Below are 66,266 nucleotides of genomic sequence, written 5' to 3'. Positions count from 1 at the left end.
AGAAATGTTGAAAGCACCACACTGCACATTAAACTTGGCATATTCACCCTATCTATTTTGTACATATTTTTGATGTACATCACAATACAGAAAAAAAGTTTTGTCGCTACTTCTGTTACAATGCGACTGGGACAGGATTAATTGTTTAAAGGGATAGCTCACCCCAAAATTCTGTTATCATTTACTCACCCACACTCATGTCATTTCAAACCCATAAGACTTTGGTTAATCTCTGAAACAGAAGTCCAGGTGAATGAATGAAGTAAAACATCTGAAAAAGTTGTAAAACAAAATGCTTATGAATCAAGCAGTTTAATCCAGTCTTGTGAAGAGATATTGCTGTATCTAGACTTTTGGTTACCTGGATTTTCAACTGAGGGGCAGAAACCTCTCAGGTTTTATTAAAAGTATCTCAATTTGTGTTTTGAAGATAAACCAAAATCTTATGGGTTCACAACGACTCAAGCATGAGTAAATGACAGAATTTTCATGTTTGAGTGCGCTGTCCCTTTAACATAAAAATACACAGATCACCCTTAACATCACATTTAGCTTGACAACATGATGCTTTGGAAGCTCTACAGTAAGAAATGTTCAACTGATGAAGGCAGCTCATGTAGAGAGTTGCCTAATCCAAACTCATGTCCTCATCATCTTTCTTATCTTCTCCTTCGTTCGACTTCCCTTGACCTTCCATGGCCTTGGCAAATGCTTCCACATCTACAAAAAATTGAGAAAAACTTCAGCCATTCTATCCATTATAAGTATGACCTTTTCTTTCCTGAAGGCTCGGTTTTTTATTACGCGATTTATGTAAATCTAACCAAAAACAATTGTCTAGATAGATATATTAAATTAGTTCCAATTTTGCCCTTGTAAGGTCATTCTGTATAAACTACAGACTACTTAGAAGGATGTCTGGGAGAGAGGAATGTGCATATATATGCATGTGAAAGTATAAACAAGGGTGTTTAGAAAGTGTTTCAGCTGGAATGAACCAGATTAGTTTGTGTACATTTGAAATATACTGACCTCCTTTATTGGCTGCCTCTACAGCTTCAGTAGGTAATCCAAACTGATTCATCAAAGGCCCCAACTGCCCCGATGCTAGCGCACTGCTGAACATACTCATAGCCTACACAACCCAGAAAGAGTGCTGATGAATATTAGAAGATTTATTCTAAAAAAATAATCATGTCCAAGAGCAGATATGCTAACAAACTTGTTCTTGAAATTAGTTTACTAAGTGTAGACAATTGGCACTGCACTAAAATTTCATCAATCAAAAATATTCAATCTAAATAGTAAAAAAAAAAGTTTTGGCCAAAATCATTGACTGAAACCATGACATTTAATTAGCACTTCTCTGATTTCTATGCACTTCTTCTGCGTTTTGACTCTGTCAGCGTCTTTTTCATACACAAAATGTAGACTAGCTACAGGTATAAACATGTCAGCAGTGAGGACGCACTTCACCTGATCAAAAATGATGCTAGAGTAGCATTATGTAAATTGTTTTTGGATGACATATCAAAATGTGATTCATTGCTGAAGAATTTTTACTACAACAGGTTTATCACCTGAGAACAGGACACCCTGAACAACATAAACAGTTCAATTACCCAGTTAAGCCAATTTAATAACCCTTTATTTAACTATTTTCATGTTTGATTTCCGACTAAATGAAAACTTTGGGTGTTTCAATAAAAAATTAAAAAATTCTATACATCACTATATGCAATAGTCAAACCTGCTGAAACTCTGGCGAGGTGAGAGTGTTTTGAAGTTTTTCTGTGCTTTGAGGGAGGGATTCTCCAGATGGGAGGTATGGCAGGAGCCTCTGCTGCACTTCTGCATTAGCGAGAATTGGGGCCATGACCTCAGGGGTCAAAACACTGGCAAGGTCAACTGAATAAAGACAGTTTACATGTCAGCATGTAATACTAGATTTTACTTACAGTGGTTTTATAGAACTAACATCATGATCTCACCTTGTCCTGCTGTAGGCACATTCATTGTTGCTAAGATGCTCTGCAGGTCACTCAGTTGGATGGGCTGAGATGGGCTGGTGGCTCCGGCAGAGAGAGCAGGGCCTGCAGGTGTGCTGGGGGCAGCTGTGGGTGAGGCTGTGACTGTTGCAGATGGGGTCATGGGTGTGGTTGGAACTTGGGAGGAGCCGAGCCGTGTGGGGGCCGAGGTGGATGATGGAGTGACGGCAGTGGACTGACTACGAGAGCTAAAGATTAAATAATATTTCAATTGTCATTGTATTTAGTACAACCAGCCACATCCAAGCTTCTACCGGGTGTTACCTGGAAGATGAGCTGCTAGTAGCTGGAATTCCACTTCCCAGCAGGCTGGCTAGACCTGGTCCTGCCAGAGCCCCCAGACCGCCTGCAGACCAAATAAAAATTAATTATGTTACACTGATAACCTTGTAAAAATACTATGCATGTTCGTCTGGGTTCATGTACTTTATATACGGAACTTATTTATTTTAGATGCAATTTGATCATCAGAAGATACAAGGGGTCAATATTTTGCTAGTTAGGATGGGCCAGTTAGCCTCTGTTGGTAGACAGAATAGCAGCAAATGCATTTTTGGTATAAAAATGCATATACTCAAAAGTAGTTGTGTATTCTGATGACAAAAAATGTATTGGCGTCAACAGTGATGGACAGTGCTCTGACACGTGGCATGCGCTTCTTTCTCACACATTGCTTCCTGTTAAGTCTCCTCTGTCATATACAAAAAAGGCAAAAATGCAACAACAACAAAAAAAAAAGACAAAAAACAGTCAAATGGCAGTCTTAATTTAGTATTATTTATATAGTATTTATTATCATTATAGTATTAATAGTATTTATTTATTAATGTTTCGAATGAGCTTTTATTTATTTTCAGTTTTCAATTTTAATTTTAGTTTAAAGTGCCCCTATCTTATCAATAATACATCCTATTATTATAATGACCGTGCTCCACTCTGTTCTAAAAATAAAGAATCAGAAGGGATAAAGTTGATTTACACTTATGTTAGCGAACCGGACCCACAGCTTGGTATTAAAGACCTAAACAATAATGCCATATGCATTAGCCGAACACAGACATAGAGTACTGATAAAGCACTGCAGTTTGTAAACCAATTTAATGCTCCATATAGACATTCTATATTAATCAACACATTTCTAGACAATAGCGGGCCCACAGCTGATTAGCAGAACTATAACGTGAGTTAGACAGAGAGACCAACAGCTGCACTGACTGTATTCACAACACAACACACAAAACTACATATTTTGCACGCTGGACAGAACATTACAGCAACAATTATTAATCATACTTAAAGGTTGTGATTTGGAGGAGCAAGCTGTCCAAACAAACTGGGCACTGACTCATCTTTTAAGGACAACCGGTTTACGAATCCCGTAATGAACTCGCAGAGATTGGGGAAGCAGTCGTCAGTGAAATGACGGGAACACAGCAACACATTGGGATTATACTGTTGTGGTATTGTAGTAAAGATTAATTTTAACCACTGATTCTTCACAGCCTCATCCTTTGGAAGTGAAAATAAACCGAAATAATTTACACAGCGCAGAGCACAGCATCTTCTCGACATTACTTTATCCACACGAACAAGCTACAGCGTTTGAGTTTTGTTTTTCGCAGGATGTCCACACAGAACGTAGGCGGGCATTATGCAAATGTATTAACTTGTGACATATGAACTTTGCGGAAATAGGACTCAAATTTAAAATGACTAATTTCAGCGGTTCAGAGTCAACTCTTTTTAGAGACAATAAATGTATTTATGATGCACTTACTACTTTGCAGATTTTTACATTCACATCAAGCTACATTACACACTGCATGAAAAGTAATTTTCAAAATAATTATATTGTGTGTTTTTATTTTATTATTTTTGTCCTTTTTTAAAATATTTCTATTTATCTTTCATTTATTTTTATTTCAGATTTTAGTCATTTTAATACTTCAACAAACTTATTTCAGTTAGTTGCCAAGGCAACATTTATGCATTAATTTGTTTAATATCTAATATTTCTAATAATATCTAATATTTATGTTTTTATTTTATTTTTATTTCAGCTTTATTTTAATTACCAAACACAATTTTAATAGCTTAATAATAGCTTTTGTTTACAATAACAACACTGTCATAGAGAGATCAGAAAATAAAGCAGCATAATAACTCACCTAGTCCAGTTGGTCCTATGAGTTGCATCAGTTGGTTGTGACTCATATTACCAAGAAGACTCTGAAGGCCACCTTCACCTGGGGAATAATGTTAAAGTATCAGTGGTGAGACTCTTAAGAAAACAATTGCAAGACCTAATTTTCAACACAATAAATTATTTTCCTTTCCAACATTCAAGCCTACCACTATGATCATTATTAAAGGGATAGTTCACCCAAAAATGAAAATTTGATGTTTATCTGCTTACCCCCAGGGCATCCAAGATGTAGGTGACTTTGTTTCTTCAGTAGAACACATTTGATGATTTTTAACACAGACCGTTGCAGTCTATCAGTCATATAATGCATGGCAATGATAACAAAATCTATGACAGTAAAAAAAAACATGCACAGACAAATCCAAATTAAACCATGTGGCTCGTGACGACACATTGATGTCCCAAGACACAAAACGATTGGTTTATGCCAGAAACCGAACAGTATTTATATAATTTTTTACCTCTAATTTAAAACTCAAAGTGTGTGTGTGTGTGCCAAGTGTATTATAACAGAAAAAATACACACTTCAGCTTTAAGATGAGTGTTTAGGAAGGGTATCAGTGCATTGGACAAAAATACTTCAGAAATACCTCCAAGAGCAGACAGTTCATGGCTGCTGCTGCCTCCACTCCCCAGCGTACCAGGTATTGGTGGGTTGTTGAGGTATTCATTCACTTTCCTGCAGTACTCCTCATCTTTATCTGTCTTAGGCTCCTGAAAGGTCAAATAGGAATGATCGCAGAAGATGTATTTCAGTTAATATTTACAATACATTTTTAAAGGGCAATATCAGATACCAGAAGGCTCTCTGGCCTACCTGCAACCAAAAGAAGAATCTTTTGGAGCTAGCTTTAAATTTAAGCACAAAAACACGGCCCGTGGTGCACTGATTGACCTTCTTGAACTCACAGTCATCAGGGAAAATTATCAGGTCCTTGTAAAAGGAACAATGAAAATTGAAATATTTTTAGGATCAGCATTACAAAGGAATTTTGAATAATCAAAGCTGTTTATATGAGCGTGTACTAACATCCTCCACATTCCCCGTGGATCTGTCCTTCCAGCAGAAGTGGATGAGCGAATCGTCTGTCTGCTGAATGTACAAAAGTCCTTTGCGCTTATCCGGGGTCACGGTGCTGCCCTTCAGGGTCATTTTTCCTGCACGGAACTCCACCAAGTGTTTGCTTGATGAGCCCCGGGATCCGGACACCAAGCTAGGGAACAAAGCTCCCGACGACATCTATCGCAACAAAGAAAGTAAAATAAATGTTGTCCCAAGGAGGGAAATTACCATTTTTGAGCAGCTATATAATGTACAGACGTAAATAATATATATAATATATTTAAATTATATTAAATTATAATACTGTACTTTTTTTTATTATTTGGCTATTTGTGTTGCATAAACAAAACTATAACAAATGTAAACTATAAAACAGTAGTTTCACAATTTCTTGTAAGGGATCAATTCTGTTTATATAGCTACTAACATCCCTCACATTTCAAGTGGGGTATATATAGGCCTGTATAATTATTATTTACTACGTCTTCAAAGTTACTACAATTACTGTTATTCAGGTAAATTACCAATAATAATATATTACGAAATCTTTCACAGTCTCATAATCATTCAAGTGTTTTTTTTTTTTGTAACGGCTAATACACACAAATCCCGATAAATCATGGAGAGAAATTGATAACAATTAACCAAATACTTTAGTCACAATACTGTCCAGCACAAATGATTAGCATCCTTATCTTAGAGCATCACTGTCCGAGATGCATCAGTCTGTTGCCTATTTCAGTGCAGTAAATGTACAGGAAAGTGATAATATACGACCATATATCACATTATCATTCAAGTGAAGTGAGAATAAAATTAGTTCGTTACTAATCTATGATTATATGAGCAACTGATCCGCAGCTAAACCCGAAGCTAACACTGCGAGTACTGAGGAAACCATTTAAAACAAAAAAAGTCCATGCTTTAAAACACTGGCTTCTACATTACACATCTATAAATGCAGTACTGACGAACGTGTGTGGTGATTGTGGTATATGACAAACATAAAACTTACATTTCTCTCTCTTTCTAGTCAAATTCTAAGAATTCTTTCACTTTTCTGATGTCGAGTCGACCAACCTCTAGTCCTCTACTAGCAGAAGGGGCGGGGCTTACGTTCGATTGGTGGAGGTTTCTTCATCCTTTGCTCTGATTGGTGGTTGCACATGTCGATATGCCCACACAAATAACGCTGTTATGAGTTTGTCAAAGACAGACTGGAGTGATAAGTGTAACCTTTTAGCGGTGTTAAATTACATTTTCACCACTGTTAACATATTTTAGATTGAATTACTTGCGCTTTGCTGGACAAATATGTTACTTGTCTGGCTTGTTCTGTCTTGCATGAACAATTCAATAATTCAGTGCTGAATCATTGTTCTTTTAGATTTCAAACAAGTCTTGTTTTTTGTAGTTGTGACTACTGAACTGAGAAGAAATCCATAGCAGCTATTATCCAATTGTTTGTCACCTTCTTTACTATTATATGCCTTTGTATTGAGTGTAAAGACAACCCATCCATGTAACAGTCTAAATGAATGTCCTTTGATCACTATTTGTCTGACCTTGGAGCAATATAGCCCTTTAAAAAGGTTTATTTCTTGAGCATTAGCAATTCTTTGTCAAATAAATTATTAAATCATCTTATAATTCTACTCCTAAACCAGAACCAGCTTGGTCAATAAAGACATAGAAAGCATGTTTTTTTTCTGTTATGAGTTTAATTAGATCCTCTTTATCCATGACATTGACTTTGATAAAGATAAGTTCACATTTTAGGTCAAATTAATGCAAAACAACAGGTAATATTTCACAAACGTTCCCACCATCAAACATATGCCTGAAGCTGAAGCTTCTCCCAAATGTTTTGTCAGAAACCTCGAACTGATGCTTGTCAATTCCCTTCCGACACAAAAGAGCAAACTGAAGTTTCTTAATGAGGTCTCACATATATCATTAATATCGCAAGTTTACAAATTAGCAGATTCATAAGACAGTTTAAGTGCATTTCACGTGATCTATACAAATATAGTATAAAGTCACAATACTTCATGTACAATTATGTAAAGCCGTCTATCTGTGAAATAGTGAGTTTCACAACAGAAACAATTAATCCTTAGTGTCACAACCAATATCAACAGCTTAATAATAACACAGACAAGAATGACTTGAAAATTCTGAGTGTATGATTGCTTTACACAGTTGCAATCAATGTGACCAGGTTTACTTGTATATTAACTTGATGTGATTGCTACAGGAATAGCTGATAAGCACAGCACAAAATCATGAGACAATTGGGGATAAGTCATTTTTTAATGTCTCATGATTTCAAGGGCTTTAAAAGACATTACGTTAGCAGCTGGTGGAATAATATACTGATATTTCTAACTGCTAGTAAGCATTGATAGTGAGATTAAATAATATATGTTTAGACATGCCACAATATAGTGTATAAAATACAGAGGGAAATAAATTGTAGTTAATTCTTTGCTATGGCTCGAAGCTTGGCTTTTAGAACTGTACGCACTACATGAAACATATTAAAGATAAATATTCTTGTGCTACACAACAGATGATGAACTCCCATTAAGTGTGAATGATAAACATTTCTAATAATTAGATAACAGTGTTATTAATCACTGCAGTTACATACACCTTTTTGTCAAATAAATTATTAAATCATCTTATAATTCTACTCCTAAACCAGAACCAGCTTGGTCAATAAAGACATAGAAAGCATGTTTTTTTCTGTTATGAGTTTAATTAGATCCTCTTTATCCATGACATTGACTTTGATAAAGATCAGTTCACATTTTAGGTCAAATTAATGCAAAACAACAGGTAATATTTCACAAATGTTCCCACCATCAAACATATGCCTGAAGCTGAAGCTTCTCCCAAATGTTTTGTCAGAAACCTCGAACTGATGCTTGTCAATTCCCTTCCGACACAAAAGAGCAAACTGAAGTTTCTTAATGAGGTCTCACATATATCATTAATATCGCAAGTTTACAAATTAGCAGATTCATAAGACAGTTACACAACAGATGATGAACTCCCATTAAGTGTGAATGATAAACATTTCTAATAATTAGATAACAGTGTTATTAATCACTGCAGTTACATACACCTGTGTCTCCACCTAACCAACTTTAGGCTGTGCAAAACAGCCAGTAATACTGTGTTAAACCATCAGCAAAAGTACTAGTATGCTTGACACTTTTGCGCTAGGCCAACCAAAGTATTTTACATAAACAGTGGAGCTTATTGACACATTAAACTGTACAATTCATAGACAGACATTCCCATCAATGTTTGCATAGCTTCTGAGATTTGTGAGTGTTAAAATCACAGTATTGTTTAAAGTTTTGAAATAAAAGACAGTGGTGTCTTTCATGATCCTCTGAGGTCATCTTGTCTATGATTTGTATGTCTGGAAAAAAAATTTGTCCTTGCAGAATGAAATTTGCTGTATGGCAAAAAGCATATGAACAATGAAGCACATTCTGAGCATTTTTGGTGCACGTGAATATATGTGGGCTAAGGTGAAGCACCTTCACATTCGTGAGCCATTAAGTGCTGAAATAAAAAGAAAGATTGGCACCCACCTCCATTTCATTTGTATCACTCAACATTGCAGTCCTGACGAGTTATATGACTTTAATTTCTACAAGAGCAAAGTCACTTTGGCAACCATAAACACTCAAAACATCAATGCTAGGATGTAATAGGATTTTTGTTATAAGAGCTTTTTAACAATTAACCCCCCATAAACATTTTTCATGAGCAGCTTTCATTTTTGTCTGTCAAACAAAAACAAAACAGATCTAAAACATTTCTAAACGTGTGAGGAATGAGAATGTTAGTTTTAGAAAACTCCCCTGTACCATGGAGATGGTGAGAAATGGCCCAAGAGCCATATCAGTGAGACATAACCATAATTTCTGAACAAAGGTGGGATAATTCGGGGAAAGGAAAAAAAACTCCTTTTCATTCTCAGGTACTCAAAATCAGGCAGAATCTTTAACTATGAAGTTCCTGCACATCATACATACCACAAACAGAGGTCATATTTCTGAGATAAGGAAAAAAACAAATAATAGAAATGACAAAATAACATTAGTTTGAACAAAAACACAAAATGATGCTCTCCTAATAGGTTCTGAGCAGCCTCACATTTCAACAATGACAAAAAAATAAAAATAAAATCACAGATGGCATCGCAGTGATGCCATCACTAACCACTTGTACCCATAAACTGAACACCTGAGTGTAACTAGCGAGACGCATGGAAAGGTAGGTTAGTACATACTGTACATAAACTAGCAATTTCTAAACATATTGAGGTTTGCACAGAATGTTTAACTTATAACCTAACATACATGAAAAAGAAAACAGAGAATAATTAAGGTATTCCCTACCTCTCAAAATAAATAAATCCATTCACACTGAATTTTCAGATTCTAGTAAAGAGTGGAACTCGTGGAGAGGCTTTGTCCAAAAACTGTTCACATGAATCTCACATTCTGATGAACAAAATGAAAAGAGCTCCAGGAGAGGAGATGATATGGATTGGGTGAAAGAGAGCAAAGGATGAATCACAAGACTCTTTCAGTCTTCCCAACCGAATCAGTAGATGTCTGGAAGGTCAGAGTACCTCCTGTCAAAGTAACCTCCCTTGTAGATCCAGTCTGCAGCTCCAGTGTACCGATTATTGCCTTGCTGGAACCATCTGAAAGATGGGAGGCCAAAAAGTTTATAAAAATAAAAAGGCTATTCAAAATCTCTACAGAAAAACAACTTTTTTCACTAATATATTAACCTTTCAAGACAGACATATCAAAAGGTTTTAAATGATGGTATCTGCTTCAGTAGAAACAACTGGCTGGATTCATTTAAATTGTTTAATTCCTGTGGTTAGTCCATTTGTGTTTTACTGCCATGCCAGCTTCCTAGACTATTTTCATGGCAAATAAAGATGAAATAGTATAATTTAATATACTATACAAATTTGATTTAGATAACTCTAAAACTCGTAAAATAAATAAATAAATAAACTCTAAAATGGATTCAGGCTTGACTGTTAATTCCCAAAGAAAACTTTAACCAGCACAAATAAAATATGTTTAAAATATACAGGACACTGTCTGTCTTCATTTGATATAATATTCATGAGCAGCTTTCATTTTTGTCGGTCCAACACAAGCAGCAACCGTCCGGTCTCTCGAAACCAACACGGAAGTGACTAAAACTGCAATTCATTGACTGACCGCTAGAGGCTGGCTCCAAAAGGGAGTCAGTCCCATAGGCCTACCATGTTAAAATGCCCAACTTTACAGCAGAAAAAAATATGTTTACAGCCTGGTACAAAAAGTGGTTTTGGTCTATATAGCTAATTTTGCCCTTCATGACAACTGTGAGGGGGGTGAATTTTTTTTATAACTCATCCGTTTAAATTATATTAAGCCTTAAAGTTCTGCATAATTAAGGGCGTGGCCACTTGAGTGACAGGTGGATTGCCACTGCTGTCACCACCATCGAGCTAGGTGGGCGTGGTTTCAGCAACCAGCTCCCGCCTCTTTGCCCATTTTGGATTATACGGGAGTGACGGCCGGCTCCGCCCACTTTGAGCTTCAAAACCGCTCTTCAGAAACCTACTGGTGACGTCACGGACACTACTTCCATGTTTTTATACGGTCTATGGTCGAACAAAATCAAAACAGATCTCAAATATTTCTAAACGTTGCTCATAAAAAAAAAATTCTCCCCCACTTGGAGATTTTTCGTTCTTGTTCTCTTTGTTACATGGACATTTATATGTAAATGTATATAATTAAAATGCAATAAAAAGATTTTAAAAATAAACTAAAGTACTTCTAAATGTGAAAGGAATGAGAATATACAAAATGAGGAACGCAGGCCAGTAAAAAAAGTGGAAGGTTGTGCTCTTAATTCAAATACTCACCTCGTAGACCATTCTTCCTCATCTTTAGCACGCTCTCTTCTAGCAAATCTCTGCTTCTCTTCCAATCTCTCCTTCTCTTGACTTGCAGTATCTGGAATTTAAGAATAGCTTTTAAATTTAGGGGTAAAATAAGTGAACCATCATCCAGAAGAGCTTACTGGACAGATGGTAACAGAACCGGCCAAAAGAGAGATTGTGCATACCGATATCCCCATTCTCCATAGCTCTGATGTCAGGCCGCAAACGACAGTCTGTTGGTGCTATGACTCCAATCATGCCAGGCTCCAGCTCATTAAGCGTCATGGCAAAGTTAGTAAAGTTATACATCTAAACAGAATCGAGGAAAAAAAAAAAGTAAAGTGAGAATATGCATAACATGTAATCACCCAAGACAGATGTTGGAGTCATTGGGGGCTTGGGGTTACCTGTGTCGAGTGTGGCGGTCGAGGGGCTACTCTCCATAGCAGCGTACTGCCTGGGATCATAGTAACAGTTTCCTGGACATCTGGCATTTCATCTGCATCATCACCCCCTGTACTCTGCTCCTAATCACATGTATACAGTACTACCATTTATGCCTCATAATGCCTCACATTCATATGAAAACCATTAAACACTACAGATAAAGCAAGATCAGGAAGCAAATAGACTAAGTGAACTAACACTCTACTATGATGGTGGCTCAGGGACTGTAGCTACACTGCTAAAAACCCACTGTCTTTACCTTCACTTCTCATTGAAATTGCATGTTAATACAAAGAAGGGAAACAAAAATTGATTTCCAGCAAACAAACTGCAGATAATTTTAATTAAATTTTATTTTTAAATTACACTATCGTTCAAAAGTTTGGGGTCAGTACTTTTCTTTTGCAATAAATTGATCAAAGATGACAGTAAAGACATTTATAATGTTACAAAAGATTTCTAATAATGCTATTCCTTTCACCTTTCCATTCGTCGAGGAATCCTGAAAATGTATCACAGTTTCCACAAAGATAACTGTTTACAACATTGATAATAATAATAATAATAAATGTTTTCTGAGCAACGAATCGGCATATTAGAATGATTTCTGGAGGATCATGTGACACTGAAGACTGGAGTTGAAAATCCAGCTTTGCCATCACAGGAATAAATAAAACTTTAAAACAGACTCAAATAGAAAAGTTGCATTAAATTTGAACAATATTTCACATATTTACTGTTTTTATTGTATTTTTGGTCAAATAAATGCAGGTGAGTTTAAGAGACCTCTTTCAAAATCATTCAAAAATCCTAGACACTAAACATTTGAAGAGAAGCCGATAATTAATTTGTATTCTATTGAAATAAATAAATTAAAAAATATATCACAAAACAAATCTGAACGAGGAGTCGGTTTGTGTAGTCACATTAAAACGCAATGGAATGCAATATTACACAATGGAAAGAATTTGCTCTAGTTGACATTTCTTCTATACTTCAGTAAAGATCTTGAAACTTTTTCAGTTAGCATAGTTCTCACTTCTAAGAGTTTGCAAACAGTCTCTATTGTAATAAGTGGTGGAGCCTCTATTTGAGGATGCGTGAGAGCCCTTTTGGACTTCCATGTGAAAACACAACAGAAAATAGATCACGGCTCTGCAGTAAGAGATAAATGACTAACGCTTTTTACCTGCTTGTGCTTCTTGGAATCTCCTCCGCTTTTCTTCTCTGCTTTCTTGTTGACTTCATAGACTTTTGGTTCAATGCTATATACACACTCAGTCCACTTCCCATAGATAACCTGATGCTTCTTTTTACTGAAATACACCCAGACAAAATGAGTCATGAACACAAGCATCAAATCCAGTAAAGTAAAAGTACACACATAATCCAGCTGTAAAAAACACTGCTGATGCCTTTAGTGATCCAGACACAGAGTGGATGTGCAGAGTGAACTCTACAGGCTGGGAGCCAGATATACCCACTGACATTTGATACGACTGACTGATCACCTCTTGTCCTGGATATGTCCCTCTACCCTATGCAGCTCTTTGCCAAACATGCCGCATGGCTTAAAATTCAGCACACACTTGTCCCCAGTGCTAAAATGAACAGAGAGAGTTCTCAGTCAAAAATAAGGGAATGAGTGAACATTAATCCACAATGTGACATGGAAAGATCACACTATAGCCTTTACAAAAACAATATTTAAATGCTCAAAAAGGTTGAAAACGCAGGCAGAATATTTAGTGTCAGAAAGGAAAGAGATGAAATACCTGTGGTTGACAATCTCCACTGTCCCATACTGCTCAATCCACAGTTTACCCAGAATAACGTTATGCACACAGCACATAGGGTTCGTCCATGTGTAAGCTTCTCTGTGCCTGAGAGAGAGAGAGAAAGAATAAAAAAAATAGCTCAGCCATAACTAATGCTCAAAATCTCTTCAATACACATACGAAACATGCTAAATAATAAATGGACATTCCAGTATGTTACTTATCTAGCAGATGATGCTTTCCAATGCAAGTTACATTATACTAAGGGCCAGGAAAAGTTACTGCCTTGCTCAAGGGTCCGATTGTACTTGAGGATCTCAATGACTCTCCAGCTCCAATAAAAAGTGATCATATTATACTTAGTGAGATCACATAAATAAAACTCACTTGGAGAGCTCAAGTGTCATGGTGCCTTTAGGCTCTGCCTCCACACTCTTCCCCCAGAATTTTAGTTTAGGGTAGATGGAGCCGTGAAACGAGAAGTCCTGATTGAGTGACTCTGAGTAGAAGGCGCTGATTGGTGGATGGTGGCTCACTTGTTCTGAGATCATGTGGTAACCCTCTTCATCCCTGAGCACAGATATTACAAATTATTGGTTCAGGCTAATTTGGATTTACATATTCAGCTTTGTAGTAGATGATGTATAGCGTTTGTGTCCAAATGTTCTGTAGATTTACCGTGTGAGTTCAAAAGTCTCTCCTAATAAAGGGTTAAAAGGTTTTCCAGTTCTGTCCCATTGTGATGCAACAGCAGAAACGGCGAATGCGGCAACAAGCTGACAAATGAGATGCAACTGCGTAATAAGGATTTGTTGAATCTTGCATGCATGCACACGTGAAAGTAAAATATAAATGAGGCAAGGTTTCTGCAGATTTTATGAAGGTAAATTTATGACTTTTTCAAGACCATTTAAAAAAAATTTTTTATTAATTTTGCATAAAAATTGTCTTAACTAGAAATAATGCAAATAACTTTTACAGTACCTTCTGATCACACTGCAAAAAAAGTGATGTTCTTCCTCAGTATTTCTGTCGTTTTCCAGTGCAAAAGATCACAATAGATGCATTGTGAAGCAAAATGAGATAAGATAAGATGTCTTGTTTTCTGAGAAATTGATCAAAATGAAGTTTAACACAAAAACAAATATCTGCAAATTAACTTAATTTAAAGGGAACACAAGTACCCCATGGAAATATATTTGTTCTTGTTTTAAGCATTAACTCGATACATTTTGTTCTCAGAAAACCTCATACCTTCATTTTGCATTTCAAATAAATGTATCTTGATTTAAGGGTTTTAAGATATTTGTATTGGAAAACAAGACAAAAATACTGAGGAAGATATTCATTTTTTTGTGATGTATAAAACATTTAACAACATGACTTTATTTATTTAGGACTAATTTGTGGAAGGGCCAATAAAGACTTTTTAAGACCTGCAGAAATCCTGGAGGCACTAACCTGCATACGCTCTATAGAGTCAGAAAGTGTACAAGCTTTATGGATGAGGTATGTATGTTCCATGTACTCTGTAATCCTCTGCAAGAAGCTCAGCGGTTCGTTGAAAACAATAGGCATTGTTATCTTGGACAGCTCCTGCAAAGAGACCGTATTCCCAGATAGAAATGGCTTGGCATGTGGACAATAAACAACATGTCTCTTTTACAATTTCATATTTCATGCTGTGTTTGAATGGAGCTCTTTTGACTAAGCTGTTGTTTGGTCAAAGTAGCTAGTGCTCACCATTCCAATGCATTTCTTCAGGAAGCCCCATACACTAAAGTCATTTCTGGAGAACATGGGCGCTGGCAGAGTAGTTCTGAACACACGGACACACACATTAAAACATTACACAGTCCAACGGATATAAACATCTTCACATTTTGTTTCCTGCCAATGAATATTATTTCACTTTATTCAGACTCCTTACCGTCTCTCCCATACTCCATTTTCAGATGGCACTTTGCCATTCACTGTCTGCTTGCTCTCATAGACACAGGCATCTTTAAAGCTGACTTCACATGAGTCGTCTGATTCTAAACCTGAGACAAAAAAGAGATTTAGCCATAGGTGACAATAAAAATGTGATGTACAGTACTATACTTCATCACGTACCTGTCTCAGCATCATAGAACTCTTCCTCGCTGTTCATGATGGAGAGTTACTGCTGTTGATGTCAATCAGAAGGCATTGTTTCACAGTTTGAATGTGTTCTGTAGATCAAACAATATTGTAGGTTCGAAAATTAAAAACATATAAAACTGGAAGTCATTAGTCCAACTTATAAAAATGAATCATTAACGTACTGTAGACTACTGCTAAGCCGTAAACCTGGAACATACTGGACACTAATGCTGGCCTATGCTCTCTGTCCATTCTCTTATTGAACACAAAGAACAAATCCAATCACCTCACTGCAGTCTTTAAACAGCTGTGCTTGGCAAAACCATCTGATGAGTGTGTCCGAACAAGCTAATTCTTTAATGGCCAATGGCAGCTCATAGCAGAGAGAGAACATGTCAGCATCCGGTTCTCATTACTGCAACTGATTCACAATGTTGGCTTAATTAAAGGGGTCATATGATGTTGCTAAAAAGAACATTATTTTGTGTATTTGGTGTAATGAAATGTGTTTATGCGGTTTAAGGTAAAAAAAAAAACATTATTTTCCACATACTGTACATTATTGTTTCTCCTCTATGCCCCGCCTTTCTGAAACGCGTCGATTTTTACAAAGCTCATCGGTCTGAAAAGCGAGGTGTGCTCTGATTAGCCAGCTATCCAGTGCGTTGTGATTGGTCGAATACCTTAAGCGTGTGACGGAAATGTTACACCCCTTACCACATTGTGATGATGCCCTGTCAGGCCGGAGCAACGAGACTAAAACATTCAAACCCATTATAAACTAGGCATTTGTTGCACCCAGTGGGGACATAATTATGGATGATAATGACTTCTACTGTCTTTTTACGCATTGCGTTGCATCGCGCCGTGTAAACATAAAACCATGTCTGCATTTGTGATCGGAGAAATTACAAACAACAAGTGCTACTCTACACTGCCCAAAACTCACGTTTGAATCGTCAGTGGCAAATTCTTTAAATATAAAAAACTTACTTACAGTCTGTGCGTCAGAACAGCCGGCATTGTAGTCTACTCTACCAGGATCAGGAAACAGTTCTCCATAAAATGCGCTGCACACATCTGAATATTTGGGTTGAAGTGTTCTGGAACAGTGTTGTAAGTACAACTTAACCATTGATTTCTAGTAGTGTCCTCTTTTGGAAGGCCAAACAACGTAGCTTTGCTTTCACAACGAAACACACGGTGGGCTAGTGAGCGGAGGGCGGCTTGAGTGAGCGGCAGCGGGCGGGCTTGAGTGAGTGGAGGCGGCGGGCTTGTGAACGGTGCGGCCGGCGGATTCGACGAAGAAGCGTCCGGTGGGCTTACGGCAACCACATGTGATGACCCCGGGCTGGACTCCGCTTCGTCCACGGTGAAAGCCGATCCGGCGATCCACAGCGCCTTTAGTCTTTGCAACTTTACAGATTTTCTTTACGCACCAAGAGCTTGTAACACTCCAAAGAGAAAAGAAAAATTTAAATCGCATCATATGACCCCTTTAAAGAAATTAAACCATTCAGGAATTATGATGCAAATGTCCTGGTAGCACATATAAGAGTTTTTAAAGTAATTTCTTATAGTTCTTAGAATTTTCATAAATGTGCTCTTTGTATTCAAGTTGGAATTATATGGTTTTGAAAAACGTTTTTGATATTTTCAATAAAAGTACATTAAATACATTTAATCAAATATCGTATACACTACCGTTCAAAAGTTTGGGGTCGGTAAGTCTGAAATAGTGTCACATCATCCTTCAGAAATCATGCTGATATGCTGATTTGGTGTTGAAGAAATTACTCATTACTATTAGTATCAATGCTGAAAACAGTTGTGCTGCTTAATATTTTTGTGGAAAACATTATACATTTTTTCTGGATTTTTTTTTAATGAACATTAGACAGTTCATAAGAAAAATATTAATTTGAAATATTTTTATATTAAAAGTTTTTATATTTAATATTTAAATAATTCTTTGCAACAATGTAAAATATGACCATGTAAAATTGTTTTTACAAACATATTTTCCTTTTTTTCTGCATGTTGGTTTTATCTTTCATATGACAAACAACGTTTTTTCAAATATTTTGATAAAAACTTCAAGAAGTAATGGCAAATAATTATGCCAAAATATTTAACACTTTTCAAGAACTTCATTATTTTAATGGGGCTTTTTTTCTTCCTTATCATCAGGAATGTTGATATCAATGCACCCCAAAAAACATTACAAACAAAATTAATTTGAATTTGATTTAATTTTAAATTAAACAATGCTCATTACAAAGGGATATTCAAGTCATTGTATGAATTGCACTGTAATATATTATTATTGAATAAATGAATAGAACGAACAGATAAATAAGCATCATACACACAGAAACAAAAACAGAGAGCTAAAAGGGAAAACTCTTGTTCATACCGCCAATTATACAGCTGTGGATGACCAAAATGCCACATAACAGAGGTGGGGGGCACCATGCAAATTATTTGGAACTCAGAAAAGGCAATGCAGCCACTTAACAAGCTGACAGCTATCACATATGCAAACACCCATCTGGTAAAGTGCCAATAGAGGAAGTCTTGGCCAGAGAGCTAAAAGGGAAAACTCTTGTTCATACCGCCAATTATACAGCTGTGGATGACCAAAAGGCCACATAACAGAGGTGGGGGGCACCATGCAAATTATTTGGAACTCAGAAAGGCAATGCAGCCACTTAACAAGCTGACAGCTATCACATATGCAAACACCCATCTGGTAAAGTGCCAATAGAGGAAGTCTTGGCTGGATGAACAGTGCGTAGCCCTGGTCATTTTGCAACCACACAAATTCAAGGTAGCTCAACTGAAATGAATGTAGTAAAAATATTTCCAAATAATCATGTAAACAATACACCTTATAGTCTTTCAGCTAAGGGGAATGGTTGGATAGACGTCTTTTGGCTGTGATGGGCTGTTATAACTACAATAAACAGAGAAAACTAGTCATACAACTTACTGGAAAATGACAGCGCTACAGATCAATGGTGACTAAGACAACCACATAAGTGTCTGGTTCTCAGAAAAAGTGGCACAGTTCCTGGTGGTTGTGCCTGAAGAAACTACTGTAACAGTAGTTTTAGACTTTATATTTACCTGGATGCATAAAGTTAGTTTACTAACTAACAGCAGTTAGTTGCCGGTTCACAGTCGTAACTGACGAAAAGCACTACGTTAAATATATTCTTATTAATAATAGTAGCAGTACAATACAGCAGCTTTGTCTAGAAGACTGGAGACCCTTGTGAGTATAGTTTGGGGTCAGTAAGATTTCTGAAAGTATTTTATGCTCATCAAGGCTGCATTTATTTGATCAAAATCAAAATAGTTAAAACAGTAATAAAAAAAAGTATGCAATATTATTACAATTTAAAACAAGTTTTCTGTTTTACTATGCTTTAAAATGTAATTTATTCCTGTGATGGCAAAGCTACATTTTCATTCCAGTCTTCAGTGTCACATGATCTTTCAGAAATCATTCTGATATTTATGCTGATTTATGTTTTTGTGGAAACACTGATATATATATTTTTAGGAATTTTTAATGAGTAGAAAGAACAGGGTCTATTTGAAAAAATAAATCACGTAAATATATCTATTGTCACTTTTGATCAATTTTATACATCTTTGCTTAGTGCTGCTGTCAACTAACAGATGGATCATAGCAGCATCTTTCATCATATGCACAGGTGTAATGAGTGTCAGTCAAAACAGGGGAGAAGAATAAACCCATTAAAACTACAGGGCAATCACTTGATTCAGTACATCACTCAAAAGACATAGAAAGCACTGCTTAGTATATGATCGCATGCAGCACCATATTAAACGCAACGTCTAGCCATCCGTGCATGAGGGCAGTCTGACATTCAAGTTATGTCCCGTTAGATATACAAACATATCTGATACTATGAATAACCAGCCTCGCTCGGCATCTCCAAACTAGATCTACTGCGGGCGCAAGGCACTGGGCGTTTGGCTTGAGCTGTTTTGACCCGCGTTAGCCGCTAGCAGTGAGCACTGACCAATAACAAACCCGAATATTACTCATCAACCCGTTTGATATCATCAAAACATTCAAGAAGATACGAAATAAAACGACATGTAACATCGATCAAACTTAGCAGGCTGTATACTGTGCGAGTGTCGCGTTACCTTTCAGTAATGTAAAGTTGAATCGCTCCAGACTCCGGTGGGACAGAAAATAAGCGCCCAGTTTGGAAAGACTGACAGCGGGGCGGATACATTTCGGCTGGACGGGAGAACAAACTGGATTGGAGGGTTAAGGCAGCGGTACAAACAAAGATGGGCGGGGCGACGTTTGATTGACAGAAGTAGTAGCCTATTGTGAAAGAAGACCCCTCTGCGAATGTACGATATTAACCTTTCGAAGGGGCGGGGTTATATTGAGGTTACATAAAGGGGTCGGTACTAAAAAGGCAGGGATGTGGGTTATTTATAATCCTAACAATAAATATCGCCGTTGGCTATGGCAGTGGCGCTCCTTGATTGAATATGACTGCTGTCCAGGAATAGATATAAAGAAATCCTTGACAACGCATTGATTTTAGGATGTGAATAAGAAAAAACAGTAAGAAACTATAGACAATATTAGGCCTATATGATTTCACAAATAGACAGATATTTTACAGCTTCATTTCATATTCTTATTTGTGCTGTGAAACCGGACCAGGGGTTTGTAAGGGCCTTAGACAAGAGCATGAAAATAAATTAGGCCCAATCAATGTAACAAATACAGTGGGGCAAAAAAGTATTTAGTCAGCCACCAATTGTGCAAGTTCTCCTTCAAACCATGTAAAATATGCAGTAACTTAAATAAAATAAGGTAAAAAAATATATAATAATGTAAACTAACCACATAACTGTATGTAAATGTTAAACTGTTTATTTAGTGCAGCAAGAAACTGGTGAAAAACTATGTGCACGATAGAATGAAAGAACATAAGTGAAAAACAGGTGCCGTTTGAGGGAAAATGAAAACAAATAGTTTTAAACAATCTAACAAAAACATAAATAAATGTATACATTTAAATAGGTCAAAAATACATAAAAATATACAAATATAAATAACACATAAAAATTTAAGTTAGCCTGCAGATTAATTACTATTTTCATCTTCTGATTTCCTCCTCTCTCTTTTTAACAGTATTTTGTCTTTTAGCGTTTCTCTAAAAAAGAGAATTTTTTAGCAAGCCTGAGAATTTGCATATATCCGATATTACATTTCTCAGCTATGCACCGCGGCATGAATAAATGATGCCGATTACTGTGCGTTTGACTAGTTTCTGCTTTTAGTTTAGCTATCGTTGAGATATTTCCTGATATTTCCTTTAGTTTCATTTGAAGCCACTAGATGTCAGCGGAGCAATGTTATAGTAGAATAGTTTCAGCTCCGTGTCATCGAGAAGCGTGAGGTTTGATAAACTCTTTTCTTTTTGAATCCAGTGTATAAACCTAGATTTAGAAAAGAGCTATGAATAAAAAAAAATGGATTCGATTTTATGAGTGAATAATACAGACACTGTTACCGATTTCAGTCATAAGTGTGTTAAAATAAAGCCATCATATGAATTAGCCTGATAAATAAGAAAAATAGCCGATTACTGGGTGCATGGGTGTTCGGGGGGAAAACACTCAAATGTTATGCTAGTAAAACATTGGTTTGGCACTTTTATAGCTGTTCGTTATAATGCCAGTAAAGCCGAGTTATCTTTGACTCAGAGTGAGAGAAAGAGAGAGAGTAAAGCTCCTTTTGGGGCGGAGATTTCCGAGTTTTTAAAGCATATGGCCACACACAGTACAGTTATTCACTCAAACACTAGACTAACGGCTTTACCTCAACTTTATCTCATCTCACACAAACTCTTGAGAGGATTCTGCTGGGATCATTCATCTCATTACTGACCATTAGTCGTCTTTGTTTGTAAAAACAATGTAAGGTGAATGAGAGGAAATTATCATCTTTGAACGCCAACAATGACAAAGACAAAAGTTGAGGCAAATCCTGAGTCTAATTCACGCTCAACCCATCATGGACCCGGGCTGGAAAAAGCCTGCGGAGACGCGAGCAGCCAGCAGCCGACAAGACAAATCCCCCGGCATCATGTGCAACACATGACATCAAAACAAGCTCAGGCGGACACTTGGTCTAAAATCATCCCAGCAGCCTCACAGAGCAAAGCCAAAGAGCTTCACTCGAAGAAACCAAAGCGTGGCGCATCTGTCACGCCAAACATCCACATGGGGAAAAAAGAGATGACACCAGAATCGCGAAAACGTTCCGCTAGCAATCGCAGTAAATCGTGCGGGAGGAGAAAGCTGTCGGATGGAAGCATCACGTCTGATGACCTGAGTAAGGACTCTGGCTGCGTTACCGGGAAACTGTCTTCCACCGACAGCAGCTCTGAGATCTCGGACGCATCAGAGGAGCATAAGCAGTCCACTGTTGCCCAGTGTGGTGAGGTCTGTCACAGAGGTCCCAACGAAGAGATGATGGACGATTCAGCGGAGCAAATATCAGAACACAGAGAAGAAGATGGTCTGATTAATGCCAACCTGTCTCCAGGGTTTGGCTTCGGAGAGGGAAGCATCTCTCCTGGAGACCAGAGGTCCTACGTTTCTCTGGACAGTCGCTTGAACTTGAGCGCGTCTGTGGCATTTTCAGATCTGACTGGAGACTTTGCTGATGGGGTGCACGAGGATCTGCTGAGAGAGATTGACGACCTTAGATCGGAAAATGAATATTTAAAGGTGAGATTTGTTGATTAATCTATTAATTCATTTATTTGATTGTTAATTAATTGCAAATAATCATTTCTTGCATGGTGTAAATTATGCTTGGGAGAGTTCAGGTAAAGTGGGACACATTTCATATTTGCTCTTTAAATATGTAAGTCATTTATAATTGCCATAAGGGTCTTTTGTCATTTTGAACATGTTTTATTTCGTCTTGACACCATCATAGTGGGCATGATCAAGCATCTGACTGATCTCAATGAGTGCATATGGAAAATCCACCAAATGAAAACGCTCTTCTGAAACATAAACATTGTAGTTTTTAAAATATGTCTGAATTCAATTACCAAAACAATTTATTGTTGTATAATTGCTTTGAATTATTCGTGAGAGTCTGTTTTAAGTAGATAATGTTAGATAAAGTGGGAGAGTACTAAATGCAACCTGTTTTGATGGATTATGATTATTAAGCATCAGACTATTATCAGCTAACATGGCATAAACCATGTCATATGATGTGATGGACAATGCACTTAATGTCAAATTAAATTAAAACAATCACACATTGTCTGCTACATGTATAATAAATATTTTAACAGGCAAAATAAATTGCACGTGATGTGGCTTATACTGTAAGATTTACTCTCTTCTTAGAAGATTACACTTTCGCTAATTGGCTCTTGTCATCCCTATTGTCTCATGCAATAGAAAGACTGGTTCACAGTGAGAACGAGACAAGCTTTACTGTGATTAAGTGCAAGGTGTCTCAGTAGAAATCAAGAAGTCAACAGAGGTGCCACCAATGCATCCAAGAAGGGCAGTGCATCATTCTTGGCACGTGCCACTAGTTCTGTGGGTTAATGTGCACAGCATGCTGGTTCTCAACACGTAAGGCCAGTGCAGTGCTGTCATGGATGAGTTGGTTGAAGACTGACATTAATAGTGATATAGGAAACACCCTTTGTACACACTAACACACGAATGCTTTCGACTAAAGTAAAATGCATTCATTTATCTCATGTTTTCCAATCAAAAACTTTCAAAACGTTTCTAAGACAGTTACGGTGGCTGTAATGCTGCCACATAAAGTATGATTCAGTTCTATGAAGTTGATGTTTACATACACCATTTATGACTGTATTTTTAGGATGAAATGGAGGAGCTCCGCTCAGAGATGCTAGAGATGAGGGACATGTACATGGAGGAGGATGTTTACCAGCTGCAGGAACTCCGACAGCAGCTGGAACAGGCCAACAAGGCCTGTCGCATCCTGCAGTACCGACTTAGGAAAGCAGAGAGACGCAGTCTGCGTGTAGCCCAGACGGGACAAGTGGACGGGGAGCTTATCAGGACACTTGAGCATGATATTAGGGTGAGGATGTGCTGCTAACAGTCATAATTTGCTGGTGTTGAGTGTGTTTCTGTGAGAAAGTCCTTGTATAAGGTCACAAAGCATAGAGCCATCACTGACATTCAGGGTGTAATTAAATAGATGTTTCCCTCATGATTTGGGTGCAATTAAGCTACAGTGGTGTGTGTACAGGAAAACCACTGTTAGGATTTTGGATGCCGTCCATGGCATTTATCGGGACAGGATGTTTATCTAAATTGCTTAACGCTTAGTGCCAATTAAATGTTGAATAGTAAGTCACTAAATGAGTCAAAACTCTGTTTTTATGCAGAGTTTTGCACTCAGGTGGATTGTGTAATCCTTCCATTGTGGTTTGTGACCCAAATCGTGGCACTAAGGGTTTAGTGAGAGCTGAAACATCATTTTGTTTTATAGTTTGACGTGTATAGTGAGTGGTTTTATTTTTGGAAGTGGTCCAACTAGTAAAATGAGGAGAAAAACCCTCGGTTTTACCCCCTCTTTGGCAGACAATTGGTGTTGCTCAGTTTGTGGTGGGCCACTCACAGAATAAGCATGTTTTGGTTTGAACTTCTCAGCCAATCAGCGACAGAGCTTTCTGAAGGAACGTTACAAATTAAAAATCAATCTACACAGCAGGACAGCCCATATAAAAGGGCTGTTTTCTTTTGAAATCTGCTTCCAGACTATGCAAAGCAAATTCCTCATGTTTCTTCTGAACGTTTTGTCTTTGCTGAATTAAGTGTGAGAATGTATTTCGTAGAAACACAATGTGAAGTATCACTGAAGAATCAAGGTTGAATGAAAGTGTGTGTGCATTTGCATGTGTACGGTATACGTGTCAAAAACTATATAGCCACAATATCTGAGAGGGGAAGTGTCCAAGCACAGCTGCTGGTGGTGTGTGTTGTGGGCATGCCCATGACCAGTCTATTTTAAAGGCATGTGAGAGAAATAGATACCCTCCTTTCACAAACTGGGCCAGTGTGTGTCCATCGCTGCTCAGAGTCCTCGCTAGCACTCTGTCAAGTTATTCAGTCTTCAAAAACCCCCATGGGAGAGTCCTGCAATCTGATATCTAACAGCATCCTTTTCAAAGTCTGCTCTACTCTACATTTCCATCATTAATTTTTTTCACAGAGAAATACGAGTTTGTGGTGTTGCTCCTGGAACTCAATGCTGATAATAATCACCGAGTCAAGAGCTGAATGCTGTGGTATAATCACATGCACTCTAACCATTTTCCCTTGACATTGTTCGCAATTGTTAGCAACCCCTTGAGCAACAAGAGGATGAGTGCTTTGCAAAGGATAGCAAAGGAGGGAGATCATAGGAGAGTTGACCCATATTGAAATTACCTAACCACCTTACTTCCTCACATCCTCAGTGTCACAAACCACAGCTGAAACATGGTAACTTAATCCTCATTTTGCAATGTTCCCTATAAAGTGTTGGGTATTTATTTTCTTTAAATAGAGCTTCTTGTTTTTAATAGTATTCCCCAAGAAAATGAAATGACATGAGATAATTATCGTATTAACATCAACATTTTTGTGGATAATTGGCATGGACAAATGGTTTGCAGTGTATTTACTTGACTCTAAATTAATATTTTGTTCCCAGGTGGCAAAAAGTGTGTCCCTTCGCCTACACAGTGAACTTGAGGCCATTCAAAAGAAAAATTCACGGCTGGAATGGGAAAATGAGGAATTACGTGAACGGCTGCAGGATCTGGAAGTGGCAAAGCAGGTCCTGCAGGCTGAGATGGCCAAATCACAGGTGGTATGAGCACAAAGCCATCACTGTATTTATATATATATATACACACAAACTATTGTTCAAAAGTTTAACTATTGTTATGTTTTTTACAGAAGTCTCATATGCTCACCAAGGCTACATTTACTGAATTGTAAAAACAGTAATATTGTGAAATAATATTACAATTTAAAATAACTGTTCTATATATTTTAAAATGTAATTTATTCCTGTGATGGCAAAGCTGATTTTTTTGCATCCATTACTCAAGTCGTCAGTGTCACATGATCCTACAAAAATTATTCTGATATGCTGATTTAGCTGATTTATTTTTTTTAAGTCAACAATAGTTGATCTAATATTTTAGGGTAAAACAAGATAAAAATGTTCAGGATTCTTTGATGAATAGAAAGTTAAAAAGAATAGCATTTATTTGAAATAGAAATCTTTTTTAATATTATATATGTCTTTACTATCTTTTGATCTTTTGATCAATTTAATGCATCCTTGCTGAATAAAAGTATTAATTTCTTTTAAAAAAACGTACTAACCCTAAACTTTTGAATGGTAGTATGTGCATATATATCCGTTATGCCCTATATCACTTTAAAGCAGTACTTGTTTGTTGCTTAGACTCCTTAGTTTCATGATGCCGTTAGGATTACAATCTGACTTTTACCCCAACTGTATGTAGTGGGTGTAATCGACAGCTGACTGCTTGGGTAGGGCATAGAATGAACTAAGGGTCTGAATTCAAAGTGCAGCTGTCATTCTCACTTGTGGATGCAGTGAGGGGGAGAAGAGAGAAAAATAGGGCAATTGAAAGGTTGAAGAGAGAGGGAGAAAGAAAGAGCTCACCTCAAAGAGAGATCCTTGTCCAACTCTTGGGTCTTATGATGTTCAATTACCACATACATGCTAAAAATACTAACAAGAAGGCATGCTTTTTGCTTTCACCTTCTCACAATAATAAAAAATATAGGCCGCCAGTCCGCCACCATTATACCAACATAATGCACCGAACAATTTTTATTGGCAATGAAGGCCTGTAGGCACGCATTCAGTTTAATCCAGGATTCAGTGCTTAGAAGTGGATCCCAGCAGCTCAGCTCAGACAGCTGCTGCCCATTCCTGATCCTCACCAGCAGAACAAATCAGCTACAACCAGATTATCAAGGCCTCATGTGAGCCTGACACTACCTGAAACATGATGATCTCCATACAAACACTTTTTACTTATCCATTAGAGTCAAAAATCTTTTTGCAGTCTTGATCCACAAGAGAAATTACTGATTTATAATCTCAAAACATCAAGATCAAGAATCAAAACATTAAGGGTACTGTTAAATGCATTTATTTTGGTGTTATGCTTAAATTATGACAGCTCAGTCTCGGTTTGGATTGACTGAGGTTATTTTGAACATTTAAAGACGATAATGTGAAGTCTACATGCTCCTCCTCTGCTCTTTGTACTTTTAAGGGTTTGAGCCTCTCAGGCAAAGCAGCAGACAGATAGCCTGACTCTAGCCAGCATTCTTGACATACTTGGAGCAGTATGGATGTTTGGTGTAGAAATTAAGTTGGAGTTCTTGCCATCTCACTACACGAACATGCTTGAGTGTGTTTATTGGGTGCATGCTTTCCTTACAGTCACACATTTCATTGGGTATTGGAATGCATTGGAGAGCGGTATGATGGAAAATAGCAATAGGATTAATATAACTCAAATGAACATTTATGCCCATAGGAGGACATCATCTTGATCATCAAATTGCATCAACACACCTATACATAGTAAGCTGTGTTTTAAAAGCTGCTGAAATGTCTTCAGACTAATTATGGATATGGTGCATCCACAGAATTCTCTAAAGAGACGAAGTTTGAGATCAACATCCAACAAGAGCGAAAAGAAGCTCTCACCACAGGTGAGTTGGGAGTTACACTAGTCTGATTAATTTGTGAAGGTTAGTACTGGTTTGGTGCTAGTCTTGCAAGAGAACCAATATTAGCCTTCAGAGTTGTGCAAAACTCAAAATTAAAAAAATTTATTTTCAATTCATGCGTTAGAATTTCAGTTGAATTGTCCGCACCACAGGAAGTTTATATGGAATGACAGAAAGAGGAATATACGAAATTGGAATTCAAAGAAATTCAACACTGGGAAATGGAGTGATATAAAAAAACATTCATTAACACATTCTATCATTTGTTTTTATTAAAAACTTTGTCATACTAAAGTTCAAAGTTTGTCTAGACAATCTTGAATGAATTTCTCTGCATTTCAGTTAATTTCCCTGCATTTCCCTACAGTCAAATTCACATTACAATTCTGCATTCTGTTTGCTACCTCAGTTCAAATTCAGGAATTGAGTTTTAAAATGCATTCCCAATTCACTTCTTAGTGGCACATGACCCTGGTCAGATATGACCCTAGCCATGGTCAAAGTAGCCTTGCTGTGTTTTTAGTAAAAGTTTTTGATATATGCCAACTATTTTGTTTATTTGATTAAATACTGGTAAAAAATGTATAGCCTGAATGCACTGTAAGTCGCTTTGGATAAAAGTGTCTGCTAAATGCATAAATTATTAATAAAATTATTAAACTTTACCACACCTCTGCAGGATGACAGCGCTGATTTGAAATGCCAGCTCCACTTTGCCAAAGAGGAGTCTGCGCTCATGTGCAAGAAGCTAACAAAGATGGCTCTGGAGAGCGAGGCGATGCGGGAGGAGCTCGCCAAATACCGTCTGCTTTATGGTGAGGTGGATGAAACCCAGGCTGCAGCGGGCGCCACTAACTCTGCCCACACCCGAGAAGCAGAGGTCAAAGTTCACTTGCGGCTGGTGGAGGAGGAAGCCACATTGCTGAGTCGTCGAATAGTGGAACTAGAGGTGGAGAACCGTGGGTTGCGGGCAGAGATGAGTGAACTGCGTGAACGAGGAGGAGGAAGCCTGGAAGAAGAGGAGATGATGAAGGGGGCCAGTGAAGGATTAGCGTTGTCTCTCCAAACTGGGGAACAGGTGGAGATGCTTAGAGGTGGATGTCTAGATGGGACAGAGAACGCAGATGCAGCGACTACCCACAATAGTATGCAAGAGAACCAGATGCATGTAGAGGAAGATCATGTGGAGAACTCTTCTATCAGCCACATGCACAGAGAAGGGCCGATTGGTGGGGAACAGGACCTTTCTAAAGAGACTAAAGAGGAAGACAGACAAGTTCAATGTAAGTCAGACTGCACATTTGGTGTGAAAGATCTAGAGAGTCTTCTTGCCATCCATGACCAGGCGCTGCTTGTCAGATCGACTATCCAGCTCCTGACAACCCCAGCAAAAAATGGCCTCTCACCTAAATGTACCCATAAGACTCCTCCTGGTGCTCCCTACTTAAGCAAAACTGCAGTAGATCCTCAGTGCAAAACACATAAATGGCTTTTGGACCCAATGTTGAGTCCCTTGACCAATGGACTAGAGGTGTTACAAGCCCAACTGTGTGCTCTTGTAGAAAAGTTGGAGGTGCTCTCAAACTCCACTTCAGAGTGCCTTGGGCCTGTTACAGAGAAAAATATGTTACATTTTGGCAATGATTTAAGTGTAATGAAAGAGGATGCAAAGAATCAAGCAAGACAAGAATGTCCATGTGAAGGAAATGTTGGAAATGGGTGTAACCAGGACAGCTTAGTGCTGCTCACTCTGCAGCTCCAGTGTTTCATCCAGCAGTGGAGGCAGGGAGAGAGACCCACAGCTGATGGAAAGAACCTGTTTGAGGTAAATTGGGAGACAGCGTTTGCTACTGCGGTCACACATCTTTATCGATGAAGATGGTTGAAATTTTCTTAATAATAATTTTTATTTGCAGTTGAAATAACAGTATACTGAATGCTTTCCTGTTGTTCAAACATAGCACTAGCAACGGCAAGGTCATGGGTTCCATTCTCAGAGAAAGCAAGAACCTATAAATCATTTAATGTAAATGTGTACATTGAATGCAAAATAAAAATGCCTGCCAAAAGCATATATGTATATATAGTGTAGTTGGGTGTTTTGTCAACTTTGGGCACTTTTTGGGCTCTTTGAATTCCTAAAACACACTTTTCATTTGTTTAATTTGCCCATTAACAATGTTCTAAGCAAAACTGCAGTAGATCCTCAGTGCAAAACACATAAATGGCTTTTGGACCCAATGTTGAGTCCCTTGACCAATGGACTAGAGGTGTTACAAGCCCAACTTTGTGCTCTTGTAGAAAAGTTGGAGGTGCTCTCAAACTCCACTTCAGAGTGCCTTGGGCCTGTTACAGAGAAAAATATGTTACATTTTGGCAATGATTTAAGTGTAATGAAAGAGGATGCAAAGAATCAAGCAAGACAAGAATGTCCATGTGAAGGAAATGTTGGAAATGGGTGTAACCAGGACAGCTTAGTGCTGCTCACTCTGCAGCTCCAGTGTTTCATCCAGCAGTGGAGGCAGGGAGAGAGACCCACAGCTGATGGAAAGAACCTGTTTGAGGTAAATTGGGAGACAGCGTTTGCTACTGCGGTCACACATCTTTATCGATGAAGATGGTTGAAATTTTCTTAATAATAATTTTTATTTGCAGTTGAAATAACAGTATACTGAATGCTTTCCTGTTGTTCAAACATAGCACTAGCAACGGCAAGGTCATGGGTTCCATTCTCAGAGAAAGCAAGAACCTATAAATCATTTAATGTAAATGTGTACATTGAATGCAAAATAAAAATGCCTGCCAAAAGCATATATGTAAATATAGTGTAGTTGGGTGTTTTGTCAACTTTGGGCACTTTTTGGGCTCTTTGAATTCCTAAAACACACTTTTCATTTGTTTAATTTGCCCATTAACAATGTTCAATGGTGTGTATACATGCATCTTTCCCATCTCATCATATATTGTGTTAATAAGGTTCTGTGGTGGAAAGTAGGCACAGTTACGTAATATTTTTCACACCCTTTGCATAATTTGAGCTACTATATATATAGAGAGAGATAATCTAAGAAAATAAGAGTACGATTGAAAATGGTGCACAATAAAATATTCTGTATTTATATAATTCTTAAATGCTTTTTATAGAATTTATATAATTCTATATTTTTTAACAGATTGCTTGATGTATACATGCATCTTTCCCATCTCATCATATATTGTGTTAATAAGGTTCTGTGGTGGAAAGTAGGCACAGTTACGTAATATTTTTCACACCCTTTGCATAATTTGAGCTACTATATATATATAGAGAGAGATAATCTAAGAAAATAAGAGTACGATTGAAAATGGTGCACAATAAAATATTCTGTATTTATATAATTCTTAAATGCTTTTTTATAGAATTTATATAATTCTATATTTTTTAACAGATTGCTTGTTTAAGTGATTGCTTATTTCACTTAATTTAGAAAAAGAAATTCTTCAGTGTAACATGTTTTGTTAAAATAATAATATAAATACTTTCACACAATAAATGCTAAAATGGTGTAAAGTTTTTTTTAACTCAGAAACAACCAGTTATATATATGTTTTTTTTTTTTTCAATTTCAGATGTATTGTCAGAATAATCTTAATCTACCAAAGGACCCAAAGTCAAACGCATGCAAGTATAACCTTCAAGAGAAGTGCAACAGTCAGGTATGAAAAAGAATGAGGATTACTGTGGTAAAAATAATCTTTTTTCAACATGACTACCAAAAGGTTTTCATTCTGCAATTAATTCAGCCTGAAATAACGTCATTCAAAAATGTGCCTTTTTCATAATATACTATAGTTGAACATGCCTGGTCTTTGAGCATAGTTGCCCAATAGCATTGTTCCTTGACCTGTTGCTTATTTGAAGTTAGTCTGTTTCCGTTCCTGTTGCCAAGTGTACGTTCACCAATGTGTGCTCCTCTCTCAGGTGAGCGGTGCCCTGCTTTCAGACCTCAGGACAGTACTGTCAGATCTGTTCTCTGAACTTTGGGAGCAGCACAGGGCAGCACAGTTCGTCATCCAGCAGTTTGCGAACACCAAAGCAGCGTGGGCTGTGGAGTGTGCAGAGCTCAAGAGCCTCATAAGGAGGGTGAGAAATAGAAGATCAGTTTAAATTCCCTTCAGAGAGTATCAGTGAACCTGTTGCCTGGTTCTCATGTCATCTCCTCTTCTTTCTTCATTCTTGTGCCTGTAGGGACTTATGGAGGAAATTAAAAAAGCTTTATGAAGCAGACATGTCATCAAGCTGTTTGTGTTTGTTTATAGCTGGACAGTTCAGCTGGGAAGGCAGGAGTAAAGGGTCCATCAGACCTGAATGTGGCTTTGCAGAAGGACCACGTTGAGAAGCTTCAGCACCTGTTAGCAGAGTCCTACACTGCAGTGATGGACCTGACAAGACAGCTGAAGGTCCGTGAAAGCAATTGGAGCTCTGAGTGGCAGGAACTGCTAGAACACCTTAACCACGCGCGTCTAGTGTGCGAAGGGTCGAAGACAGCTAAGCAAAATAGAAGAATGCAGATCAGAGCAAAAATTTGTGTAATAAACTGAAACAATAATTTACATATTCTGTGTATTGTGGAACTTTGACATGATTTCAACCATCAAAGGTCAACCATCAAAGCAGGTCTTACTGGACTAAATAAATACATTTATTTATGAACAAATTTGTGTTTGTTCATAATTCTAATTATCTAATATTAATTTATTCAACTTAAAATGTTAAAATTAGTACCGTATATGTAGAAATGAGCATGTTATGTAGAAGTTAGTGCATGATATCTAATGTGTTAACTAGTGTTTGAATTGGACCTTATTGTTATTCTTAAATTATGTTAATTTTTATATTTACCTATTTCCACTATTTAGGTCTTTTTTGGCAGTTTTTGTTTGAACGCTCAAAAGTTTGTTGTCAGTGCATTAAAAAAAAAGAAATTAATACTTTTATTCAGCATTTTTCCATATAAAATATAAATACAGCCTTGGTGAACACAAGAGACTTCTTTCAAAAACATTTAAATATCTTACAGACTCCACACTTTTGAAAAGTATTTAATATCTGAAGTGTGAGCTATCATTTTTAAAAATAATTAGTTTTACAGTCCTACTAGAGCAACAGAGGTCAGAGATATGAGAAAGTCCTGTGCGTGTGAAAAGGCCGCATGGCAACTGAATTTAGGCTAATCCCTTTTTGGGACTGCAGGACAGCAGGCGGAGTGCAGACATCAGCTTCAATCCCAGCTTCTGACTCTGAAAAGGTCTTAGCCAAACCACAGTGACCACAGAAAGACTTAAGGAGGCTCAGTTGAAGTTCAAATAAGTAAAGCCTGGATTGGAGTGCAAAGGAATTTTGCCCAAAAAAATGTTCCCCTGTCCAAGGGTTTTCATGCTGTTTTCTTTTTTGTAATCCCTAACTATCTCTCTGACACACTTTCTAAATAAGACAAGCTTTTACATTTGATTACAGTGTATCTCAAATTGCTCATCCCTAACTAATATGGGAAGGATTCCCTGAGTCTTATTTCTTTTATTATTTATTTTTATCCTAAGTTCCTATGTTGTTTCAGTTCATTCTTGATGTAAAGATGTTTTTGAAGTATTTGTTGTTATTTAATATGATATTTAATATATAATCAAATTACACAATTAATTATTCATGCACAAATAATAATCTTTCTGATGCATTTTCAGTCCCCTAGATACAAGATGATGACAAAAGATGGAAAAATAGAGAGGTCAGCTTGATTCGTTTGTTTGCGCATAGTTTGAACTCAATTCCATCTGACTCCATTCCTTAACAGAGTTTGCTTTTTCAACAGAATGCCTCTCAAAACTGGCATGGCAAAACCCAAAAAGAACTGGAAGTATCTCAGTCGAGAAGCTGCCCTTCTGGACAGAGAAAACCCCTGCAAGACTTGGGACTCTCCTATCATGCCTCCCAGTTTCCCTGGTCTGAACCTAAACCAGGAGCTGACCCAGAGAAGCCACACTGCTCCAGAGAGAACCAGCATTCGTATATATTACAGCCCACCATCAGCAAAAAGGATCCAAATGAGCTCTCTGATAGCAGCAGAGGAGGAAGAGCTTGAGGAGAGCCAGCAACCACATTTCAATGCTGTTTCCTGTAGCCTTGTAAACCAAGACTGGGTCACTGCTTATGAAAACTGGCTGGGTAGCCTGCCATTTGACTGTCAAAGTTTGATGGCGAGAGATTCGATCGCTGTCACCAGTTCTACATCCTCTTCTGGTCTTCAGACCTCCAGTATGGCGTCCCCTTCATGCTTGGCTTTCAATAACTTGGACGTCTCAGCCAACCTGAGTGATGACATGAAGGAAATTACAGCCAGTGTGCTGCAAACCTCCCAATCCATCCCTCTGGAGGGGAAAAGAGCAAAGGATTTTGGGAGCAGTATGGTGAGTGTTGAGAGTATAGGAACGCAAACTCAATCCCAACCACAGGTGACCACAGTTGGGCTACAAACCAATGGTCCTCGAAGTCTTTATGCTGCAAAGCACTGGTCGCCCCGAGTGACCTCATTTGTATCTGCAAGAACCCCACAGACGTCAGTGTCACTGGAAAGGGTACCTGGTCCAGCAGATCGGATTCAGCCTCACACCAACTCGCCGAAAATACAACGCAGACACTCCACATCATCTCCGTTTTCCTCAAAGTCTTTCTCTTCCACATCCCCCTCATCTTCTTTCACTACATCCTCTTTGTCCTCCTCATCATCTCTGAATGCCTCCCCTAGGCTGGATTATGGAGTGAAGGAACGTGGTTTGTGGGCTCTACCGCAACGTGCTTCGACACCTAGCAGGCCGAGTTCAGTATCAGTGCAGGCCAGCGATAAACCTGGCGGTCGTAAAAATGTAGGCGTTCACAAGTACGGTCTGGTCCATGAGTTTCTGCGCAATGTGTGTGGTCGAGGAGAGAAGACCAACCCGGAGACGGAGAAAGCGCCAGCAGCTCGTAAGGATCACATCGGTCTGATGGGTTCAAAGAAATCTGTGCACCCCCCGTCTCGTATACCAGCGGTACCGCAGGTCAGAAATGACAGCATCACCAAAATTGTGAACCGCAGATTTATGAAACAAAGCCCAAAAGAGGAGAGCCAGAGCCAGACTCAAACTCAGCGCCAAATCAACAGGGGTTCAATCAGCAAGAACAAGGGCTTGGAGGTTAGTAGCAAAGTTGAATCCATTCAAAAATATGAAGAAACTAAATTGAAGGTTTGGTGTTAAGAGAGTAATATGCCAAGGTTCCAAACTGACTAAAATGGTTGCAAATGCAAAAATAAAAATGTGTGACAATAATTTGAAATCTAGTCACTCTAGTAAACATTCTGTGTCCATATGCGGTTTGGTCGTGAAAAAAAATGATTCTTATGAAGCAAGTCAGTCAAAAAAATTCACGAAATGGCCTCAGTGTCACTTGTAAGCTTGCTGTCTGAATCAGACTTGCTCGGTCAATAAATTGTTCAGAGCTGTTATTGAGTTCACATGACTCCTTCAATAAACTGCAAGTTATTTTGTGGGTATGTTATGTATAGATTCCTGAGTCAGACTGGTTGTTCACATGACTATGTGTAATTAACAAAGATACATATACATAATACATAATATATGGCACACATACAATCAGATGTACAAACAATACAAACAACTGGAACTCTTTTTTTTTTTTTTTTTACTAAATACAACTAGAAAAAGTGAAAATCTACATTATTACTATTTTGCAGAGTCTTTGTCTTAATGTCACATGATTTGTTATAATGCTGAGGTGAGCATATCTCCTTACTCTTTCCCATCTCTTTGCCAGGATGGAGCCTGTGACTGCAGCTCACGGTCTTTGACATCCTGCTTTGCTCGACCCTCACAAAAAAACCTCCAGCAAGTTCAAGGTCAAAACAAGCCACGCCCACATGAACACCCCCCATCTCCTGGTAAAGGTGATTCTCTTGCTTAAAGGGAAACAGAGTCATCTTATTCGCTGACACCATGACACTTCAGGGATCTTCAGGGCTGCATGGACAGATTTCTTCAGAATTGGAATGCCCATCATTCATAAATGTATATGTATTCCCTGCCCATTTTGTGTTTGTTTATTAAATAATTTGGCTAAATTGATTATGACTTCAGTTCCATTTTACCATGTTAAAATCCATTCCACAAAATTTTCCTCAAAATCAGTGTAAAAAAACATGAAAAATATCCGTTAAAATGTTTAAATTTAATATAGAAACTAATAGGGCATGTACAGAATTAATAATATTGTATTGTGCAGGAGTTCCCAATTCCAGCAAGATCCAGTTTTTACTTTTTAGATCCTTGATGAACTTTACATTGTTACATTTTAAATAGATATATTTCTGCAACGTATCATAAACAATTTGATTTATTATTCTTTTGTATAATATTTTATGCATAATAGAATGTGTGTAGAATTTTTTTTAAAATGTTGTTAGATGCCTTATGAATGTGGCCTGTTTGCTGACCTGTCATAGCTGTCTTAAATGTAACATGATCTGTGTTTACTATCTGCATACAACAGTTGTGGGGGCCAAGCACCTTAATCAGAGATTAGGTTTGTGAATTGTAGTTATTTGAAATGTGACACTTTTTATGGCTTGTTTAAAAAATGCAGATTCATGTCATTGTATTAGTCCCCTATTGCTGTGATTGGAAGATATGTCATCCTAAAAATGATGTTTCAGGTTTTGCTTCTGAGCTGCCTCTAACAAGATGTAAGGAAAAATGTAAGGAAAATGTGTTGAGTAGTTTTGAATCCCGTGATTTTAATTACCTTTAATTCTATGAAACAAGATATAAAGGTACGTGATTTTGAAAAAAAAACTGATTTTGTCAGAAGGAAATGTCCGTTTTTCTCTGCTTTTTTATATTTATCTCAGTTTTCTTTTTATGTAAGTCTTTGTGATAGCTGCTTATCCAAACTTTTCTTGAGACTAGTTTGTATAACTCTTACGATCACTCTTACATATTCTGAAGTAGGATAACACCAAAGCAAAGTATGGATATGAGCTTTACTTATCTAGTGTAATGGAGCACCAGGAAAGATACCTTATCCTCGCTTAATTGTCGGGTGTATACCGGGATGTAGTATAAATGCACGATAAGTTTATTTAGTTTTAATCGAGAAACATAGCTTACATGAGTTATGTATGTTAGTCGTAACCTTTCTACTGTACAGAGGTGTTTTTTTGTTGTTGTTGTTTTTTAGATTCGTGTATTTGTAGCGACCCCTTTTGGGTAGACAGTGTCACAACATCATAGGGAATATGTGCAAGCCGTGTTCATATTTATATATATAACATACTTTCCAGAAGGCCAACAATTCACTAAAATGTTTTTTTTTTATTGGTCTTATGAAGTATTCTAATTTGTTGAGATAGTGAATTGGTGGGTTTTTGTTAAATGGGAGCCTCAATCATCACAATTAAAAGAACCAAAGACTTAAACTACTTCAGTCTGTGTACATTGGATTTATTTAATACACGAGTTTCACAATTTGAGTTGAATTACTGAAATAAATGAACTTTTCCACGACATTCTAATTTATTGAGATGCACCTGTATACATGCCACAACACTATTTAAAAACACAAACATTCATTCCAGCGCTTCCAATACCAGGAGTGTACTTCGTATCACTTAATGTAGAATCACTTAGAACCATTATAATTGAATTTCTTGAATTACTCAATCGACACATAAAATTATACACATATTTCCTTAACACAGCATGAAGAGGAATATTGTTATATACAAACATCTGACTTGACTTGCACTTGTCCACCTTGGGAGCCTAAGCAAAATTCTCAGAGCATCGATAAATGCCACTTGAAGCTCTAAAAAGAGCTATTTTAACCTCATCTGTACACATAAAAAATTTACGAACCAACATATTTGCTTGTCCATACAACTTACAACATTGGCGCTGCACATCATCGTCATCATTTAAATCATCTTTGATAGTGTGACCCAGATATTTTATTTTATTCACCACATTTAATGCTTGATCACCTAGATAAAAAGATGGAAAATTTTGCTTAAGGTCCTCTTTGGTTTTGACAATCATAACCACACTCTTTTTGCTATAAAATTTGATATCAAACTGCACACCATAACTTGAACATATACGAAGCAACTGTTGCAATCCCGCACTGTAAGGGGACAGAATAACTAAATCATCAGCGTACATCAGATGATTTATAAGATGATCTCCTACACATCCAGTTCTACAGTCGTTTAACTTGAAAGAAAGATCATCCATATACAAGTTAAAAAGAAGAGGAGACAGTATTCCACCTTGACGAACTCCATTCATCGTATAAAAAGGTGCTGATACACTCCCACCCCATCTTACTCGCATTGATTGATGAATATACTAGTAATGTAAAATCCTTATCAAGTAAAGGGGAACCCCTCTTTCTTGTAATTTTATAAACAGATTAGTACGATTAATTCGATCAAACGCCTTAGAAGCATCTAAAAAAACACTGAAATACTGTAGAATTTTGCTTATTATATTGTAGCGTTCTCAGACAAGGACGAGGCGTTTTTGATGCAAAAGGGGTGTTTATTTGGGCTGCTGTCGGCCACAACCCACGCCGTACACACCCCGACCAGCGAGACACTCTGATCTGACCCCCTTCTCTCAGTTTCCCCTTACACACACCCCAGGGGGTGGAGCCTCTTTCCCTAGACACTTGAACATCCAATAACAGTTCTAAACGCAAAAAGGAATAAAGTGCAACACAACAACATTCTGAACACGTTACAATATTTACTAACCACTTCCTTTAATGAATATATACACAGATCAGTGCCATGATGTTTATGCTTATAGGAAAATTAATTTAAAAAGAACCTACAATGAGAAAAAAGAAGTGTGACATCTAACCCAAATTCCCAGCTCACGTATTGTAAATTAATCGTTTTTGTAATGTGTATATTTAGTCTATATAGTGCAACATTTGTTCCCGTTTTATGTAAACTAGTCCCGTGGTTTTTAAACTTAGGTCAGAGGAGCCACCGGGGCTGGGTGGTCCGTAGAACAGTTTGGAGAAATGTAAATAAGTACATACATACATAAATGCATGCATGCATACATACATACATAAATACATACATAAATGCACACACACACATACACACACACACACACACACGTTTACTTAGCTATACAAATGGGGACATTACATAGACTTCTATTGTTTTTATATACAGATAGTTATACACTTTTAACCCCACCCCTACCACTAACTCTAACCCTCACAGAAAACTTTCTGCATTTTTACAATTTCAAAAAAACGTTGTATACTTAATTTTTATACCAGTTTTACAAATGAGGACGTCCCCAAATGGAGGATTTTGGCGATTATGTCAGGTTTTGCTCACTTTTCGTTACACATTTGTTCCCAAAATATGCTTAAGTAGGTACACACGCACACACACACACACACACACACACACATATGCATACAAACATCCACGCACACATAAATAAACAAATAAACAAACAAATAAAGAAAGAAATATTACAACACTATAATGAGTAGAAAACATAACTGAATAAAAACTAAACATAGACGAGTGTTTCTGACGTTTTGATGCAAGTTCCACGTCGGCTTTTATTATGAAACATCACATGGGATTGTGGGCGGAGTTTCGGGCGTCACGCCACCGCACCGCCACCGCACACGCGCGACACTGCGGATACTGTGCGCCGACACGGGTGACGGCTGAATTTCGGTCCGACTCAGAGCCGTGCTGCGGTCATCATGGCTCTCTACCACTATGTCACCCAAGAGCAACTCTCAGGTTTTGATAAATATAAGGTGAGGCCGCTCTTATTCTGCACAATGTGTAGGAATGTAGGGTGTCGGCAAGTCGAGCCGTGCTGTGCTGTTAATGCTATCATGAAGCATGAGGTCTACCGGTGTGTGCCGCTCTCTAGAAAGAACCTTTAAAGAGAAATAGTGTTTTCCCCTCAAACTTGCGGGATGAATTGGTACACAATTGAGTTGTTACTGCATATACATCCAATTCGAAGATTTTAAAGACATATTAGTGGTATTAACCGGTGAAACTGGTGTGCCACAGTGACTTGAAACCGCCAGTGAAAGTAGATCTTCAGTTCTAAACGTTATGCGACGCAGCGACAACATTATCTTGTTTTACCAGCTAAACACAAACACGGTATCCTGCTTTGTTTTAGTTGATCTACATGCTTTATGTTGTCGGTTAGCTTGTAAATTGGGTTGAATTGTAAAGGGATGGGCTCATGGTTCCGCGTCTAACAAGGATCTGTGGTTTGGACATAATTTGCATGTGAGTCACTCACTCAGTGCTTTCACTTTAATTGTTCGCCGTGTTCATTTAATATTCAGGTGTTACTGTATGTATATAGTAGTGTAGTGTAGTGTCAGAGTCCTCTGATATCATTTATAGAAGAAGAAGCGCCTGAAAAGATTGAGATGCAAAGCTCTTTGTTTATACAGTTATGAACCCCTTTGCTTGCATAAACACTATCTGTGTCTTGTTCATGATTATTGTAACTTATTACTCTGTGGGCGTTTGTCTTGATCTATCTATCTATCTATCTACACACGTACTTTATAATTGTTAATCAATATGTAGTAGTTTTAAAAGTATTTAAAACGATGCTATTATTCAGCAAGAAGGCATTAAAACGATCAAAAGAGACCGTAAATACATTTACAATGCTGTAAAAGATTTCTCTGTTAAATAAAGGTTATTGTTCATAACACAAACACAATCCTGAAAAAAATGTATCATGGTTTCCACAAAAATATTAGGCAGCATAACTGTTTTCAACGGTTAAGATGATAAATAATCATAAGAAATGTTTCTTGAGCAGCAAATCAACATATTATCATGTGACACTGAAGACTGCAGTAATGATGCTGAAAATCCAGCTTTACAATCACATGAATAAATTACATTTTGAAAAAATAAATAATAATAATTGTGAAGTTATTTAAATTGTAATAGTTCACAATATAATTTTTTTTACTATATCTTGTTATCCAATAAATGCCACCAACAATGCCATTATATACCGCTGTGTGTTCATCAGGAACCAACAAGAACTTGCTTATTTCATGTATTGTTTGTATAAATGACTTGCTAGAAATTAACACAAATTGCACAAATATCTGAATGATTATATCTCAAACAACTACTAACAGTGTATATATATATATATATATATATATATATATATATATAGTCATTTAACATTTTTAGTTATACATTTTCATAATGCATATTATGCTTTTATTATGTGATAATTATTCATTTATAATACATGAAATATACAACTAAATCAATCAGTCTGTGTCTATTAGTATTTGTCGCAAAATTCCTGTTAGGCATCTCTGAAGATGATAGTTTGCTTAAAAGGGTGTGGAACTAGAGAGGTCGAGAGGTTGAATTCCTGGGTGTGACGCAGAGTTTTGTGTATTTCTGAGTGGTTATTTGACAGAACTTGTGAATGAATGTGGCTCTGACCCTGTGTGCCTCCTGGTTGAATGTCCTGTTGGCCTGATAAGGTGTATTTATTTACTCCCAGTGTTTTGGGCCGTTAGGTGTACAGGCTGCTGAGATTGTATGTGCTATTCTTGCTCTGCATGTAGTCTGCTTGGACTTCAAGCATACATTGAACGTACATGACTACCGCAATGTGTTTATTTGACCTGAACAGGGTTATTATAGTTAACTAAAACCATTAAAAAAAGTTTAAAATAAGCGTGTATTTCATTTCAGCATTTTGTGTACATTTAATTTGTGGTTTTGTGTACGTTCATTTGCTGACATTGCTGACCTATCCCTAAGCTTCAAGTGTGAGCTCACACAGTAAGCACATGCTGGGGGAGCAAGTGAAAAGTGACCTTCACCCCTGAATCATGCTATTGTGTGCTGTAGTGAACTGTTTCGTTTTTGATAGACATTATTACATTCTGGCCATTCTAAATTGTCTCTAGGTTTGGACTTCAGAATTTATTTTCCAGTAGTTACTGCCACATGGGCAGTTTTTTAGTGATACTTTTAGGTTATATTTTAATCATCTCATCTAAAGTTTGTAGACACAATGTGCCATATTAGTGGACACAGCAGAAACACTCTTTTGTTAACACTTTTCGACATTCACACTTCTGGACCTGAGTGTTAATGTGTTGTCTTACTCTGCATTTCTTCTTCTTCTTTACAGTACAGTGCGGTTGACTCCAACCCCCTCTCTATCTACGTCATGCACCCCTTCTGGAACTCAGTGGTGAAGGTGAGAACGTTCAGAATCACCACTGTCGTTTGGAATGTTACCCAGGGCATTCAGTCTCTCATAACAGATTTATTAATAATAATAATAATAATAACAACACTTTTATTATAGATTAATATTCATTTGTATTATTTAAATGTACTATTTAATGCATTAAAACTCAAGACTGACATTAAGACAAGCAAATGCAAAGTCCCTTTCAAATATGACAAACAAATGTATTTTATTATATTATTTTAAAATGATATATTAGATTAATTATACAGTTTTATCAAATTGTAATATATTTCTATTTACAATTATTTTGTAGTTATACATTTTAGTATAGTATTTTATTTTTGTTTATTTATGTTGTATACTAAAATATACTATTATTAAATTGTTTATTGCATATTATTTTGTGTTATAAAGATGCGTTTATGAAGATTTGTTTCTTGTCTGTCAATCTTTATCAAATATTTTGAAGCCATGAATGTATAGTGGTATTTCACATAAAAAGAATAACATTATGCTGTGTTTTGCTTTCATTGAATTACATATATGCAACATTAATGAATGTTCCGTCTGGATCTGATTACCTGCGAGGGAGATCAGACCATTTGCAACTCGCTAATTTCCCTCTTTCTCGCTGTGCCTCAGATCTTGCCCACATGGCTTGCCCCAAACCTCATCACATTTACAGGGTTCATGTTCCTGGTACTCACCTTCACCTTGTTGTCCTTTTTCGACTTTGACTTTTATGCCTCAGGTGAGGTCAATAAACTGTGTGTATGATTGTTATGGATTTGATGTGCTAGTGAGAGGGTATTGTGGGTAATGCTCTCTTTCTCAAAGCTTAGGGACCTTAACTCATTTGGAATGATAACAACTATAACCAGTTAGTGATTATGTGCAAAGATAAGAAAAAGGTTGTATGTTTTCTTTTTTTCATATGACAAGGATCAAGGTCTCACTTCCAGCTCATCACTCTCTCAATTATCAACTAGCCATCTGTTAATACACAGCCACACCTGTGCACATTACCAGCTCTCTCACATATGCATAACACACTGTACATTCAGTGTTGTGGAGTGAATAATTAAAAGAAGCGACACTACAAACTTTTTTTGCTTTAAAAAAAAAGTTTTGTTTTCCTAGCAACAAATATGTTTCCATTAAGTAGTAATGAAGACAAACATTTTTAAAATCATAGTGTTTTTCACTGATACGTAGTATTGAAAGTTAAATTCATTCTTCATAAATGAACTAAAAAAGGTAGGTATTTTAAGGGTATAATTTATAGCAATTTATTAGTTTAATGTTGTTGTTGTGTTTTTGGACTTGTACCTGTTTACAAATGGGATTGATTGTTTCGTGGGTGTTGTGTGGCACAGGGGAAGGCCGTACACATGTGCCAAGTTGGGTGTGGATAGCTGCTGGTCTGTTCAACTTTCTGGCCTATACCTTAGGTAAGTGTGTCTTTTTGTTTTTGAAAGTGAAAGTGACATGACGTGGCCAAGTATGGTGTCCCATACTTGGAATTTGTGCACTGCATTTATCCCATCCAAGTGCACACACACAGCAGTGAGTAGTGAACACACACACACACGCACACCACCAGAGCAGTGGGCAGCTATTTTTTGCTGCAGGCCCCGGGGAGCAGTTGGGGGTCTGTGCCTTGCTCAAGGGTCTCACCTCAGTCATGGTTGTTGAAGGTGGAAGAGAGTCGCTGGTTATTTACTCCCCCCACGACAATTCCTGGTGGTACTGAGACTCAGGCCCACGACCTTCGGCTTGCAAGTCAGAATCTTTAACCATTAGACTGTCCACTATTATTGAAATAGTACTAATGTTAATTGACCAGTCTTCTGTCAGCTAGTGGCTAATGTTTCTGAATCCCTTTTGTAAAATCAATTTATTTGTGTTTAAGGCACATTTTTGCTAATGGAGTCAAAATATTGTTCAAGTTGTTGTTCAGAACATTCACAATTCTCATGAACACAGCAAATACAAATATGCGATTGAACACACTCCTTTAATTAAAAAAAGCAAAAAAATTAACTGATTAAAATAATGGCATTTGATCTTTAAATTAATGAAATACATTTGGAGCTGTGCATTTCAGGAATATCGTTTAATATTAACAATATTTTATTTTCAAGTGCCTAATGCACAAATCTGATATTTTGGCACAAATCTTATTTTTAGTCCCACCTGTGTACATTTATAAACCTACTGAGGTGTGCTGTATACATTAATAACTCACTAGATGAGCACTTTGACCAATAGGGACATTTGTAATACAGCCACAAAAGACACATTTGCATATGAAAATATGAACATGCAGCAAATTTGCAGAGGCTTGCTTCTTAACACTATAGTTTAGTAAGGGAAGAGCTTTGAATATTATGTCTGGGATCCATAGGACCTCTGAAACATTGTGTATGTGGTAGCAAAATTGGAAATGTGTATATAAGTTTCAAATATATTTTGTTTGTTGTGTGTGTACATGCAGATGGTGTGGATGGCAAACAGGCTCGGAGAACAAACTCCAGCACTCCACTGGGTGAGCTGTTCGACCACGGCCTGGACAGCTGGGCATGCGTGTTCTTCGTCGCTACAGTGTACTCTGTCTTCGGACGGGGTGAGACAGGCGTGGGAGTGGTGACGCTGTATTATCTGTTATGGGTTGTCCTGTTTTCCTTCATACTGTCTCACTGGGAGAAGTACAACACTGGGATTTTGTTCCTACCCTGGGGCTACGACATCAGTCAAGTGGTAATTTATTACAATGACCTAAAGATAAACTCATGAAAAGAAAATATGGTTTTCACAAAATATTAAAATAAAAACAAACTATATATATATATATATATATGTGTGTGTGTATATATATATTTAAATATTATATTACATTAAGTATTATATGGATTGTGTGTGTATATATATATATATATATATATATAAATTAAAATATACAAATGTTTAATTAATTTTAATTGTATAATTAATTTTTAAATTAAAATATACACTTCAAAAGTTTGAGGTCAGTAAGATTGTTTTTGAAAAAGTCTCATGCTCATGAGAGTGTGTGTCTATGTGTATATATATATATATATATATATATATATATAAAATTTAAATTAATTTATTCATGTCATGGTAAAGCTGAATTTCAGCAGCCAATACTCACATGATCCTTCTGAAATCATTGTAATATGCTGATTTGGTGCTCAGGTAACATTTCTTCTTCTTAAGAAGAAATAGTAAGAAAATATATTTCTGTGGAAACCATGATATATTCCTGTCCAGAAAGTTAAAGAAACATTTGAAATTTCAATTATTTGAAATAGAAATCTTTTGTAACATTAGAAAAGTTTTTACTGTCATTTTGTAAACAATAATGAATCCTTGCTGAATAATATTATTAATTATTATAAGTATTAAAGGGGTTCTATTATGCTCTTTTACAAAGTCTTGATTTTGTTTTGGGGGTGTATTAGAACAGGGTCTAGGTTATTTTTCACATATTTTACATTATTACAACACCTCTCTCCCCAGTCTGGCATGAACGGCTCGAATAGTTCCTGTATCAAATGAAGGCCCGCCTTCTGAAATATGAAATGTGCTGTGGTTGGTTAGCTGGACCAGAGTCTGTTGTGATTGGCAGCACTTGGTGCCTGGTCGGGAAATGTCACGCCCCTTACCGTAGCCGCCTGTGAGCTTCAGTGTAGATACTGCGTCAAAATCAAATCAATTTGAGCACGATTTAAACCCGGATGATTGTAACCACTCTAAGTTCATCTGCCTTGGGAAAGCTAGCATGTGTCCGACATAGTGATAATGACACTAGTTTCCTTCTCTAATGCATCTCAACCAGGTCGTGTCCCATTCATCCATATTTGTGATATCACAAATCCCGGAAAACATGCGTTGTAGTCCAAACGAGTTGTTGGTTGTAGTTTTTGAAAAGTGATTTCTGTTAAATAAAATATCTCCTTTTGAATTGGACTTTGAGCTTTGTAACTTTGCAGATCTTTTTTATGCTCAAACAGCAACATTACAGACTAACTAAAGTTGAAAAAGTGAAAAAGCATAATAGGACCCCTTTAAGTATAATTACCCAATGTTTGAGCAGTAGTGAATATTAAAAATGTGAAATAAAAATGTTTGTTTTTGTATATATCACACACAGTACATTAAAACTTCAATGATTCTTGGATGGAAATAAATATTACAGTTTGTATTAATGTCTTTTTTCTTTCTCCATACCAGACTATCTCTGTCGTGTACATAATAACAGCAGTGGTTGGTGTGGAAACATGGTACAAACCTGCTATTGGGAATGTTCAATACAGAGATCTGTTCACTGTTATGATTGTTGGTGAGTGAACTCTGCCCTGCTCTTACAGTTAATACTACAAATGCTGTTTTAATTCGCTATTAGGCCAAACTTGCAAATTAAAGGATGATCTGATTTCCTCATTCGTTTTTTTTACAGGTTGTTTATTTGTTGTAACATTGCCAATGAGCCTCTTCAATGTCTTTAAGTAAGTTTGGTTTCAGGCCTCTTGTGCCTTGTACTACATAAAAATGACTCGTACTTTGTAGCTTACTGATGTTCTATTGAATAATGTATGCTTTTGGAACAGGGATATTTGTTCTCACTCTTTCTCTCTGTATTATTTTAGGGCGTACCGTAATAACACCCTGAAGCACAGTTCGGTGTATGAGGCCTTGTTGCCGTTTTTCTCTCCCGTCCTCTTGTTTGTGCTGTCTACACTGTGGATCAGTCTCTCTCCTACAGACATCATTGAGAAGCAACCCAGAATCTTTTATCTCATGGTGGGAACAGCCTTCTCCAATGTTACTGTGAGTGTACTCAGTCCTCTCTCTCTGCTGTAGATAAACAAGTTGTGCAGCTGTGACAATGGATGTCTTTCAGTTCCATTTGAAACATCTTGTCAGATTTCTGATCCTGACATGCTCTTTCTCTCTCTCTCTGTCTCAGTGCAAGCTCATTGTATGCCAGATGAGTAATACTCGATGTAAGCCACTGAGTTTGTTGTTGTTGCCGATGACAGCTGTGGTGTTGCTAGTGATATCTGGGGTTGTACAGCACGGTGAAATTACTGTCCTTTACATATGGACTGCCATAGTCATCCTCACTCACATACACTATGGAGTATCAGTTGTGAGTAAAGACACACACAGACTGCTTATTAGTTAGTCATGAAGAATATATATTTTTTTTATTTAACTTATAGAAATGATTTATTATAGCAAATCTTTAATATGTAATTGTTATAATTATAATAATTATGTAATATAATAATTTCAAATTAATTATTATTAGTAGTAATAATATTGTAATATTAATATATGAAATAAAATGGTTTTATATTAAATTACTTGTTATAATAATTAATTATAAAAATAATTATATATATATATATATATATATATATACACACTTTTATTTGTATAATTACTATAATCAACTAATTTAATGTTCTATAACAATTTAATATAATTTATAATATATCAATATTATAACTAATAAAAATCATTAATTATAAATGATTATAATAGTAAATATGATTATTAACAACTTAAACATATGATATATAATAAATATAATGGAATTATCTTTTGTAACTGTCATGTTTTATGCACAACTACATTAAAATATTTCTCATTATAGTCGTTTTTTCTGTCTCCCTGTGCAGGTGAAGCAGCTGAGTGATCATTTTAACATATACGCTTTCTCACTAAAGAAGCCCAATTCGGACTGACAGGACGAGGAGAAAATCGGCCTGAAGGCTGCTGAGGTTTAAGCTATCTCAGCATGCTCTTCAGCTAGCCGACTCTCACCAATCACCAAGGAGACACAGTTAACAACAGGAAACCAAATTGTACTGACCAAATGCGCCGCCTTATTCTGAGGATGCTGCTCAATCAACAAACGAATGGAGCTGCACCCCAGGGCCCACTGATCCCTGAGGTGGAGCTGTGCCATGGGGCTCACAGAGCCCTGAGGCAGAGCTGCACCACAGGGCCCACTGTGCCCAGAGGTGGAGCTGCGCCATAGGACATATTGGGCTCGGACACGAAATTATACCATGGGACTCAATATCTCAGAATAACAGGACCCACTGAGCCCAGGACCTACAGTGCCTCAACTTGCAGCTGTGTAACAGAGTCCATTCCTCCCAGAAAGAGCTGTATTGTGTTGCTCGCTCCGAGCCGAGCCGAGGCTGTTTGGTTGCCTGGTATCCGTGAAGTTGGGGATTTTGCTTGTTTCCTAAGGAAATGTGCTTTTCAGCTGAGATACTAGGAGCCTTGAACGGTTAATCTCACTTACATGCTCTCAGATGAGTCACACACAAACCACATGATGAACACACACATAGAATGTGCTGAATGTCTTTATCTTATTTGATTTGAAGATTTTATTAACATTTAATTTTGGCCTCAATTGCTCAATTTGGGGAAAATATGTCTCTTTTTTTTTTAAATGAGAAGCATTATTTAATTATGTTTCTATGATGGACAATATAAGCGGATTGTGAAAACAGTCTAATTTTCAGTTAATATGAAACTTATATGTATGAGGGAACAGGGATGTTAGATACTTATTTAAATCTATGGTGATTTTGCTGATCTCTACAACTACACAAATTTTAATAATAACATAAGACAAATTTAAACAACCACAGCTAGTTATCTATAAAATCACACACAGCTCAAACCACAACCTCATCTAACCAATTGAATTTGTATTACTGCTGCAACTGGGATATTTGTTTTTGTTTCCTTTTTACATTGGTGATGGTGTCTGCGTGCCGATTTTCAGTCTTTTTGTTTGCTTCACTAGTCGGCTTTTATTGAGTTTATTTGTGCTTGAATGAAGAGTGCGCTTCAAACCCTGACCAGGAGAGGGTGCACTTGGAGTGAGCGAGTCAAACCTCGCTCCGTCTATAAACACGATAAAAGCACTAGTCTGTGTGTCACCAACAGGTCCGTTAAACCTGCAACCTGCAGGTGGCATGGCCTGCGTCAAGCTCATTCCAGCATTTAGTCTGTTTTTCTTCTCTCGTTTTCCTTTTTGTCTACATATCTTATTTTCGGTTTGGTGGACTGAGGGCTTATATACCAGTAATAGGATTTTTTTTTAACTTTAACTGGTTGTCCGAAGTGTGTGATTTGAATGTGTGTAAATATAGGGATGAGTGTGTGTGTGTATGTGCACTGTATGTATATATCCGTGTATGTGTTTTACACTTACACACTCACTTTGGAAACCTCATGCCTCCATATATTGTTTCTCTGAGATGAGTCGGTCAGTGAAAACAGCTTATCCATGTTGTTATAACATTGTATTGTTGTTCATCTTGCTTTATTTTAATCTCCATAATATAATGATACATATTTCTCATCCTTCAAATACCTTTTTTACATGAATCGAGAAATGACATGGATAAAGAATTTACATAGGCTACTACAAATGACAACTGTTATATCTCAAGTAAATTCTTTATTTATGTCATGTCAATATCTAATTACTGTCCAGTACACTTTTGCAATATATTAATGACACTCATCCCTAAGGGCACTCCTGCAAAATTTAGATTAGAAAGATTTTAGCCAGCAGATGGCGCTTTTTTCTTTGTGTGCAATAGAACTTTATCATTATTTTTTTTGCATAGTCTGATGGTAGTTCCTCTGAGGGTCAAATTCACTACGCAAATCGGCACATTTTAAGTTATTAGTGCACAGAATATCCGAGGAGGCTGCTTAACCTATTTTGTTTGTGTTACTGTTCTTATCATTTTTAAACTAGGCATCCCTCTTAAATGTGAGAGTTTTGGTTGCAGAAGGACTCTTTTCAAGTGCTGTGTAACTGGATTTGTGTGATGCTTTGGAGAACAAGCAAATAGAACTTTTTTTTATCTAAAGTGAGATAAAAACACTCAAACCTCTGCCTATTGTAAAACAAAATCCAGCCATGTTGTAACATTATCTTGTTGAGCTGCCCCATTAAATGTAAGCTTATCCACAGTATCATTTTGTCCTATTGCAGATTTTGACACCCCAGTCTCAGGACAGGCAGGATTTCACTCAGAGGCACAGTACATCATCTGTGTTTCAGGTACTGAATAGTGCACCACCAATGTTTTGTTTCGTGGACTTAACCCTTATTGTGGAAGATAATACAATGGCATTGCACATTTTGGTAATTTTTCATTAGTTAATGCACATATTTTTCTGAATATAAAAAGTTGTATCCCAAGGGTAACGTGAAATGGAGTTTTGAGAGAACCCGGTAGACTTTGTGCCCTTTTGCCTTATTCAGGGGTTCCCAACTTTTTTTTGTCAGCTGAACCCCTTAGACTTAAAATGTTTACTTGAGATTTTAAGTTAATATTTCAGTAATTTAACAATTTTGCATAACCTTATGTTGGTTAATGACATGCAAGTCAACAGATAAAACATTTGGTCTTTTTAAAGCAAATGTTTTATTTTGAAAATTGCATATACATATATATATATATATATATATATAGGGCTGCACAACTTTTGTTATATTGCTGTTTGAACTGCGATATGATTAACTTTTGAAGCTGGACTTTAAAGGGGACTCAAACCGCAATTTATTTGTGTCTCAGTCCACATTATTCACTTTGGTGTTTTTAGGAACCCATTCAAATTCAACAAAATAATAGTTATTATTATTATTATTTATTGTTGTTATCTTAAAACAGTAAAGTATTTCTGTTTTCATTTTTTATAATTAAGTTTACATTACAATAGCCTACTGTAAATAAAAAAAACAATGCGATACTATTATGATTTATGTTACACATTTGTATGTCTTAAATTCTCCTTTCAAACATTCAAACCCTTGATCTATTAACATTTCAAATTCAAGCTTTTTATTTTGGCAGAATACTGGTGAAATGCTGTAAACCTGTTTATAAAAAATGTTGGAAATTATGTAAATAAAATGAACCTAGCATACATGGTTTCCCAATGCACGTTAAACTAAGCACACACACACACACACACACACACAGAGATGGTTTGCTTCATTTACTGTGAACTCAGCTACTCTTGAGAAAGACGCTTCAAACATGAGTTGCTGGATTAATCAACAGCCTCAATTTTAACAGCTGTGAAATTTTCCAAGTTTGTGTGCTAACTGTGCTTTGACTTTTGAAAAGTCGACCTATAGCAAACTAAGTGAAATTATGTCAGAGCAGCTCTTTGATGTTTTGTAAAGTTTCATGAACCTGGGATCTTTACATTTATGCGTTTAGTAGGAGCTAGATGCATAATTGTATGAATAATATTTGTTACAAAAGTGTTAGCAGTAAGCATCGATCTTATTTAAGTGAGCTGTGACATTCAATATGCTATTTTAGTCCGCAAAAAGTGTTAATGTGGTGCAGTTCAGAGTGTTAGTTTGTTATTATATGTGCATTAAACCGATATTTAGTAATGATATGTAGGCCTATTATTTAATTGCTTTAACACCCGTGCTGCTGTGTTGTTACAGTGTTTTTTTAGGGTTAGGACACTTTGGCGGGATAGTCCTAAACTGACAGTTAATCGGAGGTTGCATGAATTAAACAACGACAGCGTCAGTGTAATGTTCCTGGAGCGCAGTCCGTTTTGTGCGTGGCTGACCCGGTGCCACTCACCGTACTGCCCGGGAGAGCTCGCTCAATAATGCATGCACGGCATTAGAAACCGGAGAAGTCCGGTGTATAGCCGTTATTTCCTGGGAAACGCGAGTCAGGGCGAGGTGCATAGAAATCTTTGGACTTGAAGATGTGTTTCCCGCCTCGTGCACTATGCTTGTAGTTTTGTATGCAGCTGTGAGTGAGTTACTGATAGCCCCGTGCGGCGTCACTGCTGTTTGACCCAGAAGCACGCATGTTTTATTCAACCCGGCATTAACAGCGCCTACAGCAGTGACGCTCAAACTCGAGGTTAATAACCGCTCAAAGCCTCAAACGCCGCCCTCGCCAGCCGCCACCCTTCAACTCACGAAAAAAACATGGGGCTTCACGATTCTGTGACCGAGACAGTGTGCGGTGTTTGGTAAACAAGAAATGATGGATTGAGATAGTTTGATATAATAAATACTCATCAAATAAGACATTCATTGAGGCATTTAATTCTACATAACTAAATTGTCTCACAGAATTGTTTAAATCTTGATATGCAGGCCTGAAAAGTCACGGGAATATGGTGAATATAATTATTCTTTTAATTATCGTCACACACACACACACATTATAGAAATCGCTAGTCAGACCACTAAGCACAAAAGTAAGTCAAGTCTATATTGGTCTTAGGCAAGTTTGGGCTTCACAGGTGCCTGGTCACCCGGACACAGGCCACTGAATAAATTGTTAACATTCCTGAAGCTCAAACTGTACAGTGTGGCACTCGCAATGGCAAGCCATGGTTCGATTCCCAGAAAATGCACGAACTGATTAAAAAATATGTATACTTTGAATGCAATGCAAGTCACTTTGGATAAAATCGAATGCCAAATTAATAGCAGCAGCACATTTTCATCTCATTCAGCACATTTTCAACAAATTCAGCTCTCTCCGTAGAGTGTTTGGTGCTCAAATTCAGTTGCAGGGTGAGCAAGACTAGACTGATTTAAACTAAACTGCCATGTGAGAAGGGTCTTCAGGTGCATCTCAATAAATTAGAATGTCATGGAAAAGTTCATTTATTTCAGTAATTCAACTCAAATTGTAAAACTCGTGTATTAAATAAATGCAATGCACACAGACTGAAGTAGTTTAAGTCTTTGGTTCTTTTAATTGTGATGATTTTGGCTCACATTTAACAAAAACTCACCAATTCACTATCTCAACAAATTAAAATACTTCATAAGATGTTGAGATAGTGAATTGGTGGGTTTTTGTTAAATGTGAGCCAAAATCATCACAATTAAAAGAACCAAAGACTTAAACTATTATTATAAACTATTATTTAATACACAAGTTTCACAATTTGAGTTGAATACTGAAATAAATTAAAACTTTTTTCCACGACATTCTAATTTATTGAGATGCACCTGTATATTCTATTCTTGGCTGTCATGGTCGTTCTCAAGGGTGTAATACATTTGCATTTGCATAATACATTGCATAATGCATTTCTTATTAAATCTCACAGATTTAAAGTCATAACATAAAAAGAGTTTTAAGATTCATAAATCTATTCAAGGATATAAAGTGAGACATAGTATATTCTGTTCAACCACTTTTTTTCCTGGACAAAAGCAAACATTGACATGATCTTGGTCTAAATGTATAACATATTCATTCCCATGGAACTGAGATGACTCTTCATCACTGGGTTGCCCGGTAGAGTAAGATACCCCTGTAGCGTCTTTCTAGTTAAGTCACTGATGTGGTACATATTAGTTATTTTTCTCTATGGCGTGTTTAATTAAAGCAGAGATGGATGGGATTATCTTGGAGGTAATGGTAGCACACTGGTAATGTCCAGACATAAGGTAATTGGTGTATTTGAGGTCAGACCACTGCTTTTACTGCAGGACATGTTTCCATACTTATGTATTTGGACATGTAAGATACAGTTAAAATTAATGCCGTTGCATTATATAGCAAATTATTCATCAAAGTGACATTTATTTTAAAGAACTCAAAATCACTCATAAAAAGAATGTTGGCATGTTCTAGATTATACAACAACAGACATTGTTTAAAATTAATAATAAAAATGGACATACATATTCAACAATTTGTAGTTGTAAAATGTTAATGATGTTCCATCATATTAAATGCGATAAACGCCTGTATGAGTTTGAGGAGAACTGACTTCATCAGTTACCATTCAAAAGTTTGGGGTCAGTAAGATTTTGTTTTTTTAAAGAATGTAATACTTTTATTCAGCAAGGATGCATTAAAGTAATCAAAAGTGACAGTAAAGACAATTATAATGTTGCAAAAGTGTGCGAGTGTTTTCAACATTGATAATTAGAAATTAGAACGTTTCTTGCACATCAAATCAGCATATTAGAATGATTTCTGAAGGATCATGTGACACTGAAGACTGGAGTAATGGCTGCTGAAAATTCACAGGAATAAATTTCATTTTCAATTAAATTAAAATATAAAACGGTAATCATCTTGACATCAAAATGGGTTAAAAGTAGTTTTGCAAAAAGGCTAGAAATGTAAAGTCAATTTGGAGAATAGAACCGCAATTGTTTGCAGATGCCACTTGGTTCTGTAATGTTGTTACCTGCAATAAAATTCATACTAACTGTTGAAAAAAAGATGGATTATATAATCTGAGGATATTTAAGTGTCTGACTTGGCTTTTCGGGAACTATGTGGTTGCAAGTCTGAGTTGAGGTGGAGACATGCCACACTCACTTCGGATCAATCTCTCTCCAGCACACATATCTATACACGCACACACACAAATGCCAAGCCCCCTCAGCACCATATCATGTACCAAAACAAAGTGTTCATAATTCATGAGCTCCTCACCATTTGAAAAGAGGGAAAGATTCCTTTACATGTCCATTATTCAAAACCCTTCTGGCCATTGGGGAGCAGCCACAACACAGTTGCTCATTTAACATACACGCTACAAAACACGCACACCCTTAAATTAGCCTAATTAGATGTCTACAATTATGCAAGCAGTCCAGTATTGAGGATCCTGTCAATTTATTTTTAAGATAAGTTGTTAAAAAAAGAAAAAAAAAGGTTGTACCAAAAATATATTTCCTCATTTCCTCCTGAACAATAGTTTCCTACTTTATTGTACTGTAAGCTTCAAACAAAAAGCCAATAAAATAGTTCAATTATATTAGCCATTTTCCTCATAAGCTGGATCCTCATCCTTTGGCACCGACTGGTATAGCTGAGTGATGCTATTCAGATGCATTCATTCATAAAGCGAGAAACATAATAGCAGCTTAAAACCTACAATGGGCATCAGTCAAATCCCAACCAGACAATTAAGAAACTCAAGAGTAGTCAAATTGTCCGGGGACCAGGGGATTATGGTAGAAAGAGGGAGGATGGAGGGCAAGGGGGAGGTAATGGTAAGACGATATGTTGATTTTAATAAGATAACTCATTCTTCTTCCTGAAGCAGATAGCTTATTGTCAGCAACTGGCATAATGTTGATTAACTCACAAAAAAAATGAAAGTGAGGCACTTACAGTGGAAGTGAACTCAAGGTCAAGCACTAAAGGTGAATAAGGTGAAGACTGAAAGTGAAAGTGAGTGATGTGACTGCCAAGTATGGTAAACCATACTCAGAATTTGTGCGCTGCATTTAACCCATCCAAGTGTGCGCATACACACCGCGAACACAGCCATTTTGCTGCGGCACCTGGGGGGCAAATGGCAGTTCGGTGCCTTGCTCAAGAGCACCTCAGTTGTGGGTATTAAGGGTGGAAGAGAGCTCTGTCCATTCACTGCCCCACCAACAATTCCTGCTGGTACTGAGAAATCAAACCCGTGACTTTTGGCTTACAAGTCCAACTCTCTAAAAATTAATGGTGCCCCACCATTCACCAGTTGATTAATAGCAGTTTTCTGAAATGTTATGTTTTAAAAATATGCAAATGAAGCATTGTCTAACCAAATATGCACAAATTTGCATACATTTGTCAAATCTGAACATTGGATAAAGTTAAGTTCAAAATTCCACTTTATTGATATATTAGAGTTAAAGGTTTTTACAGAGGGGATTTTTGACTCAAACATGGAAAAAAAATATTTTTACCATGTTTTAAGGAATAAAAATGTATATAAACCAGGTGGATATATATGAACAAACTCCTCTGTAAAAACCTTCAGAATATATGTGCATGAAAAAACAATGGTTTTGCCTGTAGTGTCTTGCCTTAAACAAGGGATGAATCAAAATGATTTGTTTGTGGTAATCAACATTTTGCCACAAATGCTGTGGAATGAGCATGACTTGTATTGAACCCAACATATTCCCTTTGAGAAGGCCTCAAATGTCACCCGAAATCCATTCTGAGTATTTCTGTCTTTTTGTCAGATTTGTTTTGTAAAGCAGACGGAAGCATTGGTAAGTTGAGGTCCGTGACTCTGCGCTGTATAGCTGTCCGCAACTGAACAGAATTTCTTTTCGCGGTATTACTGGGGATACTGATCCCTCCTCCCCCTCCCGTTCCTGTGTTCCTCTTCTCATTTGCATGTCTCAGGTTTTTAATGACGAGAGCTTGTTGTCTCTGAGATGGAAACAATGGTGGTTTGGACCCATTTACTAAGAAAGGCGAGGAGCCAGTGCCAGGCGCTGTGTGGCGCGTAAGACCGACCCAAGTGACTTTTCTAGGTGTGGCTTCCTTCAGCATTCCAGTGTGACGTAGTCGAGGTAAAGGGGAGGTTTGTGTTGTGGTTTCCACGGCGCTGAGGTGGCGAGCATTGTAGGTTTTCTCCTCAATGGCCAGTAATAGATCCTTAAAGCGCTGTCCCGTTCTGGGAGAAGCCCCTTTCTCGGAGTAGAACGTCTGCAACTTTTCTAACTTGTCATCAGGCTGATGTTCGTATTCTAGCGCTTGATATTTGTCAGAGTAAGCCGGCCTCAGATCATGTGGTTTGATTGATGTTTTCATTGTCTGGGAGTCTCTAGAGGTTTCTATGGTTACAGTGGCATCACAAGGGGCGGAGTCACAGAGTTTGGTGCCACTCCCCTCTCTGCAGGAACACTTAGGCGGTGAGACACAAAGCATCTCCTTCTCACCAAAAGTTAAGACTGAAATATACACATATACAGATTCTGTCAGCTGAATATGCATTGTATGAATTTCTAAATTAAATGGGTCCAAAATAGGGTGACCACTTGGTTATTGCTCTGTTACAAGACTGTAGATGTGATTTTGCAGGACAGTGCAGGACGTGTGTGAAAGATTAATGGACTACTATTAGACTATGTAAATGCTGACGATGATTTGATGATAACATGCTTTAAAGCATCAACAAGCTTTGTTAATTTTGACCGGCTTTGTGACTGGCACTCACTTTGCCCATGTTCAAGTGATAGGGCACAATGTAATTTACTCCACGGGACCTATTCAGTCTACGAATCACAATGAACCAAGTAACAGGCTAGTAGGTAAAAATCACATTTTATAGTAAAGCAATTTCCTTAAACAGGAAATAGTTTGTTCCTTTATTACATTATTCAAGCATTAATTGTGTTTTACTTTTAATTGTTTTAATTGTGTTTTAATTGTGACCTAAATATATAGCAGATATGCTCACTGAATATAAACCTAACAGACCACTCAGATCATTAGGATCGAGTCAGTTAGAAATACCGAGGGTTCACACAAAACAAGGGGAATGTGCTTTTAGTTATCATGCCACCCGCAGTTGGAATCAGCTTCCAGAAGAGATCAGATGTGCTAAAACATTAGTCACATTTAAATGCAGACTCAAAACTCATCTGTTTAGCTGTGCATTTATTCAATGAGCACTGTGCGATGTCCGAACTGATTGCACTATATTCTCTTTGATTATATGTATAATCGTCTTCTTAAATTCATTTTAAACCTCTTAAATAAAAAAAAAAATTTTTTCAAAGTTTTTAAATTCCTTGTTTTATTGTTGTGATTATTGTTTTTATTTTATTTTATGTAAAGCACTTTGAATTACCATTGTGTATGAAATGTGCTATACAAATAAACTTGCCTTGCCTTGCTTTGCCTTACTGGATTCCGTGCATCTTGAACTATTTTTTGTTGGATCTGACAGCTTTGAGCAGGACATTCTTATCCAGTATGTGTCTAGAAGACGTTCTGGCAGGTGTAGCTGTATTTAACAACTCTTAATGAGGTTCACAATGATTCCTTTGCTCCGTCCAGTCAACATCAGTGGGAAAAAAAATGTCTCTACGAATGCGCTGGTTGGCTATTTTCCCTGCTCTAGCAAGAACATGATGGCTGCAAGAAAGGATTTTGTCTATTTTTTATTCTATAAAATACATCAATATAAACTCCACTCGTAATTTTTTAAAAGTTGTTATATGTCTTGGAAAAGGTTGCTAAATTGGACTACAGAGGTTGTTGGGGACATTAAATGGCATCATGCAGAACAGGTAAACTCATCTACTCAATAGTCCACTTTCACAGCCTCGCTGTATTTATAATCACACTGTTGCAAACTAAAAAAAAAAATTTTTTCAAAGTTTTTAAATTCCTTGTTTTATTGTTGTGATTATTGTTTTTATTTTATTTTATGTAAAGCACTTTGAATTACCATTGTGTATGAAATGTGCTATACAAATAAACTTGCCTTGCCTTGCTTTGCCTTACTGGATTCCGTGCATCTTGAACTATTTTTTGTTGGATCTGACAGCTTTGAGCAGGACATTCTTATCCAGTATGTGTCTAGAAGACGTTCTGGCAGGTGTAGCTGTATTTAACAACTCTTAATGAGGTTCACAATGATTCCTTTGCTCCGTCCAGTCAACATCAGTGGGAAAAAAAATGTCTCTACGAAAGCGCTGGTTGGCTATTTTCCCTGCTCTAGCAAGAACATGATGGCTGCAAGAAAGGATTTTGTCTATTTTTTATTCTATAAAATACATCAATATAAACTCCACTCGTAATTTTTAAAAAGTTGTTATATGTCTTGGAAAAGGTTGCTAAATTGGACTACAGAGGTTGTTGGGGACATTAAATGGCATCATGCAGAACAGGTAAACTCATCTACTCAATAGTCCACTTTCACAGCCTCGCTGTATTTATAATCACACTGTTGCAAACGATTCTAACTCAAACTTTCCAACTTCTAGATTTTAAGATTAAAAAGACTAAAAAAGTTGTCTTAGTGGTGGTGATGTTGAAGTTGTTCATTTGTGGTGCATTTTGTTTATAGCCTAACTTTAGCTTTTTACTTCAAATGATTATATCTAGGCTTCAAAATTTAAAAAAAAGTAGGTTAATTGATTATCTGATTGGCTTAAAAAATACACCATCCTTGCAGCACTCTATTAGTGATATAAGAAATGAATATTACCCTTAGGAATCAGTCCATCATGTGTCTCGACCAGTATGGCGATCTCATTAGCTGTATCCAAGGGCAGGCAGGAGGGGGGATCTGCTCTGTCCACAAGGCTTGGCTGCTTTAGTTTAATGGTCTCTGCTGTCCTTTTTGTGCCGCTCTGGGTGTCTCTGTCCTGTGATTGGCTCCACTGGGTCTTACTGGCCTGCCTTGAGCTCCTCTCATTGGCTGTGTCACTCTGAGGAGACTAGTAAAGGAATAGGTTGTTAAATATTTTGTGTGTACATGATCGTTTTAGACACAAGATGGAATTCTTGGATAGAGAAGTATAGCTGGACGGTTTACCTGCTGCTGACTCTTTGCACTTGCATTGCTTCTCCCTCTCGACAAGCCCTTATTCAGAAGATTCCATTCGCTGTTTTCTTCTCTCTGAGGACAATCATTAACATGTAAGCTGTGATCCAAAACCTAACAATTAGCCAACCTAGAAGGCATCATAGCATGAATTGGGATCAGTTTTCTTCTCCAAAACGGAGGACAAAAGAAATACTGATAAATACACTTGTATTTCAGGATGCACCAATTTTAAAATGCTGATAATTATTTTCATGTTATGGTCAATAAACCAATAAATTATTGATAAACAGATAAATGGTTGAAATAAAAATTCTATATTATATTGTGTATATAAAGTAAAAATAAAATGCTAAAAACAAATTAATCATTTTAAAAGCTATGAGTGAATTCACAACATTATATTGTACGTATGTTGAGATTTGATAAAGATTACATTTAAGTTTAATTATTAATATAAATTTTTAGTATTTTAAAGATTGAATATAATGTTAAATCACAGCTAATGTAACGTGAACGTAAAAAGAGGTATAAAAAAATGTAATATTGACCTATATCCAATGTGATACCAATTTTTGGGGAAATAAATGAATCCTTTAATTCAGCAGATACATTAAATTTATCAAAAGTGACAGGAAAAACATTTATAATGTTCTTTTGAATTTTCTATTCATCAAAAAATCCTGAATAAAAAAATGTATCAGTTTCCACTGAAGACTGGAGTAATGAAAAAAAATCAGCTTTGCCATTACAGAAATAAATAATATTTTAAAATATTTCAAATTGTAATAATATTTGACAATATAACAGTTTTTACTGTATTTTTGATTAAAAAAAAATGCAACCTTGGTGAGCATAAGAGTATTCTTTCAAAAACACAAAACACTTTATACATGTATCAAGCATGTACGATTTTACCTTCATGGTCCTCACTACTTTCTGATGCCTGGTGAGTTTTTTCAGCAGGAGATGGTAGCAAGCCAAAGTGGTTGACGGCTTGTTACTGATGACAGTGTGGATGATATCAGACAGACCGTAACCTAGAGATTCCGTCATGTAGTTTAACACAGCAGAATTCAGATCCTCAGGACGCAGCCTAAAAAGCAACAAAAAACACACAAAAACAGATCTCTATGTCTATTCCTTTGGGTAGCTTTACCATTAGATTTCATTTTACAGGTACCTGTTTTTATGAGTGACAGTATGGAGGGGTCTCTTGGCATATCCCTCATTCAACCATTTATCCTCCATTGCTGTTTTTACTGTTGGCCTTTTTGCTGGTTCTGGCTCCAGCAGAGACAAGACAAACTGTACAGCCGCTAGAGAGAAATAAAGAACGAGAACATTGACATCTTGACACTGCTAAAGGAGTCTCAAAACTCTGTTTTAACCTTACACAGAAGATCTCAACACTGATTTGTCAGAGTGAGTGTATGTGTGTGTGTCCGACCCAGACTGAACTTCTCCAGGTTTCTCTTACAGAAGGGCAGATCAGATTCAAGAAGCACTTTGCTCCCCTGTTCCACCTTCTCAACCTGGGGGAGACTCCTCAGATCAGAGAGCCATCTTGGCACTGCACTGGCCTTGTGTGTGTGTGTGTACTGAGGTGAAGGTAGTGTTTGTGTCAGAAGACAGTGACGATCACATTTACTCATTCACTTAGAGTGCCATTACAGTCAGCCTCAGGATGCCAACAAAACACACAAAATGACATTCTATGATAATTCATTTCTACCATACTTCACCCACAGCAATGACTGTATGATGGTGACCTTCAACTGTTACCATACAGAGTTTTTTCTACCTGATTTAACACATTAAACTGAAATATTTGGTATAAATTAATATATTTATGTTGATTCAGTGATGTTCAATTATATTATTTTGACTTGAATAAAACCAGTTAATGTAGGTGTTATAATTTGTTTACTTATGTCTACTAATAATATTAGTTTATTTATAATATTAATTATTATGCTAAATGATATCCACTATAATATGGAACACATTTTTGGATTGGTGTCGATTTAGCAGATATTATCCAAAGTGACATTAGTAAATGACAATTTAGTACATACTGTAGGGCTGTATGCACTTGCATCTGTTCCATTAAATACGTCCTTCACTTCTTTTTAATAAACAATGTACGCACTGCTTCAGTGAAACTGGCGGTAATTCACAATACGTAATGTACAAACTACGTAATGATCTAATGTAATCTGCAACCGAATCGGGAAACCTGGCCAGGTTCTGTTCCACTAGCAGACATTTTGCATCATCATGTTTGTAGTGCATCTATTTTTGCAACTGGTGAATATACTCTGTTATTAATGTTCATGATAGTTAATATTAATGTGCTGGATCAGATGATCTCACAATCTGATTGAGAAGAAGGACACTTTAAAATGCACCACTGCACTCAACACCTTTTATCTCTCGTTCTCTTTTCTCATTCTCTCTCTCTGTATCTCATCTTGATGTAGAACCCGTTAGGAATAAATCTTCAGGTGTATGAATATGTGTGGGGTCAGTAAGATTTTTTAAATGTTTTTGAAAGAAGTTTCTTCTGCTCACTGCTCACCAAGGCGGCATTTATTTAATCAAAAATACAGTAAAAACTATTTATTTAAAATATAAATAAAAAATATAATTATATATTATATAATAAGAAATAGTTTATTATATAAAATATATAATATATTTAAAATATTTTATATTGTATTTAGAATTATATATAAAATACAATTATATAGTCTTACTGTGAATATTGATCCATTTATTGCATTCTTGCTAAATAAAAGGCTAATTTCTTAAAAAAAACATAAATCTTACTACTTTTGAATGGTAGAGCATGTATATATATATATATATATATACAGTGGGTACGGAAAGTATCCCACTGTATATATATATATTATATATTATATATGTGTATATGATATATATTATATATTGCCCACATGAAGAAAACTGCTTAATAAACATGAAATAATGTTTTAATGAAAATGTAAAAATTCAAAAATGTTTCTGTGAGGTTAGATCAAAAACAAAAATAAATAAAAGTCTTTAGAAAATCAATGGATATACTGTGTGTATACTTTACCTTTGCTGATGTCCGATGGTATCGGACTGATTTCTCCATTAACCATTTTCTGATGAAGTTGCTTGATATTGAAGGGCTCCACCGTAAACGGTAGAGTGCCAGTCAACATGGCAAACATACTCACACCCCTACACGTACACACAGAAACACACACACACAATCTTCATCAATAGCCAGCATTAAAAACATTATACCCATCTTCAATAAAAAACCCTTCCACAAGTTGACGTAAACTACATACATATACATGTACTTTGTGTACTCACACAGACCACACATCCACTTTAGGGCCGTACTTCCTGTGGGCCAGCAGTTCAGGAGCCGCGTAAGCAGGACTGCCACACTGAGTGTTCAGCAGCTCCAGAGAGAGAGAATCTGCCTTCAGAGTGTTACTCAGTCCAAAGTCTGCACACAAACACACTCATATGTTAGTGTACAATACTCGCATGAACATACAAGCACATACAACTGTCTTTAGTTTCTGATACAGAAACTTTAAATAGCAGACTACAAGCAGACTACTTATCAGTTTATTTTTTCTTTCTTAAGACGTATCGGAAATTAGGCATTTAAGAATAATATATAAATCATACAGATTTCAGAAGCCCAAAATGAAATACATGAATACAAGGATGAAGGAGACAGAGAACCATGGAACTGACTCATTCTGTCTCATTACAGCAATTATGAGCATTTCATGAGTAGTTATATTCCTCATTTGGAAGTGGCTTTGGATAAAAGCATTTGCAAGATGACCAACTGTAAATGAGATGTGCTTCCTGTGTGCTTGCATTTGTTTACACTACTGCAACCATAACGGTTGGTTATTCTCAAAGGTCAAACTATTAATGTATTCCAGTAGGAAAGCTTTGACAAAAACTTTCCTCAGAATAAATGATGTACATTTACACACTATGTAAAAAGGTCAAATGGCAAGACACACTCACCTACTATCTTAATGTTGTTGAGCTCATCCATTAGTAAGTTCTCAATCTTCAAGTCCCTTGTTAAAAAAAAAAGGTGAAGGAGGTTAGTTAAAAAAAATAACACACATTGGGGACCATTTTAATTTTAGTTTAGGTTTTGTAATTTGTGTTATGTGCTTTTGACATTTTTATTAGTTTATATATATATTTCTATTTAGCTTTATTTTTGTTTAAATTTCAGTTTTAGTAATGTTAGTACTTAAAGTTATTGCAGTTAGTTGCCAAGGCAACATTTGAAATTTTCATTTAGGTGTTTTAAGTTTTTCATCTAATATTTATATTTTATTTCAGCTGTATTTAGATTACTGAAAACCATTTTTAGTTGCTTTAGTTAACAATAACAACGCTGCCTTCCATTGAAGCACAAGATGCTCTTTGCACCAACTTTTACTCAGACTTTTAATAATGGTAATATAATGTATTAAACTAGAAAAAAGAATGCAAAATAAAAGCATTTTTACTAGTGGACTCAGACTTTGGGACCCTACTGTACATATAAACAAACACCCGTACGCGTCCAGCTGATAGAGAACTCAGATCACCTCACTCCATGTGCGGGAATTCATGACCAGCCAAGAACCTCTAGCAGCACACAAAATGTAATGAAAAAATGTGAATTAAAAGGAGATTTGTATTAAAAAACAGAGCTACGAGAGTTATTGTTGGTGGTGATATCACTGCTTGGTGGTCCTGGAAGTTCAGTCATTCTGCCAAGTTTTACTTTTACACTCTCCTCTCTCTTTTTCCTTTTATCTTACTCCCGCCTTCTCCCTTTCTTTCCACTTCATAATAAACACTCACACTCACTTTGACGACCGCACGCTCCTCACTTTTAATATGAAATTGTATGAAAAGCCTATAAAAATATCATAGCCCTCTAAGTTATTTTCATTTCTCTCCATTTTTACTGAGAAGGCTGACATCTCAAAGCCCAATGGGCGGCCAAATGTTCCTCAACTCACACACACTCATACAGACGCTGTCCCTAAAATGTTCAACGTACAAAGAAAAGTTGAAATCTACTTCAAATATGCCCGCATTAAAGTTCTCTGACAGACATGACGTGTTTAAGGGGAAAACTGGACTGCTGTCCAGCAGCGTGACTAGGTTTTTGGGGTATTATTAATGTGTATCGAACAGAGAGGTCAGCAGAGACAGACTCAAAGGCATAAAGTGAGTGTTTGTGGAGCCAGTTGATAAAATAGTTTGATTTGAGTTGATTAATGTCATTCGAAGTGGGTGAACTTTTGAACTGAAATGGACATGAACCCACACACTCCCTTCGTTACCATAGGGACTGTGTATGCTGCCTAACCCCACGGGTAGTCAAGTGTGTGTGTATGTAGCCTGTGTAGGCTGATGAACATCCTTTGATCCTTGACATATTCTAACAAAGGCCCTTTACTCAGTGGATTGTGTGTGACAGACCTCAGCATTATGAAGCTTTATCCTGGGACTCCATTAGTAAGGAAGTCATGAATGATGTGTTAACCCTAGTGGCTCTGGCTGAAGATGTCATGAGAAGCTAATGGCATTCCCACTCTTGCCTCAATTAGGCTTTACTGCCAGACTAAAGAACTACACACACACACACACACCATAGACTTCTATCATTTTTATATTATATAATTGTTTATATTCATTCATTAATCTAATTATACCACTACAAACTAACTCTAAACCTACCCCTAAAAAACTAAATGTGATGTTAAATGTATAATATAAATGTAAAAAATGCATTTATATATTATCAGGATAGTAATTTTATATAAATTATGTAGAATTATAATAATCCAAAATTAAAAATATTAACAAATGAATCACATTTAATTTGAACTGGAAAAATAATGTTTATTATAATCCTGATTATTAATAATTAATTGTATTAATAATCTTTAATGTATTCAATTTAAAATGTTTCCCCAAATTATAGCCAAGTAAACTCACACACACACACACACACTTGCTCTTTGATTTCAAAACCATTTTCAGATACACTTTTCTCATGTATGCTATACAGCACTTCATTTTTTAAGACTCTTTGTTGTTTTTGTTTTCTATGTTTTTATATGTGCATGTGAATCTAATTATAAATACTACAGACTAACTCTAACACTAAAAGATGAAAATGTATTTATTGATGAACTAATGAATAAACAACTCATTTATTAAACATTTTAAAACGCCTTAAATAAATGTAATGTAAGCACTTTTTTACTTTTATAATTTTAGATATTTTTATACATTTTACACTGAGAAAAGTAATTGTATAAATCAATTACATAAGATTCTAAAACTTAAAAGTATTAACACATTTCTTTTTATTATTAATAAGACGCTAAAGAACATTTTGTTTTATTAATCATATTTAATCGTTTTTATTTTTTAATTCGAAAAATCTTATCCCCAGGCTACAGCCAAATAAATCAACACACACATACTTGCTCTTTGATTTTGTTCATTTTCACACACACTTCTCTCATCTATGACACTGCACTTCATTATTTTAAGGCTCTTATAACTAGAGTCCACTATACAACTTAGCACCATCTCAGCGTTTTCCTTTCTCTTTTTTTCTTGTTCTACACCACTATATCCCTACATCCCTTACCATATGAACCATATGATCTCAAAACTTCATTTTTGTGGGTCCAATTGTGTCATTGTGCAAGAATATCCATTCATTACCTGTGAACTATCCTGTGTCGATGCAGGTGTTCCACTGCAGACAGTATCTGACGGGTGTATCTGCGAACCTCTCTCTCCTCCAGCCGCTTGCGTTCACAGATTCGATCCATAAGGTCTCCTCCTCCGCATAGCTCCATTGCCATGTAGTAGCAGTTCTCTGTCTCCAGCGTCTCCAGCAGCAAGACGATGTTCGGGTGGCGGATCAGCTGGTGAATCCGGGGTTCGCGCTTCATGTTTTTTAAAATG

At 36.7% G+C, this 66,266-nt stretch overlaps 5 protein-coding genes across 5 annotated transcripts in view; 2 read left to right on the top strand and 3 right to left on the bottom strand.

The window, feature by feature from the left end:
• Nucleotides 1-6: 6 nt before the first annotated feature.
• Nucleotides 7-6,437, bottom strand: LOC107549070 (proteasomal ubiquitin receptor ADRM1-like). Its single transcript, XM_016230002.1, has 10 exons — nt 6,334-6,437; nt 5,286-5,495; nt 5,073-5,189; nt 4,846-4,969; nt 4,217-4,294; nt 2,313-2,394; nt 1,992-2,236; nt 1,751-1,908; nt 1,033-1,135; nt 7-720 (listed from the first exon to the last, which is right to left on the bottom strand). Exons 2-10 carry the CDS (start codon nt 5,493-5,495, stop codon nt 629-631), a joined length of 1,209 nt encoding a protein of 402 aa, XP_016085488.1. The 5' UTR covers nt 6,334-6,437; the 3' UTR covers nt 7-628.
• Nucleotides 6,438-8,942: 2,505 nt separating this feature from the next.
• Nucleotides 8,943-19,918, bottom strand: LOC107549069 (oxysterol-binding protein-related protein 2-like). Its single transcript, XM_016230001.1, has 14 exons — nt 19,836-19,918; nt 15,642-15,739; nt 15,457-15,568; nt 15,270-15,345; nt 14,988-15,122; nt 14,205-14,302; nt 13,914-14,096; nt 13,524-13,631; nt 13,260-13,349; nt 12,938-13,064; nt 11,709-11,828; nt 11,487-11,610; nt 11,284-11,374; nt 8,943-10,050 (listed from the first exon to the last, which is right to left on the bottom strand). Exons 2-14 carry the CDS (start codon nt 15,676-15,678, stop codon nt 9,948-9,950), a joined length of 1,404 nt encoding a protein of 467 aa, XP_016085487.1. The 5' UTR covers nt 15,679-15,739; nt 19,836-19,918; the 3' UTR covers nt 8,943-9,947.
• Nucleotides 19,919-21,519: 1,601 nt separating this feature from the next.
• LOC107549068 (protein SOGA1-like) lies at nt 21,520-36,388 on the top strand. The gene is made up of 11 exons (XM_016230000.1): nt 21,520-22,451; nt 23,584-23,808; nt 25,429-25,584; nt 27,420-27,485; nt 28,183-29,328; nt 31,113-31,199; nt 31,465-31,626; nt 31,803-32,054; nt 33,225-33,268; nt 33,353-34,712; nt 35,353-36,388. The coding sequence occupies exons 1-11, from the start codon at nt 21,678-21,680 to the stop codon at nt 35,497-35,499; spliced, it is 4,419 nt and encodes a 1,472-aa protein (XP_016085486.1). The 5' UTR covers nt 21,520-21,677; the 3' UTR covers nt 35,500-36,388.
• Nucleotides 36,389-39,226: 2,838 nt separating this feature from the next.
• LOC107549067 (ethanolaminephosphotransferase 1-like) lies at nt 39,227-50,223 on the top strand. The gene is made up of 10 exons (XM_016229999.1): nt 39,227-39,390; nt 41,787-41,855; nt 42,495-42,603; nt 43,229-43,303; nt 44,350-44,612; nt 46,110-46,218; nt 46,336-46,384; nt 46,526-46,706; nt 46,846-47,028; nt 47,564-50,223. Exons 1-10 carry the CDS (start codon nt 39,334-39,336, stop codon nt 47,627-47,629), a joined length of 1,161 nt encoding a protein of 386 aa, XP_016085485.1. The 5' UTR covers nt 39,227-39,333; the 3' UTR covers nt 47,630-50,223.
• Nucleotides 50,224-55,879: 5,656 nt separating this feature from the next.
• LOC107549029 (hormonally up-regulated neu tumor-associated kinase homolog A-like) overlaps nt 55,880-66,266 on the bottom strand; it is a 12,441-nt gene continuing 2,054 nt past the window's right edge. The window contains exons 2-10 of the mRNA XM_016229931.1: nt 66,021-66,266; nt 63,294-63,349; nt 62,613-62,751; nt 62,347-62,474; nt 60,427-60,562; nt 60,162-60,339; nt 59,235-59,318; nt 58,905-59,136; nt 55,880-56,637 (exon numbers count right to left, since the gene is read on the bottom strand). The exon at nt 66,021-66,266 is cut by the window's right edge and continues 47 nt beyond it. Coding sequence (XP_016085417.1) covers nt 55,880-56,637; nt 58,905-59,136; nt 59,235-59,318; nt 60,162-60,339; nt 60,427-60,562; nt 62,347-62,474; nt 62,613-62,751; nt 63,294-63,349; nt 66,021-66,266 — 1,957 coding nt within the window. The remainder of the gene's footprint in view (nt 56,638-58,904; nt 59,137-59,234; nt 59,319-60,161; nt 60,340-60,426; nt 60,563-62,346; nt 62,475-62,612; nt 62,752-63,293; nt 63,350-66,020) is intronic.

This window comes from Sinocyclocheilus grahami, unplaced genomic scaffold (assembly GCF_001515645.1).
Source record: "Sinocyclocheilus grahami isolate Dianchi unplaced genomic scaffold, SAMN03320097.WGS_v1.1 scaffold361.1, whole genome shotgun sequence".
In the NCBI taxonomy this organism is placed as follows: Eukaryota; Metazoa; Chordata; class Actinopteri; order Cypriniformes; family Cyprinidae; genus Sinocyclocheilus; species Sinocyclocheilus grahami.
The sequence above is the reverse complement of the archived record's forward strand: the minus strand, read 5'-3'. Positions and strand labels throughout refer to the sequence as shown.

Bases quoted from the DNA above. Each gene is read 5' to 3' on its own strand.
- LOC107549068 (XM_016230000.1), top strand. From the start codon at position 21,678: ATGACAAAGACAAAAGTTGAGGCAAATCCTGAGTCTAATTCACGCTCA. The intron at 23,809-25,428 runs GTGAGGATGTGC...TTTTGTTCCCAG, and splicing joins CACTTGAGCATGATATTAGG to GTGGCAAAAAGTGTGTCCCT. The intron at 27,486-28,182 runs GTGAGTTGGGAG...ACACCTCTGCAG, and splicing joins AAAAGAAGCTCTCACCACAG to GATGACAGCGCTGATTTGAA.
- LOC107549069 (XM_016230001.1), bottom strand. From the start codon at position 15,678: ATGAACAGCGAGGAAGAGTTCTATGATGCTGAGACAG. The intron at 13,632-13,913 runs GTGAGTTTTATT...TCTCTCTCTCAG, and splicing joins ATGACACTTGAGCTCTCCAA to GCACAGAGAAGCTTACACAT. The intron at 11,375-11,486 runs GTATGCACAATC...CTTAAATTCCAG, and splicing joins TATGGAGAATGGGGATATCG to ATACTGCAAGTCAAGAGAAG.
- LOC107549070 (XM_016230002.1), bottom strand. From the start codon at position 5,495: ATGTCGTCGGGAGCTTTGTTCCCTAGCTTGGTGTCCGGATCCCGGGGC. The intron at 4,970-5,072 runs GTAGGCCAGAGA...TTGACCTTTCAG, and splicing joins GATTCTTCTTTTGGTTGCAG to GAGCCTAAGACAGATAAAGA. The intron at 2,395-4,216 runs GTGAGTTATTAT...TTTGGTCTGCAG, and splicing joins CATAGGACCAACTGGACTAG to GCGGTCTGGGGGCTCTGGCA.
- LOC107549067 (XM_016229999.1), top strand. From the start codon at position 39,334: ATGGCTCTCTACCACTATGTCACCCAAGAGCAACTCTCAGGTTTTGAT. The intron at 41,856-42,494 runs GTGAGAACGTTC...GCTGTGCCTCAG, and splicing joins TCTGGAACTCAGTGGTGAAG to ATCTTGCCCACATGGCTTGC. The intron at 46,385-46,525 runs GTAAGTTTGGTT...GTATTATTTTAG, and splicing joins AGCCTCTTCAATGTCTTTAA to GGCGTACCGTAATAACACCC.